This window comes from Lytechinus variegatus, chromosome 11 (assembly GCF_018143015.1).
Source record: "Lytechinus variegatus isolate NC3 chromosome 11, Lvar_3.0, whole genome shotgun sequence".
Classification (NCBI taxonomy): Eukaryota; Metazoa; Echinodermata; class Echinoidea; order Temnopleuroida; family Toxopneustidae; genus Lytechinus; species Lytechinus variegatus.
This window is the reverse complement of record NC_054750.1, coordinates 13,047,752-13,099,097: the sequence shown is the minus strand read 5'-3', so window position 1 is coordinate 13,099,097 and position 51,346 is coordinate 13,047,752. Positions and strand designations below refer to the sequence as shown.

Genomic DNA, 51,346 nt, shown 5'->3' with positions numbered 1-51,346 from the left:
TCGCAAGATAAGAGCGACTTTATGAACGACTGGTGATCTTTTTTTGGTAGATGGTATACACCATTGGCGATGGTTTAGCGCGGATAAGAAGGGTTCACCAGTCGTTAAACTTAAAGTCGCTCTTAACTTACAAACAGCTTTATGAAACGGCCCCCATCAGATTTTGAATTTTACGAAACATGATTTTTCTTTTGAAATTCAGATATCGGACATTAAAAAGTGGCATTTGGTAACCATTTTCATATTATACTCACTCACGCATGACTGGGGGTCGATCGTAGTAATACCGGGTGAAAGAGGAGATTTTAAGCTTTACAATGATTGGTCACTATCTATTGTTTTTATGAATAAGTTTTGATAAATCATCAATGATTTACGTTTACTATTTTTTATGGGAGGCGCTGCATTTATATCAGTAATCAGTGATTATCATGATGATGCTATTAGTATATAACAAACACAATAACAATGTACACTTCAGAAAATGCGAACGATAGACTACAGGCGTTAAAACTTGTAATATAGGCTCACTTAAAAACAATTCACATTATCGGTTAACCTATATATTTAAGAGCGGCGCCATGATGTTGAAATAAAGTGGGGGGGGGGGGGTAAAAACGACGATCAAGTCATATCTGTTTCGTCATTATCTTGATAAAAGAAATACTGCACGGTGCAGATCTTCCCCTTTTACATGTTTTATTCCTTTCCCTACTTTTCTCCTTCACTGTAAAAACTGTGGTGTTAAAACTTACACCAATTGGTGTTAATAGAGGACCACACCCTATGAGGTGTTAAAATTACACCCTAAAGATTGAACATAACACCAAAGAGTGTAAATGTAACAACCAAAGGTGTTGTAATAACACCTATAGGTGTAAAACTAACACCACCAATTTAACACCGGTGTAAAATAAATGGTGTGGTCCTCTATGTACACCGGTTAACACCACATTTTTCGCTGTGTTTTTTGTAGTTTTTTCTTCTCTTTTTTTGGGGGGAATGATATTGGCAGCCTGATCTCAATAGTCTAAAGATTCAAGCGCCATCAAAACTAGATCGAGAGGTTTGAAGCTGAATCAAAGGACAAATTAATTTGGATGAACATCTTTAATGATGATCGAATGATCCTTTGCATAGTGCGATACAGTAATCATGATAATACATCAGGTGCTGTTATAAGTGCTATACAAATAATGTTAATTATCATTATTACTCTATGATACATAACAAGAGGAAAGAGTGCGAACGTACTAATACAAATGCTATTTGTCTCTTGACCTTCTTGATGATGATTACCGTGCCTACAGAAGAGTTTCGAAGGAATTATAAGAACGCGAACATCACGTACGGTTTGAGGTTCTACGCACTTTGAGACCATTTATTTATTCATTTATTATTATTTCATCTTAAGAGGGGGGGGGGGGTGCCTCATCTCCTTACCACATACCTGTAAATCACTGCTTCCCATCTTAGACACCACAATAATTCCGTCAATAATTGTCCCCCATTTCACGAGTTTATTTTTGCTTCCACAGATTTTTACAGGTTCCTTCATATTCCACACTCATTTATTGAAATTCTTATACAAGTATTCTATTTGTATTTTTATACTGAATTACTTTGCCACACTATATGTTATGTCATAATCAAACGTATTGTTTTTATTGTCTTCATATTTCGTTATTTTTTTTTATTTATTTTAAGAGGGGGGGGGGGTGCCTCATCTCCTTACCACATACCTGTAAATCACTGCTTCCCATCTTAGACACCACAATAATTCCGTCAATAATTGTCCCCCATTTCACGAGTTTATTTTTGCTTCCACAGATTTTTACAGGTTCCTTCATATTCCACACTCATTTATTGAAATTCTTATACAAGTATTCTATTTGTATTTTTATACTGAATTACTTTGCCACACTATATGTTATGTCATAATCAAACGTATTGTTTTTATTGTCTTCATATTTCGTTATTTATTTTTTGAAATATAAGAATAATTTCAAATAAAAAAACAGGTAAACATGACGGTGAATGAAATCAATTTTCATTAAAAGTTGACTGTTTTAGATCGTATACAGTTAATTTCTGGAACACTGACTTATAATGAGTAAATGTTAAGAAACTATGCAGTTAATCCAATTCACAGTGGCGTAAAGACAATAAAAATAAAATAAACAAGGAAAGAAAAGGAAAGAGAGAAGGATGAAAATGATATGGTTTTCTGAATACTATGTCGAAATCTGTCTCATAAATATGGTTTCTGTAATAAAAATGTCAAAATTTTGGCTCTCTCGCAACTTTTATTTGTATTCTGCCCCCCCCCCTCCTCAAAATTTTGCCTCATTACACACTGCCTGTTCATGCCATGATTATGACCAGGAATTTTTTTACTCTTGCCCCCCCCCCCCCGATCCCTGTTACGCCCCTGATTTTGATTCGTTAGTTGGAAGAGTCCTTTCCTGTTGGTAATATGCGTACTGGGTACACGCTAGTTTGATATCGGTGGCGCCGTTTTAGAGTTGTGTATAGACATGACCGGGAGACATGATCACTTTCACCGATGGCACCTCGAGTCGACGTCTGCTGAGGATTCACTCGGTCACGGTAGCACTTGTATGTAATTTTCAATTTCACGAAGGTATTCTTTAATAAGCTCGTAGATGAGCAAATATTCTTCCTGCATTATAAGAATAGAAATAGTGATATATGAAAAACTGTTTGGTATGATTTGGATTAATGTAGGGGGAGTGGTAATTGGAAGCAGCCATTCTTTGCCTTCTTTCAGAGTAGACATGGTAAATAGCTAGTCTGAGTGACGAATCATAGATATTGAGCGCTTGGGCTATGTGGGAAAAGCGCGTTATAAAGGTTAATTATTATTACTATTATTATACAGAGATTTTAGATTCTGAATTTGTTTAACATGCATTCCCCGCATCCTCACGGTAATAATAAAAGGTACCTACCTCTCTGAAAAGGGGCTGCTGAATATCACTTTACAGTGATGAATATGGGGGGGGGGGGGGTGGGAGTTGAATATGAAAAACATATTACAAATTGTAATTTTTATGATTGTGTACTTCACCTTTACTGAAAAAGTAGTTTCCGTGACCCCTACTTATACTAACAGGCGACAAATTATGATAATGGTTTACAGGCGAATCGAGGTACGTTGATTTGATATGTGGGAACACATCAATAAGCTGGTCATATAGACACAAACACACACACACACACCCACACCACATTTATAGGTTCTACACACTCACATCCAACCCCGTTCACACGCGCACTTTTTCTTTACGATGAAAAAAAAAAACACACTCCCCTATACAGTGCGTATCAAAAAAAGTTTACACTTTGAATAAGCCCTGGGAATTAAAAAATATAAAACATGTGGGTAAATTTTTTCACATATATTCTTGTGTTGGGTTTCATCTATCCAATGAAAGTGAAAGTTTTGAAAGAATGTTACACTTGAGTGAGCACTGTCCATTTTTGTAAAGCTCGCAGAAATCTGTTTGCGCAGAAATGCTTGTTTTCACTCTGTGTCATGGGGAATGGGTGAAATCAAACTTACCCTGCGAAGCATTTCTCATTCGTTTCCCTTGCACTTTTAGTCATTTGAAATAAAACGGATACATTCAAGCATTTTGTAACAATTTTGCTACCCAAATTGAAATTTCGACAATTATATCGTCATTTGCTTGAATGGATCTATACCAATGTTAAAATGTGGAAAAATCTTCAAGATATTATATTACAGGATTTTTTCTTAGTGTAAACTTTTTTTGATACGCACTGTATAATGTATCACACATACACCCCGACACAAATATAATTGACAATATTGCTAAAGGTTACCTTGGTTTGTACAAAATGCATCCTTTCATTTCTAAGCATCTTCACCACTTTAAAGACATCCACAGCACCCTCTTCGTTTACTTGTGCAATGCACTCAAGCGTGCTACAGAAGACACCTGTTCGTCCAACCCCATTGCTATAAAATGGTGAAAATGTGTTAAAGTTATATTTTGATTGTTAATGAATAATACAGACCAGGCGCGTACGCAGGATTTTTGAAAGGGGGGGGGGGGTTTTCGAGCTGATTTTTTTTTAAATCTCCCGCCCAGTCTCTAAAAAGTGATGAGCGGGGGGAGGTGATGATTTTTTTTTCTTTTTTTTCAGCGCTGCAAATAAGACAATAACATTTAATTGGGGATGGGTATGTAACAGTGCGGTCATGACCCGCGAGCGAGCAGAAATGTTCTTGTTTTTGCGTTGAAAACATAACCTTTTTGTCAATAGTTTGTTGGTATCATAGTCGATGCTACATGTCCTTCGGATCGTAGCACTCATGATATGGCCAACCGCGTAGCCAGGATTTCATTTTGGAGGGGGCGGTAAATGCACGCGAAGCGTGTCAACATTTACAGAGCGCGTGAAGCGCGCTCCCTAGGGGGTGGGTGCAGGGAGGGGGAGTTTCCCCCTCCCGCGCGAAGCGCGAAGCTTTTAGTGTTTCATAAATTAAAATGAAAAGGAGCCGTTTCTCTTGTCTCTAGTACCTCCAATTCGGTTGACTATATTGCGATTTTGAACCTTGTTTTCAAAAGTGATTGTAAACGCACAAAAGAGGTATACAATGGAAAAAATTAAAATGATAATAACTCCGCGCGAAGCGCGGAAGCTAAAGTGATTTATCAATTTTTCTTGCCATAAAAAGGGTCCCGAGAAAAGGGTATTCTCAAAGATATATTGAAACTTTCTTTGGAAAGATCAGATTTGATTACAAACAATTTAGCATCAGTGCATATTTTTAACTCGCAAAACAGAGGAGAAGATTGGTAGAGGAAGATATTCCTCCCCGCGATGAGCAATGAAACTCTGAAATTTCAAAGGGCGGACGTTTCATCAAATGTAGATATCTCTAATACCCAATCGTCTCTAATTCAATTGATTTTCTAAGATTATTGAACTTCATTACAAGGAAAATAGTGCGCATAAAGTTGAAACTTCTGTGATTGATTGAAATTATCTATCTATATAATAAAGGATGATTAATTTTTTTGACTTATCCTGAAGCGCTTCATTTTGAATATAAAGAAACTTAAGTGTCATTCAAAATTTTAAACTGAGGGCGCAAAATAGGACAGGAGATGAATGTATACAGGGAAATGACATGAAGTTTAATACAATTTGATAAAAAAATATTGTACTTTTTTATTTAATACGACACGACTTCCATACCTTCCTCTTTTTAAATTAGGAACCTGTTTGCCCCCAAATTATGGTTGTTTATAGTAATGAGCTGAAAAGCGGGAGAAGCTGACTTTATGGAGGTGACGGCAGAAACTGATAAAAAGATTTTACCCGCTCGGAGCCGACCAGACCAGAAGTTGCGCGATCAATTGAAAAAAAAAAGATAACTTCATACATTTACTTCGGCCTAACCTTACTCAAATTCATGCCCTAATGTATACAATTTTAACTTTAACTGGCAAGAAGCGCATAGCTGAGGTTGAAAAACAGGGTTAGAGAAAAGGTGGGGGAACAATGGAGAACTTCAATATTGTCATTTAACCGCGCGCAGCGCGGAAGCAAAATTCATATATGAATTTAAAGCAAGAAGAGTGAAGGAGTTTCTCTTTTGAGAAAAAAATAAAGAATAAATAGAAAAAACACAAAGCTACCTTTCTTCCCTTTCCTTCCTTCCCTTTTCCTTTTCTCCTCTCCTTTTTTCCCTTCTTTTTTTTCTTTTTGGGGACGTTTTTTTTGGGGGGGCGACCGCCCCCCCTGGCTACGCGCGTGGATATGGCCTTGATCAGAACACTAGAAACTTGAGAAATGTCATGAATAATTACAAGCGAGCGGAGCAAGCGAGCCGAAATGTTTGCGTTTTTCCGTCAAAACATACAATTCTTCTCAATAGCTTGTTGGTAATGATTACATATTAGTTGATGATACATGTCCTTCTGCTCGTAAGTCTCATGATATGGCCTTGATCAAGAGACTAGAAACTTAAGAAATTTCATAAATGATTACGAGCGAGCGGAGTGAGCGAGCCGAAATTTTCGCGTTTTCCGTCAAAACATACATTTCTTGTCAATAGTTTGTTAGTAAATCAAGTATTAGTCGATGCTACATGTCCTTCTATTCGTAACACTCATAATACGGCCTTGAACAGGAGACTAGATACTTATGGAATTTCATAAATTATTACGAGCGAGAGGAGCGAGCTAACCGACATTTTAGCGTTTTCCGTCATTTTGGTTTTCATATTGGTAAAACATATTTTGTAAGAAAACGTATGTCTTTGTCTTGGTTCACTTGTATTCATAAGTATACATCATGACAATCATGTATGGCCTTGTAAATGGCGATACCGTGATCATGTCGGCGACATGCGGAAATAAAAGATATAATAAAATGGAGCGAGCGAAGCGAGCGGAAATTTTTTCTGTGTTTTTCGTCGGAAACATGAGATTCTGTTCATTATTGCTGTCATATACATTATTGGGTATGGGAACTGTCCGTAACCAGACCAAGGAGTTATCAGGCTCTTGCCCGATAACTCCTTGACCAAAAAAAAAAAAAAAAAAAAAAAAAAGGAAACGAAAAGGGGGGGGGTTTGAACCCCCGAAACCCCCCCCTTGCGTACGCGCCTGATACAGACTACAGAATTATAGCCTCGATCATAACGACAATTCAGACGTAGCTTCTCTCTCTCTAAAAAAACAACAAATGCCTAAATTTGCAAATTAACAAAGACAGGGAGACTTGACATAATATTGCCATCTACGTTTTCTATAAAATGTAGAAGTGCCCATAGAACAGGACAATGAAAAGGTGTTGGACTGTTGAGAGCATTAATGTCGATGAAATATAAACAAAAAGGGAAATGAAATAAGGAAACATCTCTCTTTGTTGAAAACACCGTTAATTAATTTGGCGCTTTTCATACCCGAATACGGTAAATTTTAGATTATAAAACCAATAAACCCTTTTGAGAGCAGAACTGAACGAGAAACGCAATCAAATTAGAACGCCTTATGCCTTCTTTAATTTTCATTATTTTTTTTACTCACATGCAATGAACAAGAACTGGAAACCCCTCTGGAGCTCTTTTAAAAGCGTCCTCCACTTTTGCCATCAGATTGATTAGTTGAAGGGCTCGGTTCTTTAGTTGCCCTGCCTCTGTTGGCCAGTCGAGGAACTGATACTGCTTCACCAGATGACAAGTCTTGAAGGGGTAAATACATTTGTAGATATACAGGGTGTATAAAAAAATGTTTACACTTAGAAAAACTCCTGTAAAATAATACATCTGTAATATCCTGAACATTTTTCACATTTTAACGTTGGTACAGATCCATTTAAGCAAATGACGATATAACTGTCGAAAAATATTTCCGCTTGAGTGAGCACAACTTACTTTTGTAAAGTTAGTGAAAAATGATTTGCGCAGAACTTTGAAATAGTTATGCGAATAAAAGTAGACCTTGATCATGAAAAACATGCGGAATTTAGCTATTAAAATTGATTTGAAGATATCTTTTACCTTTTTATCTTGCTTCCTTGTCCAAAACACTTCAAAGAGTGCTTGCACCCCACCCCACACACCGAGGCCATCGTGACGATATTTGCTTTGCACTGAGCGGTAATTTACATGAAAATGCTAAGGTTTTATTTTCATTTTGTTAATCATTGTCAAGCTTGGGAAAAGTGTGGAGAAGCAAGTATTGAATTAAAAATGATTTGTAAACCCACTTTAAATGATAAAAGCTTAGTGAAAAAAATGCTGGAGATGTCTGATATAAGCTTTTTTTCAGATTCAGTTATGTCCTCAGATCCAGCTGGCACAAAAAGGGTAAAGGTTGTGCTTACTAAGTGTTGAAATTTCAATTTGGGTGGCAAAATTGTTACAAAATGCTTGAATGTATCCGTTTCATTTCAATTGACTAAAAGTGCAAGGGAAATGTATGAGAAATGTGTCGCAGGGTAAGTTCGATTTCGCCCTTTCCCCTCGACACAGCGTGAACACGAGTATTTCTGCGCAAACAGATTTCTGCGAGCTTTACAAAAATGGACATTGCTCACTCAAGTGTAATATTCTGTCAAACCTTTTACTGTCATTGGATAGATGAGACCTAAACCCAAGATTATATGTGAAAAAATTACCCACATGTTGTATATTTTTTTATTCACAGGTCTTTTTCAAAGTGTAAACTTTTTTTGATACGCACTGTATACAAGTTACCAACTCTGAACTATTTGATTTAATCAGTCGGGGGGGGGGGGGGGGTGGTTACCAAATTTAGAATACGCTTAATATGACCAAGTAGATAAAGGAATAGATTTTCCTGGGCCATTGAATAAAATTTGTTATAAACATTTTAAAGCTTCTGAAATCTTTCAATTTGATCGACTAATAGTAAACTTGTCTTAGAAAATGCATTTTTTTTTATTATATCCATTATTTACGAAGCGGTGATCACTATGCACCATATCTGTGGAGGAACAGGAACTACAGTACAGGCGAACAAATGTTTAATTTTTTAAATGATATTTTAAAAACGTAGGACGTAAAAGAAAGCATATACCTTTGATTTATTGCTGGTCACTTCCATCTTCCTTTCTATCAGCCCTCCTTTCTCAGTGACAGACAATGTAGTGACAGAGAAAGATCCAAAAGTAGCAACACCATCGTCCAGCCAGTATTGTGCATAACACTAAAGATATCACAATAAATATTAGAACGATAGGAGTAGCTCAAATTAAGGTTTTCCAGAGATATCTACCCTTTGAAACATTGGTGAAACCGGAAAACGTCTTTGCCGGGAATGGAACCTGGGGGGGGGGGGGGTGTTTCACAAAGATTTAAGCCAACGAACGTAGAGGGCAGCAACACACAAGCGTGTTGCTCTAAGGAAGGTCAACTCGATACGCGCATGCAACTGAGCTGCGCGCATATTTTATTGTTCATGACAACGAAATCAAATGCCGATCCAATACAACAACAAATTAGTAGTGATCAAGAAACGAATATGAAAGAATATGACTACAACGATATCAAAAATAACATTAAAAATATGTTGAGGGATATACATAAATATGAAAACATACTTTGATATTTAAAACTTTACAAATGCAAGTTTCAGGAAACTAAAATAATTACCAAATCGGTGATTGTTGTTATCAGCGATTTCACCAGACGGCTGAATTAGGTGATTTGCGCCGAGACGATTTTGTGACCACTCGCAAAGCATTTCGGGATTGAATATGTCCCCCTTATTTTCTCTGGGCTCTTCGCTGAACCCATCATCATTCTATGCTTAAGCTACATTATGCTCCGTCGTCTGCTTAGATTTCAACCCCTAGTCTAGCACTGGTACGTACTTGTTCTGCTAGGCGTCGATCAGCATTTATCTGCAGTCCATATAGGCCGTGACTCATTTATTTATTTATTAGAGCAGGCAGCAATGCCAATGGGTATTAAAAAAAATAATTCACGTATCTATCAGTAGTATGTTATCATTTCTTTTCACCATTTTCCCCAAAACTTATAAATTTAGAAATACATTCCAATCAGTAATAAGTGAAGTCTACATCTAACCTAGATCTTGATCATGTTGATCGATAGACCAAAAGCTTCAGTCTCTGTATTTTGGTTGCTCTGCTGAACTGCGCTGGCTCACTCACCGATGGAGATTATAGTAAAATGTCAGAAATTGTTGAATAAATCCCCAGAAACGACGGTTATTCCTGTCTAGTTGATCGATAGACCCAAGTCTAAAGATCTAGAAAACTTTATTTGTCTAACTAGACTGTAGACAAATGCTTTGACCAGTCTCGATCTGTTTGTTGAAGATGTTGTTCCACACTGGATATCTAAGTAGATCTAGAATATATATAGATCTAGCACGTCTTGTTGGTATGAGTTGGTATGAGTCTATGCAACAATAAAAAAATACTAAAATAATAATCAACTCAAAACAGAATTCCACATTGTCTTTATAGTATAGGACGCCTAAATCTAGACCATTTGAGGGTTGGTCCATGCAAGCTAAGTTTGGTTCAATTAAGGCCAGCCTGCATGGGCTAGGAGGTTATGATTTTTTAGTCCGTTAAATGCCTACATACAGGGTAAAGTCTAGATCTAGAACTAGAAGATTATATGGTTGACAAGTTACCGTTAGGCCTTAGCGTTAGGCATGAAATCTTTAAAAATTCAGTCAGAAAATGCATAAAAATAAAATCACGACGAGCTCAGTCACTTTGCTCTTTCACTTTCGAAATTTCTCCAAAAAAAAACCGCGTTCTGCCAGCCAAGCCCAGGCCATGCAGGCCCAGGAAAATTTACCAATTGCAATATGGCAAACAAATTATGTAAAAGTCTTTAAACATTGATTGCACAGAATCAATGGTCAAATTAAGATATGGATGCTGTCTATCAAGTCTACTTTCTACCCAAAATCAGAAATTAAGATGGTCTAATCTATCTAGCCCCCATTTCTAGTCTAGGCCTAGATCTATAACTAAGGTTTCTAACGCAAAACGAATGTCGATGATGGCACTCTGCAAACGATGTAACATTGCAATCAATTTCCCTCAATTGGCTGATTTTCTTAGAAATTATTGAAGAAAACCAGGGAAAATGTGAATAGGTGGCCGTTTATTCAAGCTTTTATTTGGCTTTGGAAGTTTGGTTGCTCAATGATTATCGACCTTCGACGCGACGCAGCGCCTGCATGGCTGTGCAGCTCAGCTGCAGCGCGCAGCCAATGCAATGCATCCGATGCATGGGTTTTTTTTTCGCCGTCCAGTCTCGGACTCGAAGTTGAAATTAGACCCGGATTTCGGGGATGCAGCTTCTTCTATTAAGATTTATAGACTTAAAAGTCAAATGCAATTTAAAATTTGAAATCTGACCTTGAACAATCATCGTTGATAAACATCAGCCCTGAAGCAATTGCACTTCAAATCAGACCAGGCAAATTAGATGTCATTGTCTATGTTGCTAGAAGATCTATGACGAGTCGACTGCGCCCCAGCGCATCATCAACGTCACTAGTTAGCTACGCGACCGGCCCAGACTCGGCGCACCCAGGCCAGAAAAATGACCTCGATTATTACGGTGGTTGTCTATGCATTTATTAGTGGTGCAGCGAAATTCAGCAGAGGAAAATAAGAGATAAGAGGGATCCTCGTCATAGACTTAATATTCCAAAATGAGAAAAAATGTCAAAATCATGATTATTTAAGCTAAATAATTTCTTTAAAATTAAAATTAATATTTTTAATATTTCTACCCAGAATAACCGATCTAATAATTGTTCATTAAAAAATATTTGAAATTAACAAATGAAAAAAATCAACTCGACAAATTTCCGAAAAGTCCCCCTTATTTTTTAGAGTGGTCACAAAATTCGAGCGGAGTTGACCTTCCTTAGAGCAACACGCTTGTGTGTTGCTGCCCTCTACGTTCGTTGATTTAAGCATGACTTAAGTCGCACTTAAATGCCGACGCGTACATGATATGCAACGCGCGATCTTATTGATTGTTACGCATTAGTGCGCTTCCTCATTACACGATCTGACCAATGCGGTCAAGCCTTTCATACCGTACGCAACTCGGTATTTAAGTGCGACTCTAAGTCATACTTAAATCTTTGTGAAACACCCCCAAGGGCCCCTAGCTTAGAACACCACTGCCTGGGGTGGTATTCTGAGATCCATTTTATCTCAGATAAAATGAAATATTTTATCTCTGTTAAATCTCTCCGAATTGGTATTCTGAGAACCATTTTATCTTCATTTTATCTCTGTAAGACACCCCTATTTTTTAATCAATATCCAATTAGAAACGCGCTTTATAGCTCTCTCATATCACTCAACCAATTAAAATCCATTCCGCCAGGAGGTGTGGCAAAGGGGCCAGATTGCGTCAAGTTATTGACTTCAAATACGCTTGCACTATACGCTTGCGCGTCTTTACGGAGATTTCTTTTTAACAAAAAGGACAATACTCTCATTTTTTTTCGAAGTCTATATCTCATCTTTTCAAACATCATTTCAAAGACAGTATTAGTACAGAAAAGTCTTATGAAATACTCTCTGATTGTACAGGAACAACGTTAAGGTGTTATTCTCAATAAATATATAATTTTTCTTCATTTTCATGTCACCATTTGGGGTTAATACACCTAGAAATACTGGTGAAATCAACGTCGCAGAGATAAAATAGCCTCCACCCCCCCGGGGGGGGGGGGGGCACTTACATTGACAAGTGGATACCATGCGCGACCAAAAAAACACGTAAAAAGGATGTCTTTTTCACGATAGGGCACGTTACGTACGTAACGTGATAAGGGTGTCAAAAACACAAAAATAGTGAAAAAAGGGTATCTATTTCGCTAGGAAAATTACGTGTTTAGGGTCGACTTTGCGGGGATGATAAAACAAAATTAAATGTTTTATAAAGGATGTCCTTTCTGCCCCAACACTACGTGTTTAGAGTCCGATTTGCGCGAGGTGTAGAAGGTGGGGTCGTATAACCAAATAAGGTAAAGCCGACGACCGAAGGACCCGTAACAATAAAACATTCCTGTACTTGTTTAGGGGTTCGTTTCAGGGAATATTTGCCAAGAGTATCGTTTTGTTTCCAAGACTTGTTAAGGGTAGGGTTTCACACGCCAATACTTGTTAAGGGGTGCATTTTCAGAATATGAAAATTACGTGTTTAGGGTGCTTTTCGATCCCATGGTCGCGCATGGTATCCACTCGTGAATGGAAGTGGCCCCCCCGGGCTCCACCCTCTTTTAAGTTTATTTTATTTTTCCTTCAAAGTAACATGGGCGCAAGCACATCATCTGCGTTGCAATGGCCAGATACGCGATGGGTATGTGTACGCAGGCATTGTTCTGTTGCGTATCATTAGTAGATACGCAAGATAAAATCTAAAATTTTATCTGAGAGATAAAATAAAATATTTTAAAGATAAAATGACCTCAGAATACCACCCCAGAACAACTTGACCACAGACACATGTTATGTAACATATATAAAGCGTGTCAAGGGTTCCCCGGACAAACGACGTTGTTCGTTGTGTCATATTTCGATGAATAATTTATAATATATGGTAGCCTAGGTGAACGAAATGGAAGCTATTTAAGATTGGTCGCAGCTTCTCCTGATTTTGTTATAGGATAAAGCAAGCTTTCGACTTTCAGTCCTACTTTTCATCGAGAACAAGGTTCCTCCTTTTCATCACCGTGACAGATAGAAATATATATCTGATGTACAAAAGTTAAAACAGTTCCTTCAATCACTGTGCAGTTTCGGGTTTCATAAAATAATACTTTCAAAGTTATAATGACATTTCAATCAATTAACATTGGCTAGGTTTTCAATATTGACGAGCCGGCTTTGTCGAGAATGCGGGGCCCAGCTATGCAGGTGAGACCAAAAATGGGGTGTTGAAACTCAGTTGGTCATGGAGGACCAAACCTTGATGCCTAATTTCACTACAGAATTTGAACAGTTGGGTATATGTATAGATGATGAAAAAAACCCACTTGTGATTAATGATCTGAAATATAAGATTGCTTTGTAGAACTAGTAACATCATCATAGTAAGGACCATTCTAATCATTATTTTTAATGAAAGATGTGAAAAACGTGAAATACTATTACCCCCCCCCCAATAAAAATATTCCTTACCATGTCACGTCTGTCAACATCATTAAGCATGATGATTACGGAGGGTTGATTGTAAAAAACCACGTCCCAGAAATCAGCGACTGTGTTAGGCATGGGCATCTGTGTGGTTATGAACCTGCATCGATTACCCTGTATACAATAATGGCACAATCAAAATGATAAACCAATCATAGAGGTGCCGTAGCCGAGAGTTTTAAGGCTCCTGACTATATGATGGGGTGACCAATTTCACGGCCGGTTTATGTATTTGGCCCTCTATCGGCGACGCCATTGCTGCGGTGGGCAAGTGCGCTGACCGCGATTGGCTCTGTGTACAAATTCAATGAAAGATTACAGATAAGCTCTGATATTGTGTCATTAACTTCATCATATATCAATAAAATAAAGCATGGACACCTGGTTAGACGATGTAAGACAATGGCCATATCTGACCGAGGAAGGTATGATGAATTTTTGCACTTTGGCTACTTTTTCCCCTTAGTTTTGTCAGTAAAAGTGAGTTGATGATGACCAAGACTCGCTGTTGGTTTTCATCAGGTAGCTCACTTCCTGTTGCTAGTAAATTGTGTTAGAGTAGCGGGAGAGTGAACGAGACATAGAGTGAGAGAGAGAGAGGGGAGAGAGTATGTGTGAGAGGAGGGGAATAGTGAGAAAGGGGGGGGGGGGGTAGTGAGAGAGAGGGGGGCTAACGAGAGAGTGTGTGTGAGAGAGAGAGAGAGGGATAGTGTAATACAGAGAAGGGGATAATGAGAGGGAGAGAGAGAGGGATAGTGTGAGATAGAGAGAGAGAGAGGGGGACTGATATATCCATCTATAAGCATCAAATAAATCCCCCCTCCCTCCCCCCCACAAAAAAACCACCACCACCACATTTTATGCAGGCCTATAAGTATCCAAAAGGAGGGGGCAAGGCCCCTGTCTTAAACAAAGACTTTAAAGTCCTTTCTGTTGATGTTTTTTATCCACTGGCGACGCATTCCTTCATCACGGCCTGGAAACCTATGCAGGGAGGCTGCACACACAAACAGGCTTCATGAGTCCAAGGCGAGTGAATTTCACATTCACTTTGCTTCCAATCCTGAAGCTTTTTCCAATTGTTGTGGCAATTGAACACAGCACAGCTGCGACCTGAACTTCTCCGATCAATGCTCATTGTGCATCTTACAAGAAATCTGCTCAATTGGTCCAAAATAAAAAAAAATCGAACGAATGTACCAAATACCCTATTGACTTGTGTACTATAAAAGTTGATTCGCCCACCGCAGCATGGCGACCAGTCTGCTGCCCTCTCACGTAGTGAAATTGGACTATACATTGAAAGTCCGGGGTTCGATCCCTGGCCGCGGCACCTATGCCCGTGAGCAAGGCATTTAATCTCTTTTATCCTGCATTCAAATGGAAATGCTATACGCATTCTTGGCAACTAGGTGTGCACTTGTATGTTAAAAAAAATCTTAGAGATATATAAATCGATAGAACGTACTCATTCCTAGCAAAAGTGGTATGCCTACGGTTTCCGATTGATATGTGACTTTAGATTTGCAACAAAGTTTGTGATGCAAGGCAGTTAGTTGGACGCAGTTATGGGAAAATATATAAATTGTCTTGCTCGTTTACATAATATTAATTATGGCTGAATAAACGAGCCGCAGAACTTGCGACACGGAAGAAGTTGCCTAGGAAGTTTAGCTGAACAAATTACAGAAGTCAAGAACAGAGAGAACGTATCGTCAAATGCACGTCATGACAACCGAGGAAATCTCTGTCGAAAATTTGTAAATCAAACAGCGGGATGAGTCATTGATTCTGCACAAACGATTTTTCTTAAATCAATTTTTCTATCAGAGCTGAAACTTAGGACGAAACTGTTAATCCTGTTCCCAATCAGGACAAAGACTTCCAAGCTTTTCGAGCATTTTCAATACATTTGCTCTGTTCTTGAATAATTTGTCCTTTCGACATTTTTTAGAGGCTTACCGAGTTTGCAATTACCTCTTTCCTTGATTAAAAAAACTCCCAATTTGAACATTTAACATCTCACCTTAACATAGCTGGCATCGATGAAGTTTGACCCTGAAGAGCCTTGAGACTCCAGGATTACTCGGTTCCGGTCAACTGGATTTCAAGGTGATAGTTAAAAGATATGAAGGAATTATTTCATCTATTTCATCATGAACTTCTTCCACTATTATAACTTACATATCTTTAGTGACAAAACCCTTTTTATCACATCATGGGGGAAAATCATCTTTTTAATGGCAAGATAATATACATTAATTGATATCCTTCCGAAAATCGAAAAACCACAACACAATATCTAACAAGGGGAATTTCTCATTTTACATAATTTTTGGATGTAATATTTTTTCATTTATACTCCTTTCATGCCTTTCACGTAATTTGGGGATTCAAGGTTTTGCTGACGAAACGGCTCTGTGCGATGAAATCATGTGTTATTTAAACTAGGCTCCGATTAACATGATTAATAAAATACTGGAGACAGCGTTTTGACCTACTTAATAACAAACACCACAATTGCCACAGGTGCGTATTTTACAACTTATAATTTAAACACATTGGAGAATGTCTGCTTGGCAAAGAAAGGTGCCCGATATAAGTGTTTGCTGATGCTCTCAAACGTTCGTTTATTAATTTTTGTTGAAAATCAAATCGTCTGCTCCTTGAACATGACATATTAATATGACAGCTTCAATTACATGGATGGCTGTTGGCATTACGACTCTTTGACCGGTTGCATTTCTCCAAACCAGTTCTTACCAACAATGCTGAAGGGTCAGGACAAATCCTTGCTAGGGTCTACAAATGAAAGAAATATAGAGGGAAATAAACATTTTAGATTTATTAATTAATTCATTCAAATTTATTTATTTATTCATTCATTCACTTGATTATCTTTTTATCTATTCATTTGTTTTCTTTCTTTATTAAACACTCGTATGTAGATAAAACACCCTATCACCAAATAGTATTTTGCGTTGGGGGTCCTTGAAAAAGAATACCCTAATTTTAGATGGATTTTAAATGGATTTTAATGAATATAATTTCCATACTCTTACCTTCTGTAAACTGTTCAAGGAATGAAATTAATGTTTGTTGGGATACGATATTACTACTATTAGTATATTACTCACGAGGAACTCCTCAGAGAACATGTCAGTGAGCCTATTGCTCTCAACAAAGGTGATAAACTCTGAGACAGGTACTGGGAAACGGCGATCTTCTGGCTTGTCCTTTACAGATTCCTCTACTGCAGTTCTTATTACTTCGTAATCATGGTAATCCTCATCTAAACCTTCTCGAGGAGTTGGTAGGTCCACTAAAGGGGTTTGCTCTGAAGGTTTCATTGATTGACTAGGTCCTGGATCTCCATACTGCGGGAATTGATCTTTTGCCTCTCTGTTTTTATCTTTAGAATGCGGTTGAAATGAAAAATATAGTGCTTTATTTGGAAGGTTCACTCAAAGGTTGTTATCAGGAAAACCTTTCATCAATATTTTCGTTTGACAACTTTACTTGATCTGATTGGCTGAGCATCATTTCCTTGGTTACTGTCTTGTAAAACAGGATTTGTCGTCGGATAAAACATCTGACAAGTCCTTTCACGAAATGCTCCCCCAGGTCGACAACACTCATCACAATCAAATTGTATTGTGTTTAGTTGCCTCCTCAAAAGAAGTTACCAAGAGCAGGAGGACAGTCAACTACAAAAGCTTAAATTCAGAAAAGTACAAAACCTGAAGCCCGGTTCTGATATTACGTCTTCTAAACCATTTAAATGCGTTCTTTTTGGTGGCTACTCTTAGGCATGGCTGTGAGAAACAATGGAAGCCTGTTGATATTTCTGTTCAGGATAGGGACCCTATAAAATCACATCGGAAAGGAGAATTAGGAGTGATTCTGAGTAAGAAATTATATCTATTTCGTAACTTATTTCGATAAGAATGATCTGGCGTTACCATACCAGTGGAAATGCTCAGAATGAATCCATCGGTGTTGCAAGTCACAGGTTTGGAAACTGCGTCGGATCGATTTCTAAGTTAAAATTCACAAGAAAAGAAAAATGGATTGTGAAAATGATCAATAGCAGGTGTATTACGAGTAATGGTAATTATGGATGTAAATGGTGATTAAAGGTGACGTTCAACCTCAAAAGTTGACATGCGTTAAAGGAGAAAATTCAAACCAGATCAATACTAAAGCTTCATAAATATCCGATGCAACAAATTTTTTTTTTAGATTTTTGGGTAATTTCACAAAAGCTATTTTAAATGAAAGATATTGAAAGTCTGTCCTCATAACCATATAGCATAATTTAGCTCTTAAAGAGCGTGTATATTGTTCAAAATTGAACTAGAAAAATTAGCACTCCGAATCGCAGTCGATATCAGTGGCGTAGCTACGGGGGGGGGGGGGGCCTGGGGGGCACCACCACCCCCTGAGATTTGGTGTGCCCCCCGGAAAAAAATTAGCAGAGCAAAAAAAAAGAAAAAAAAAGGGAGAAAGAAGAAAGAAAAAGGAAAAGAAGAAGAAAGACAGAAGAAAAAAGAAGAGGACAATAAGAGGAGGAAGACGAGTGAATGAAATAATGTGATGGGAAGATTTGCAATTAAACAAAAATCTTTTCATGTTACTATATAAAATTTTTGCTGGCGCTCTCGCGCCATAATTGCCTGTTCGATGGGATTCATATCTTGCTCAAAAGGCTGATGTGGAGCAAGTTTTGAAGTCAATATGCAAAACCTTTTTTAGCTGGGACATCGAGCTTTCATTATTTTTTTTTTTATTTACAAATTTAAGTGCTCTGTAAAATGTCCGTTTTATGGTCTACATATCAGCATTTTAAGCTCACGCTGCGTGGTCACATTGTTTGATTTGCCAAGTTCATATTGTCTACGTGTATTCCATAATGTTCCATTAAACAAATGTGTTCAGATTGCCTAGATTTTAGGTCTTGATATAAAACATGCGCGATAGCTTGCATGTTCTTTACTTAAAATGTACTTAAATTATCCAGTTTTACATCAAAATATCAATAATTGTCTGCTCACGCTTCACGATCGCATTATTAATGATACCCAATCGACTATATCCTATTTATGACTTACAAAATATGAATAGAGTGTCCCGATTTTAGGTCTAAAATCTCAATTTTCTTCCTCTCGCGCTTTGCGCTCGCATCAATTGTTTAGTTACATACCTATCCCATTAATTAATACAAGAATTGCATAGAATGACCATTTTTTTTGGTCGGAATGTCAAAAAATTTGCTCGCGCTTCGCGCTCGCATTATTGAAATGTATACCGTCTTCGTGGGTAACTGTAAGCACTCCTTAACAGGTCCCTTTTCGATAATGCTAGAACAGTTGATAACTGAAATTTCTGTTTGCGCTTGGGGGTACATACGAATCTTGTTCAGGATCACACATAACATTGTCCAGAAAATTAAATTTCAGGAAAAAATACATTAAAGTAAAAAAAAATCGCTCGCGCTTCGCGCTCGCACTTTTTATAAGGCTTATGAGATTATTTTATGTTTGTTGTTTTATAAGAATAAAACAAACAAGTGACTGATATAGGTGAAGATAATTTCGGGCCCCGTCCCCTATTGGCGAAAGTCGGATCCGCCCTTGTGGACACATACACACACACCGGAAAAATGGCCCGTGCCCCCCTGAAAAAGCAAGGACCCCCAGTGCCCCGGGAAAAAAACCTAGCTACGCCACTGATCGATATACAAGCCCTTTAAGAGATAAATTAGCTATTCGTAGCTCTTCGATTTTTAGAGTGTATTTCATACAACATACAAGATAAGTGGTGCATGATGTCATTGAATGATTGATACACGTCTTACACAAGTTAACTTTACAGCCACCCACACACATTGACTCTCATTCGCATATTGTGCATTTAACCCTTTCATGAAAATAAGCAAAAATTGTAGTCTCGACTTTCTTAGTTATATCAGATTTTTTTCCTTGGGTTGCATTTTTATACAAAGTCATTCTTTCATGTGGGTAACTTCCCCCTTTCAAGATCACAATCAATCGCACATTAATATATTAATCCTTCCATTTGTCGTACCCCAACCACTAGTACAAATAACTACTGGACTTGTTTACGGCATAAACAACACACGGATGGACCAAATTTCTTCGAGAATTCCATCATGTATTCGAAGAGAGTGACCACTGTGATCCTAAACCAAACCGACCACTCCGATTAACATTTACTCAAATCGGGTAAATACATTTGGTCAAATTTGCAGAGCCCCCTTTCATATCTTGATTGAAATTTTTTCGGCAGTGATTGTTACGTTAGGGTGTAGGGACATCGTTAGTCTTGACATCTTATCTAATCTGTTTTATGGTGACGATGCCTGACAATCAATAATTGAGAGGAGTTAGAACCGACGAGAGGCACTAATTACCTTCTTCTTTTGAATATTATGATTACCAGGCCAACAATTAACAGAAAGATGATTATTCCACCTACAGCGCCACCAACGATTAGACCAAAGGGGGATTCTGTTGAAGAGAAGAGTGTGACATAAGGGAGGTATAATGTTATGTTTCATCCTGTTGTGTCTACTCATCAGGGGCCGCGAAACCGGTGGGGGGGGGGCTCACTTTTTTTTTTCCAAAATCTGTGTACAAAAACGTGAAAATGACCATAGGATTGTGATTTTTATCATGGTCAGCCCCCCGGGCCGGCCCCCCATTTTGAAAACCGTTCCGCGGCCCCTGCTCATGTCCCCATTGCATCACTCCGCATATAAAGCAGTATATGCATACCGCACTGGCAATACGTTGTGAATTGATTATTTGAAATATCATATATATATTAATTGAAAGGTTTGCGGCCTAGCTGACAAAACAATTACAAATATTATTGAAGATTTGAGAGAAATCTATTCGTCACAAGTAAGAAAATTAAACTTTTAATCATGTTAATAACTGTAAATCTTTGATGGATTTTCCACAAATCATCACTAATGTTTATTTGTCTTCTGCTATTGTCACAATAATTTTTTTGCAGGGTGAACTTTCCCTTAAAGGTGGTGAGTGAGCAGTCAAACTCTGGGTGAATTTAAATAGTACAGATCTAATTTCTAAAAAAACCCACATCAGTGTATATCTTAACGGTTTGAATCCATAAGTCCGGTGTACGACACCACTAACCACTTTTATATTGTGTAACTTATTGTAAGACATGTAGTGTGTATGTCGTTGTGCCTTGATGCGAGGCATGGTATAAAACAAAAAAGGACCACTGCATGAATATTGTCGAGGATATTTTGATTTGTTAAAGTCTGTGGATCGAGGCGCAAGTTTGGCCCAATGTGAAGTGACATCCCCAGGTGGGTATCTCATAAAGCTGTTCGTAAGGTTACGAACGACTTTTTCGAACGACTGGAACATGTTTTTATGTAATAACTCAACATAGAGATATCACATAGCTTAAGAAAGGATTACCAGTCGTGCGTAAAGTCATTTGTACCTTACGGACAGCCTTATGAAGCACCCACCTGGTGTGAAAAGGGACCTGTGCATTGTGATAAGCTTACATTATGAAGTTGTAGAGTTATTCGAGTACACTCTTTTAAGTAATTGAGTCAAAATGATAACTATTTTAAGGAGTGAAGCTAGGAAAGAGAGAATTAAGATTTAGTGTATGTCGGGTACTGACCTGAGGGAATCATACTTGAATTCGTTACTGATTAGAAGTAGAATTCATGAAAATTCGCATAGGGCCGAATGCTAAAAGACTCCAAATAACAATCTGAATCTACGCTTATGATAGAGTATTGTCTTACTTTCTTCACATCTTCCAGTGAAAGCATCGCATGGTTTCCCTCCATCACAGTGACAATCTTGAAGACAGTCAACGCCATACTTACCAGGACTACATTCTGAGGGGAAATTTATGACAATGAAATAACATTAGTTTGACTTTTCTGGGGCCTGTTGCAGAAAGAGTTGCGTTTAAACACAAATAAAAAAAAATCAATCGCGAGTCCAAAATGCGCGCTGTTGATTGGTTGAAAATGAAGTTGCGCATGATTTTTAGAGATGCGTTTGATTGCAACTGTTTCTGCAACGGGTCCCTGGTCTGACAATTTTCACAAGGCGTCGGGTAAACTGAGCCTGACCTTTTAGGAAATTTAGGGGACCATTTTCTCCAATGGTCGGATTATGCAACTGCATTCACAACCGGACGAGATAACACAAAGTGATGGCATTACCCAAATAGGTGTTGGTAATACTAAATTTCTGTCTCATCTGCATTCCCTCTTGGATATAAACATGAACACACACGCGCTCACCCTAACACACTCACACACACGTACATCCTCATCCCACACAAAACACCAACATGTACGCATATAAATGTCTGCAGTCGAATAAAAAAACAAAAACAAATTCAGGTAACCTTCTTAACTGACGAAACAAAGAACTGATGTTGATAGTGAATTGTAGAACTGCTGGAATAAATCAACGTATCAATCTACTTGACAACTACAAAAAAAGGAAGTGATCAATTTGAATTAAAACATATAGTTCATATAATAGGCTTACTGATATTATGTGATTATTCTTACGTTCATCGCAGTATATTCCTGTATAACCAGAGAGACAGTTGCATCCGTAGGGATCGGGTAGACAGATTTGACTTCCGCTGCAAGCATCCAGAACGTTCCCAGGACCACATTCGAGTTCACACTCCCATCCAAAACGATGCTTGCCGCATGCTGGTCAATAACAAGTATTCGTTAAAAAGGGCAATTATGTTTAAGAATACATTCTACACTTACCATTTCCGTTTTTCCGTTTTATTCCGCGTGCTGTGCATAGATCTTATCAATCCAAATAAATAATCTTGTTTTTAATAATCAAACTTACTGTTGAATACAAGAATCTTTCTTTGCGAGTAATATAGCGGTACACTTCTGCCCCAATCCAATCGACAAATATACAGAAGGGTAAATTTAAACCGTTTGGCAGATTAGAATGCTCGATACTCCAATATAAGAAATCAAAAGGAATCACTCACCGGTGAGGCAATTCTTGCCCCTGAATCCTGGAGGACAGATACACGCTCCTGATTGAGGATGACAGATTCCTCCATTGTAGCAGTTATCACACATACGATCACATAACGGTAGGTTCCATCGGCCACGGGGACAATCTTTATTAAGAGTATGTATAATGAAATTATTCACAACATGCCTCGCTAACGGCCTGCATGTATATTACTTATTGTTCCCTGAATTTTAAAAATGTTTTGTTTACTGAATAACCAGCATAACATCCCTCCGGAGGGTGATCCAATTCATTTACCAATTAAGTTTAATAAAGAAAATAAATTGAACAATGAAGAACTAAAGTTAATTTGAAGAGACGAACGAACATAATGAACCGACAAAATATTAAGATAAAAATTATGCACACTTCACGGTTTCATTATCAAAGAAAATCATAGACTGGGATTTCGATCTTGTTAAGGCATTGCATATTTTATACATATTTTAGCACAAACTGGGAAATACGAGACACTTCTCGATAAAATATCCAAAGCATGCCCGTCTTCTACATCAGATTACAGAAACATGTAATACATGTTTTTTTTTTAAGAATAGGTTCGCATTTAGTTGTTTTTATGAATTCTACCGTATACAAGAGAAAGAATATTATTAAAGTTCTCACCACTAACTATGACACGAATCAAGCTGTAGAGACGGTTGTTCACTGTATTATTTTGGAATGTTCCGTAGATATCTGCATTCTTCTTAGTTGCTGAATGAATAGTATAGGTCAGATTTCCATCTCCCTCTGGAGACAAAGATCCTTCAGCAAAGTTTGAGAAAGTGCTCCAACGGATTTCATCCGGCCCTGCTGAATACCTATCAGTGGTAGACACTGAGAGCGTGATGTCGTCACCTGGATAAATTGTTTTGGTAAGGCGACCGTCTCTTGGTTGAAAATGTCCTGGAACAGAATAAAATAATCATCAATGAAGCGGAAGCAATGACATTGATGAGGACAATGAATCCTACTTTATAAATGTACATAAAAATAAGTTAGATACCTGATGGGTGTTTCATAAAGTTGCTCGTAAGTCAAGAGCGACTTTAAGAACGACTGGTGAACCTTTAATACGCGCTAACCCATCGCCAATGAACATTTTGGTGTATAACATTTACCAGCAGAAAAGATCACCAGTCGTTCTTAAGTCTATCTTAACTTACGAACAGCTATATGAAACATTCACCTGCATGGGGAATTACCGAGGATAGGACGGGGGGGGGGGGCACTTACATTGACGAGTGGATACCATGCGCGACCAAAAAAAAACACGCGTAACGTAGTAAGGGTGTTAAGACACTAAAATAATGGAAAAAGGTGTATCTACATGTATTTCGCTATGAAAGCTACGTGTTTAGGGTCAAATCTGCGAGGGTAAACAAAATCAAGACTAAAAATGTTTATTTAAAGAATGTACTTTTTGCCCCAGGCATACCAGGAGTCAACATTACGTGTTTAGAGTAAGATTTGCGCGAGTTCATGAGTTCGGCTTTACTAAACCCAAATGATGTCGGTAAAGGTAAACCGACGATCGACGTCCGTGGCATAATATTGAAATATCGCTGTACTTGTTTAAGGGTTAAATTCAGGGAATACTTGCCAATCGTATCGTTTTGTTTCCAATACTTGTTAAGGGTAGGGTTTCAAACGCCAATACTTGTTAAGGGGTACATTTTCAGAATATGGAAAATACGTGTTTAGGATACTTTTCGAGATCTCATGTCGCGCATGGTATCCACTCGTGAATGGAAGTTGCCCCCGGGGGATAGGAACTTGTAATGGCTATTAAATTTTATTTTTCTGCATGGGATACGTTATCACACATTGAACACTTGAAAATTATACGTACTTTCATGTGAGAGTATTGTAACATCTGCTGATGTTGAAGTACCGGTGATTGGAGAGGTACTAGTACTAGTGCATCTATAAACGCCTACAGACGTCATGTCATCAGGTAGCTCTTGTATAAAGCCGCCAACTCGAGATGTGTTCGTCCCCGGTACCTCAAGTGAATATCCTTCAGTAGTAAGGCTTGGTTGTACTACTCTCTCAGTGTACGTTATTGTATCATTTGCGTTGTCAGGTGAAAGAATGCAAGAGAAACTTGGAGCCGTCCCGATGCTCCCAAAAGGTGATGCAGTCATGACAAGAAGATGTAGAGGCGGTACTGCCCATAGGTAAAGAATGAAAAGCTAGATATAACGTTTAGTCGTACAACGTATTTGTTTTTAATGTCATACATCTTTAATGGCAATCAATTAATACTAGCAGTCTTGTGACAAGTTATCTGACAAAACGATCCATGGCTTTGATTGGCTGAATTTAGATATGTTAACGTATACATACTAACTGTTGGTTTGCCAGTACTGACAACTTTCATGAAACGGTCCATCAGATTTTACAATGATCGAATATGCTGTGTTAACCATAAACTAGGCACCCAAATAAAATTGGTATGTGTAAACTCAAAATCAATTTTCAAAGATTTTTCAAATTCCATGAAATGAAAAATCAAAGAAATGATAGAAAAGCAAACTATGAAGATAAATTTAAAAAATTACAAAGAAAAAGAACTGGTAAAGTTTGCACAATTACATAAATCAACGGGCACATACAGTCATTCCTCCACCTACACGTTCAGAATGACCTATTAATAATAATAATTTATAACTTATGACCTTGACTGTAAAAACCTAATATCCATTTTCATTTTTCCTTTTTGTGATATACAGTGCGTCCCATAAAAAAACGATACCGAGATTTACCGATGATTCATCATAACTTAATCATAAATAAAATAGACAAATGACCTATCAATTTAAAGCTTAAAATCTCTTCTTTTACTGATATTACTTATATTCTTCCTCATTCACGCATGAGTGGGCAAAAACAATTTGAAGAAAGGATACCAAAAACTCATTTGGCGGGGGTATCCGCATTTCAAAAAGAAAATCACATGCCTAAGAGGTTCAATATCTACTCTTTTAATTGATACCTTAATCACAAAAAATGGTCAAGAAATAAAAAAATTATGTTCCCTCGAAATAATGCTTGTATTTCCATAATCTAATTAAATAGACATGTTTTCCCACAGAAGCTATCGCACGGTGAATAAAAGACTTAATGCATAGCTGATCGTCAACAAAACGGAATGTCGAGTGAGTTTAAACGCTAGCCTGTAAAACTTCTTTTTATGAAATTATTGAAATTCAAGCCTTATTTTAAATAGCCAGAACTTTGTTATTTCTTGACTAGTTAAGACAAAAAATTGAACTTTCCGAAAGGTTGATGTCATGAAGACGATCAGTGGGTGTATCAATGCATTCACTGACTTGTATTTGTAATCACATGGTGAAGAATGAATTCGTAATACTACCTTGGACGAAATGAAACGGGGAACAAAACAAAATGAAAGAGTCAAGTTGAGTACCTTTTTTTTTCTCGCAGATAAACTTTCGTAGACGCCCGCAGGGAAGGTCATTCCAACCTTCTCCTTGGTCATAATTATATTCAACACAATGTTCCCACCCGTGAAGGTTATCTGGGTTATCGCTATGCCATTTAGAGAATCTGCAGAAATGATAAAAAACCCACCTAAGTTATAATACCAATGGCGAGCCGTGGATCAGGGCATTTGGGGGCACCAGCAGCAATTTTACACTGACCTCATAGGAGACATTTTAAGGACTGTACGATTAAAAGGATAACTGTCCAAATGATAACGTGAGCACGAAGACCTAAATATGGGACGTTGTAAGCAACTTTTTGTAATTATGATAGGCCTACGCACCAGCTTCAATCAACAAACAATGCCAGCGCGAAGCGCGCGCTGAAATGTTTGTATGTAAGGATGCATCGTGATCTAGTGGCTCTGACTGTCGCCTTTCAACGGTCGTGGGTTCGAATCCTAGGCATGGCGTGCATTCCTAGCAAGGAATCTATCCACACTGTGCTGCACACGACCCAGGTAAAGGCAGCTCGAGCTTAAGCAAGGGTAATTTAGTTTCAAAATACACATCGGAATAGATTGTTTCTAGATAGATTGCGCTTTACAAATTATTATTATTATTACTATTTTTATTATTATCATCATTATTATTAGTAGTAGTACTATTATTATTGTTATTATTATATATATTGACCCCAAATAAGGATACTTTTATGGGTATTACTGGGAATTCGTGAAGATCATATACAGATACATATCTCACCATATAGTCATCTAATGTGAGCACAAAGCGAGTGCTGATTTTTTTTCTTTTTTTAGAATTACATCTAAAACATAAGAAGCACTTTTGTAGTCATTGTAATCAGGAACTTATGTGTATTTCATATATTGCGAGTGCGAAACGCTAGCTGATTTTTTTTTTACATTCAGACCCGAAGAGATGAATTATAAGGCTTGTTTGTTTGAATTCATTGAAACCATACGTCCTTCACTACACAAATGGTGCAAAACTTTTTGAGATTCAGACCAGAAAAAAGGGGACATTTGAAGATCTGTTTTCAGGAATTCACAAAGAACAGACTTGTCTCACCAATATAATGCGAATGTAAGCACGGACTTGAAATGTTTACATTCTGACTTTAGAAGGGGGCAATCACTTGAATAGGGTTATTTATCTCATCATACAGACGATTCCGCATACATTCGTAATTCTGAAGCTTCGTTATTCCGAAGGTTCGGATATTCCGAAGGTTCGTTATTCCGAAGGTTCGTATTTCCGAAGGTTCGTAATTCCGAAGGTTCATTATTCCGAAGGTTCGTATTTCCGAAGGTTCGTAATTCCGAAGGTTCGTTAATCCGAAAAAGAAATGAGGTTCGTAATTTCGAAGGTTCGCTAGTCCGAAAACGAAGTGAGGTTTGTAATTCCGAAGGTTCGTTAATCCGAAAAAGAAATGAGGTTCGTAATTTCGAAGGGTCGTTAGTACGAAAACTAAATGATTATCTAACCTTATTTCTTTTTCGGACTGTCGAACCTCCGGAACAACGAACCTTATTTCATTTTCGGATTAACGAACCTTCGGAATAAAGAACCTTCGGAATTACGTGTAACCAGACGATTCAAGCACCAAAACCGATGAACACATATGCCCCAAGAAAAGAAAGTTCCATATAGTTATGAACAAATCTTATGCAGTATAATATAGAATATAACATAAAACATTATATGATATGATATAAAATACAATATACTCATGGGTGTCGATCGGTATTCTTGGTGGGGGGGGGGGGGGGGGGTGATTGACACAAATGTTTTTGTGGATGGGGATCTTTCAACATTATTCCCACTAAAATCACAAGTTAGGACATTTGGGAGTGGTTGATATGCATGGTATTCTTGAAAATTCCTTCATTATTGCAGTGTACTGTACTTACATAATTTTTTTGGAAAATTCAATTTGTGTTTTTTTACAAGTAAGCCTATTCTAAACTCGTACGAAAGAAAAAATGACAAAAATTGTCTGGACCATGTACAAAGTGATCTGTTTATTGAGCATGATGTATACAACTTCTCTCTTAAATCTAAGCCGACTGGCAGTATCTTTTTTCTTCTTAATGCACGATGATAAAATGCAGATTCGGACAAATTAAGACTAGCACAAGTTACAAACTGTGTGGCTTCTCGTGCGCCATCGGGCTTACCGTCATTCCTTATACGATTTTAACCCTGGATTTTAACATGTTTTAAATGCACGATGATAAAATATCATTACGAGTCACGGCAACGTCCAGTCGGTTACATAAAAGCCACTGCAAAAATTTGCTCTAAATCTGGATTTTAGCCACACTCACATCTCCTTTTCTATGTGTTTACATCTATATGTTCACTGTGACTATTGTGATTACTATGTGTGACTTCTACAACGAACTCCATTTAGAGAAATTTAAATGGAACTCCAGCGTCAAGTCGTCTGCCAATACGAAGTAAAGGTAACGTGAACTATCCGTTACACCACCCGGCTAGTTACCCGTGTTTTGTTCTTGGTGAAACATATATGTACTACGGGGTTTCGAAGTATACTCTTCTGTTAATAGCTCTATGGTGAAACCATTGTTCTGTTCGTATTGTGCTACCTGTTACGTAACATGTCGTTGAACTTGTTCTACCATCTCGTGCATATCCTTGCCGTACTTGTATGTTCACGTGAAAACTATGCTTTACGTTTTGATGTCCCATCTCTTCCAAGCCACGTATGGACAAATTACAACGATGAACTTTCAGATATACTCGAGCCCTTACATTTTGAATTAGGTTCTGAAAGTGTTTCTCCAAAAGTAGCTGGAGAGCAATTTTCACATCTGCTAACAACCTTCCTGTCTAGCAAAAGTGAATTCACACGTGAAGAAAGGGAAAGTCGGTTCCAAAGTCATGTACCAAAAACACTCTCGGAGGCTAAGAAAAAGAAGAATGAATTGCGGAAAAAAGCATTTGGTAGACATGGTACGGAAGAAGATAGGAAAGCGTTTCAAGAAGCAGTCAAAACAGTGAGCTTCTTAAACAAAATAAAGCGAAGAAATGACGAGCGTAAGCTCACATCACATCAGGAAAAAATGTTCAGGAGTAATTTTTTTGACTTCGCGAAAAAATGTTCAGAAGAAAGCTACTTTCCTCCCAACAGAAACCTCAGTTCTCTAAGGAGGAAGCTGATAAGTACTTTCTATCCAAATACTCTGAGCAATCCCCATTAGACTTTTCACAATTGAACTGGTTCCCCTGGTTACCCGATAGATTTGATACCAGTTTTGACATGAATGCTATTAAACCTAAAGATATTAAAAACATCCTTCGAGCAAAGAAATCTAAATCAGCCCCTGGAGATGATGGTATTATGTATGGAATACTGAGAAATCTCCCGACTACGCACAGATTTATGGCCACTCTGTTCACCAAAATACTCACTGAGGGGGACCCACCCGAATGTTGGAAAAACAGCAGAATAACTCTCTTACACAAAGGTGGCGACACGAAAGACCCTTCAAATTTTCGTATGATAGCTCTTACCTCCTGCGTAGGAAAGTTATATCACCAGATCCTAGCCAGCAGAACGATAAGTTACCTCCAAGCTAATAACCTAATCGATACCACAACCCAAAAGGCATTTCTTCCTGACGTTAGTGGATGTATATAGAACACTCGAGATGCCTTACGGAGATCATCGCTGATGCCCGTCATAGGAAGAGAACAGTTCATGTAACATTTTTCGATCTCGCGGATGCGTTTGGATCTGTGAATCACGATTTGATAGCTCATACCCTTGAACGAAATGGGATCCCACCTTCGATTATTAGATATGTTAAAACTCTGTATAATGGACTTAATGGTTATGTTCAAGGACCGGGATGGAAATCATCTAGGTTTCCTTTCAAAAAGGGAACCTTTCAGGGAGACCCATTTTCTCCAGTACTATTTATCATGGTGTTTGACCCTATAATAAGTTTCCTTAAAACGTTTGAAGATTCTCATGGATATGAATTGAACGGGTATAAGATTATAACACTGCCATATGCTGACGATTTTATTCTTGTTACAAATCACAAAACAAAACACCAGAAGCTAATGAACGAAATCTCAAGAATTGCTAGATCAATGAATTTCTCTCTAAAACTACCTAAATGTAAATCGTTGTCAATAAGTAGTGGTTCAATGAAAGAGGTAATCTTTCGAATTGATGGCACCCCCCTTACTAAGGTTAAAGATTCTCCTGAGAAATTTCTTGGTACATGGGTCACAGGTTCGTCTCATGGCTGCATGAATATGATAAGAGATCAATAGAAACAACCTTAAACAACAAAGATTCTGCATGTATCCGTCCAGAGTATAAACTGAAAATATACACGAAATATTTTCTTTATGCAATTAAATTCCCGCTTTCTGTGCATGACCTCACTAAGACGCAAAGATCCAGTCTTGACAAGTGCAGCTCAAGGATCTTAAAGAAGTGGCTGAATATGCCACAAGGGGCAATACTTGCAATTGTTCACTGCCAACAAGGTATGGATATTCCTACCATCTCCCAAGTCTATAGCGAATGTCATGCACAGACAGTAGCACATTGCCTTATTCGTGCTGATGAAAGAGTCAATGCCGCTATGACGGCATGTATAGTAAGAGAAGAATCTTACTCTAGGAAGTCGTATGGTAATACTGATGCTAGAGATATGGTAAACATTGCAATGAACACCACGCCTGATAGAAAATGGTCGAAAGTGAAATCAAATATCACATGTGCTGTTAAAAACAAATATCAAGATATATGGACCGATAAGGTTGAGGGATTGCTGTTGCAAGGTAAATTCTTGGAGCTCATGAGGCTTGAGCAGGAAGATCTCACCTGGAAAAGTATTATATACGACCTACCATCCAAAGTTCTTAGTTTTGCAGTCAGGTCATCTATTGACTGTCTCCCTACTTTCAGGAACCTTCAGAGATGGGGTAAAAAACTCTCGACAAATTGTAAACTGTGTGGAAATAAACAGACCCTCCTGCATGTTCAAAATGGATGCAAAATCATGTTAGAACAAGGTCGATACACATGGAGACACAACAACATTTTGAATGCGATATACGAGTGTCTTCAGTCATCATTATCTGGAGATTACACTCTCCGAGTAGATCTTCCTGACCAAGCCAATCATCCCACAATTCCTATGAATATTCTACCGACTCCACTAAGACCTGATCTTGTTCTTTCATCTGTCCAAAATAAAGAAGTCATTGTTGTTGAGCTCACAGTTCCCTTCGAACAGAACATTGATTCACGTCATGTGAGCAAATGCAATAAGTATGCACCTCTAACTACTGACATTTTTGACCAGGGATATTCATGCAAACTTTTCTGTATAGAAGTAGGTTCAAGAGGTTATGTGTCTAAGCAAAATAAAGTTAGAATCAAATCATTACTCAAAACGATAAAACTAGGGAAGAAAAACAAAATGATGTTGAATAGAATAAGCAAGATGAGCATCATGACTAGCTATTCTTTGTTCCTTGCATAAGACCAACCAACTTGGACCGAGCCCCCATTGCTCAGTGTCCCGGAAAACAACCAAAGCTAGCCTTCTTTGTCTGCTTGATAATTTTGACCATTATACAGATGAGTAACTCCACTTTTTTTTCTCTCAAGATATAGGTATTGTGATCTCTTAATTATTATTTATATTCAGTGACGTTTATGAAACAATTACATGTATACTTACTGTCTAATAATAACATACATAGAATGTGAATCATTCAAACAATATATTTGATTAAATCAATGGATTATTAGTAATATCTATAACTTCCAAATGTCAATCAGGATAAACAACTTTAACTTTTTTTTTACATTTATTAGTCTATCTATTTTAAAACATCATAATTACAATAGTTCACATAATGGAAATATTTATCATAACAAGATTCTATGAACTTGAATAAGTACGTAACACTGTTTTCGTTGTGGCGATGCGTACCTATATGTATATATATCTTCATCACAAAGTGATGGTTCCAATTTTGTATTTTCTTATTACTGTCTGGTCCCTCTCTTCATCTCTCTTTCATTTCATTGAGACAGTCACCTTTCTTTTTCATTTAACATGCTTGTAACTTTCTGCATACTCTACGCCATTCCATTTAGTCAAGTATATATTCAGCTTTCTTATGTAATGTAAATTATGTGTTAAATCTTACTATATGTATTGTACCTTATGAATTGTTCAATTAATATTGTGTATTATCACCCTGCCTATTGCCAGTGAAGGGGAATTTGTCCCATAATCACTGGCAGAGGACCTGGGTTTATTGTAACTTCTCTATTTGACTATGAAATAAAGATGATTTATATATTTATAAGTGCATGAAACAAAAAACAAATATAAAAACAATCAAAACTCAACTGTCATGTTATGATACTTCTCCAACATTTTCTTGAACCATCAGTGTGTAATATCAGCTAATATATGTGTTAAAATGAAATTTACGTACCGCATGAGTGTGCTCATATAGAATGCAAACCTGTCATCCCTTTCCAAACTCAAAAGAGATTTCTTTTTGCCAAAATATGAAAAAATCAATCAAGTTAAGTTATTCAAGTCCATAACAATAACAAGAATAACATGAAAAAAAAATATTCGATGTTCATATCCGAAGATACGCTTTAGAGAGAAATGAATGATTATTCTTTCTGAAACCATTAATTGATTTCACTTATTAAAGGGCAAGTCCACCCCCAACAAAAATTTTATTTGAAAAATCGAGAAAAATCCAACAAGCAAAACACTGAAAATTTCATCAAAATCGGATGTAAAATAAGAAAGTTATAACATTTTAAAGTTTCGCTTAATTTCACAAAACAGTTATATACACATCCTGGTCGGTATGCAAATTGACAGATGACGTCACACACTCACTATTTCTTTTGTATTTTATTATATGAAATATTCTAATTTTCTCCTCCTCTTCAAGTGAAACAAAGTTTTATTTCTCCCTGAACATGTGGAATTATTATTTTAACATTTTATGGTTAAATTAAGTTGATCCTTATTGTCAAATCTGTAAAAATTGAAATATTGTATCATTCAAACAATAAAAAAACAAAAGAAATAGTGAGTGATGGACATCATCATTTGCAAATCGCTGAGTTGTGCATTGAACTGTTTTGTGAAAAATGAGCGAAACTTAAAAATGTCATTACTTTCTTATTTCACATCCGATTTCAATGAAATTTGCATCGTTATTTTTGTTTGATTTTTCTCTATCGATTCAAATCAACAATTTTGTGGGGTGGACTTGACCTTTAAAAACTGTAAAAATATGATCATATTATATTGAGCTCACTGAACCTCAATATTTTCATGAGAGGTATCTGATGGGGTCACATGATTAAATGTTTAATATTAATTACATCCAACCGCATACAACACAAGCACCATACATCTGAGCTACTGATCACCAAACGACCATTATGACTTTGTAAAAGTGAAATTTTTGCATTTGATATGGGCTCACTCTTTCATGACTAAAGGCATCTCATTTCTACATAGATAGGTAATGAGGACATCAATGCTCTCTCCTGCAAAGTATTATTGACCAAAACTTATCGTTCAAGTCAAGGTATTTGGATATACAAGTCGGGGTGACTTTCGTTTTGTGTACATCTTCCTTTTGGTATATTTTCTTGTTCAAAGGTTTACTGAATGCCGAACTTAATATACAATAATACTACCATGACATACATCGGTAAAGTGTGTATAACCAGGCAAATAAATGAAGTGATTAGCCTATACTCTATAGAAATGCAAAGATATTTTTCTTTTTCTTTGAATTTTCCGGGAATGAATAAGAAATTGATTAATTGATTTATTAAAATTGTTTTATTCACCACTGGTGGGAAGGAACACCCATCAACAAAAGTTGTTTGTTGTCGGGGTCCTTTTATGTCATGTGTCAAAAATATCATATACATAAACATTTCATTCTTTTTCATTTTGAACCTCCATCCATATGTTTAAAAGTCCTGGAAAAGAATGTTTTTATTTAATAACAATATACACAAATTGCGAGGGAAACAAACTGATTGATGTCATACTATACTCATCACTATAATAATCATGATCAAACTTTTCATTTTTCATCATTATTATTATAATTGTTCTACCCTAAATTATTTGGGGGGGATGATAATACAGGCCATCCCCCCACTTGAAATTGTTTGGGGATTTATCCCCCACCCACCCCCCGGTGATCGACACCCATGAATATACTTTACTTTTTCCTCGCCCTACATTTCTCTTTTATTCTCCCTCTCTTTTCTCCTTTTCTTCCGTTTTTTTTGACCAGCAGATGTTCTTGACATACATTGTAGACATTACTTCAAAATTGTAGTATTATTATAATGAATTTACCCCCCTATAGTATCCACAATATTCCGCTTCATGCAGTGCTAGTAAAGCGAAAAAAAACGTCTTTAATCCCATTATAGACTGGCAAAGTAGGCCTTAAATAGATATTTTGGGGATGGGAATGCGGAGACTAAGAACCTGCAGAGCGAGTAAGCGAAGTGACCGAACTTGTCACGAAGGCACTTTGCATCGTCAATGGTGAAAACAAAGAAATTGGTATACTAATATGTCGACTTCTTCCAGCCAATTCTGTTTTCTAGAAGGGGTTCGGCTTATGCATCAACTACGAGTAGGCCTTCAGCAATGGAGACCCTGTATTAAGTTAATATTGGGTATTATGACCCTCGCATGTTCGTCTGTCAGCGGCTAATAAGTTGACCTATTGTTTTGATAAGTATAACCTTCGTATCTTACCCTGTTTTTCGTAACAATGTCCCGTCACTCCATCGGAAATCGCCTTCCTTGCTCAGATCATCAAGGCCAAACCAAAAACTTTTGACTCCACGGTTTCCGAATTCATCTACCATTAGTAACTGTTTCATAATGAAATATTTAATCAGCAAGCACACGATGTAAATTCATGATTTTACAAATACTCTTCAGAAGTGCTATTTTGACAATAAAGTTGCTTTTAAAAATCATCATATTTGACCTCTGAATTTTAAAAATGAACCCCCCACACACACAAACTGGGAACGATTTTTTAAGATGGGGTACTGATTTGGAAAAAAAACCATGTTTACTCCCAAATTAAGGTGATATTGCTCAGTAAATTATGACCAGCAAAAAAAACTAGAAATTTGACGTGTCCAAAGGACACAGATGCCCCCGCTTAACGCGATCATATAAATCCATTTGATATGACTGAACCTAACATCGTGCACACACCAATAAATTAATAACATCATGCACACACCTACACACACCAATAAATTTGTTAATCTGTTAATTATTCCCTAAGTTACTATTCACAAACAACTTATAATGAGCTGTGACCTTTGACCTGTGGGGTCTGATTTTAAGTCTTTATTTTGGTGCCATCTACCCAGACACCAAACATTTTTAATATCTGTTGAATATTTTTTTAGTTATCATTCGGTAACCAACTCGCATATATAATGAACTGTGAGCTTTGACCCTTGACCTGTGGACTTCGATTTCAAACTTACCCTGTATTTTGGTGTCATCTACTCAGAAACCAAACACATTTAAAATCTGTTGAATATTAGCTGTTATGCGGAAACCAACTTGCATCTTTAATGAGCTGTGACCTTTGACCTGCGGACTCTTAATTCGAGCTTAGCCGGTATGGTGTCACCTACCTACACACCATTTTTTTTGTAAATCTGTAAAATATTTTTCGAGTTATTGCGCGGAAACCAAGTGGGGGACGGTCAGGGACAACGCTTAATGCCCCCTCCGTACTTCGTCCGCGGGGGGGGGGGGAGGGGGGATCAGAAAGGAACAGAAAGGTCCTCGCTCGCAAAATGAAGGATATTTTTTTTTTAGCATACCTGATTTCAAGAGGGTGCTGCCTATGATATACCTTGCTTTCCAGGGCCGTGGGAGAAGATGGGGAAGATAATATGGAGCTTTTGGTTAAGTAAAACCATGAACAAAGGTCTCTGGTGTAACTTGCGCTCTGTGCATGTGCGACAAATGCTTTCATCCTCGTTTAATAAGGGTCTCTTCGATTCTTGCATAATACTATTTTCTTCTTCTGCTTCTAAATATTATCACCATCAATTAATGTTTTCATTATCATAATTGTCATTATTACTATTTTTACTCTATCACTATTCATAAGTATCGTTATTATCACTGTACTGATCTACAAAAAAAGGAAAACATGGAATTGAATTTGATCTTACGTAAATATGTCGTGTTTTCAACTGCGCCAGCTGTCCACCTATTTGTTGACAATATTCGCTTGCGTTGAAATAGTTAGTTGAAAATGAAGAAAAGTAATACTGAACGCTTGGTAGTGATGGAAGAACTATCCATTCACCAATAATTGGGACTGTAAAAGAATAGTGAACATGGTGAAGATATAACACAAACAATGATGGAAATAATTACAATCAGGAGTGCAGCGTTGTGTGGCCTGACTGGCCCAGTATGTTAGTGTCCGGACTTTGAATCAGAGGGTCGTGGGTTCGAATCCCAGCCATGGCGTAATTTCCTTCGGCAAGAAGGCTATCCATATTGTGCTGCATTCGACCCAGGTGAGGTGAATGGGTACCCGGTAAGATTTATTCATTGAACGCTTTAGCGCCTATATTAATAGTACGGCGGCTCAGCTACAGCCGGTTTTTAATAATGACACAAAATATCAAACATGTCAAAGCACGGTTGAGTATATGCACATAGTATTTACGCTATATAAATGGACATATTATTAGATCTATTATCATGACCTTTTAGCGACAGTTATACAATTCAATGTAATATAATAATCGATTTTGGAACTCTTTTCTTTCCTTTGTCGTTAGTTGTTAAAATGTATCCTAGCTTTCTTCATCTCCCTTTTAGATATGAAAACCAGACTGTTATTCCTTCGATGAGAACCAAGTGAATTTCGCACCAAAATTAATGTCTAAACACTCCATAAGGCAGTGGCGTAACAAGCCCCCCCCCCCTCCTCCCCCCAAAAGAAAAAAATAGGGAGCCAGATATAGCGTATTGGGCAAGATGTCGACATTTTTATTATAACATTCAAATTTTGTGATAGATTTTGACATGAAATTCAGAAAATAATATAATTGAACCTTCTTTCTTTTCTTTCCGTTTCTGTTTTATTTTTATTCATCCTGATTTATTAATTTATTTATTTATTTTTTTGGGGGGAGAAGAGCCCCCTAAGCTCCCAATCTGTACGACGTACACCGCGCCAGAAGGCAATGAATATTACTAAACCTAAATTGGTATTTTCCAATGTTAATAGATAACGCATATTGATTTCTATTTCAGCTCGGAAGAATTTCTTAATCAAAATATTTTAGGAAAATATATTTTAGGAAAACATGTTATTCGTTTAACTCACACTAAGGAAACATGTTTATTGCTTATGCTTACATGATAGAATTTTCCTCATGTAAATTGGCTTGGAAGAGGCAAAAAAAAGTTACACCCAATTCATCGTCCGAGTCACACCAAATGTTTGGAATAATTCATTAATAACTTTTCAAACTACATATTAACATCTTGTACGAGTAACATATTTCAAAATCACCAGGATTCGACAGAGCTGCACCCCTGTTGACAACATGTTTTGAAAAACAATTCCATTAATACCTTGTGGCCTTTCGCAGATGTAAGGCAGCCTATGTGTACAATTCACGCTTGCCCATCGACCATGATTGTCACCATCGTTACCATCAGAGCTCAGACATCCACATGACCGTCCTGTAGAATTAGATGGCTCCCCGAAAACCCACATAGGGTTGCTGGAGCGTTTAATGTAGAAAATGACATAATTTATTTGGTCATTTACAATTAATCAAAATTGATAAATCGAAAAAGGCTGACAAATCTAATCACTTTTGGCGAGTCCCTCATACAGTAATAACCTTTGAAAGTATGAAATAAACTTAATGTCCTGTAAAATCCCTTTTTACCGGTGAATAATTTAAAGGAGAATGAAACAATTGGAACAAGATAGCTTGTGTGAAAACAGAAAAATCAAAGAAACAGATCAACAAAAGTTTGAGAAAAATCAGACAAATAATTAGAAAGTTATGAGCATTTGAATATTGGGATCACTAATGTTATGGAGATAGCAAATTGGCAATGCGACAAAGATGTGTGATGTCACTTGTGAACAACTCTCCCCATTACTTTAGTATATATTTCACTTGAATTGCCTCTTTTATCACATCTATCCATAGATCATGTGTTCTTTCTACATGAGGGCATTTAATACATATTTTTTTTTTTAGAATACATCATGGATAGAGAGTTTGTATCATCATAAGAAAAAGCAAAAAGAGACATTTTGAGGGTATTTTATAGTCCACCAAAGGGAAAGTTGTTCATCAGTGACATCACACATCCTTGTCGCATTGCCAATGGGAGGATCTCCATAGCATTAGTGATTGCAATATTCAAATGCTCATAACTTTCTCATTATTTGTCCGATTTTCTCAAACTTTCTTTATTCTTATTCTTTGATTTTTCTGTTTCTACACAAGCCTATTTGTTCCAAAGGTTTCATTCCCCTTTAAGGTCAAGTCCACCCCAGAAAAAAAATGTGGATTTGAATTAATAGGAAAATTAAACAAACCTAACGCTGAAAACTTCATCAAAATCTGACGTAGAATAAGAAAGTTATGCCATTTCAAAATTTCGGTTATTTTTCACAAAATAGTTATATGCACAAATGAGTGATATGCAAATGACAGAGTCGATGATGTCCTTCACTCACTATTTCTTTTTTTTTTATTATTATTTGAGTTAAACAATAGTTCATATTTTACAAATTTGACAATGATGACCAACTTGACTAACCATAAAATGTTAAAGTAATGGTAATTCCATAATCATGTTCAGGAAGGAATAAAACTTTTTTTATATATGACAATGAGGAGAGTTATAGAATACAAAGGAAAAGTGAGTGAGTAATGTTGGTCTTCTCATTTGCATACCGACCAGAATGTGCATCACTGTTTTGTGAAAATAAACGACACTCAAAAATCTAACAACTTTATTTTTCATTTGATTTTGATGAAATTCTCAGTTTATGCTTCTTAGATTTTTTTATTTTTACTAAAATATACTTTATGTTGGGGTAGTCTTGTCCTTTAAACTCGCATTTGATGTCCCCTTTCATTTTTTTCATGATGAAAGCGGGTATACAGAGTAAGGTCGATCCTGTCTGGGAGCAATTACAACATGAGTGCGTGAGGGCGCGTGTGTGGGTGTGTGTGCGTGTGCGTGGGGGTGTGTGCGGGATGTTGGTATAATGTGTGTGGGAGAGAGTACGTGGGTGCATCTGCATGCATCATTGTAAATTCTACCAGTAGAGGTACCCTGGTAAGGGGGGTGTTGCATCAGTATTGAACAAATGTAATCTTTTATCTATTCCTGCATTCACTGGTTTCCATTATAATGTTCATTGAGCATTCGAATATCTCTTTGACTTGCATCCAGAAGTTTGAGAGTCTTGTAAATCAATTAAGGTCCCATGAAATACAGCAAAGATGTTGATTTATTCGTTAGCATAGCAGTTACAAATTACGATTCCATCAAAATTTTACCTGAAAAACATCCCACATCAGGTTCAAAGGGATTTATATATTGAAAATTGAGCCAAAGTTTTGCTTCAAATTTTGAAGAATCAGACGCAGCTGATGACGACGCTGCCACCATGATCAAAACCTCATAAAAATCTAATATAGCGAACAGAAGGTGAAAGAAATGCTTACGTCATTTGAGTACCATCTTCCCAGTTAAACGGACCATTATCTGAACTTTGATTCAGACCAAACCAGTAACAATGAGGAGATGAAAGGGCAGGTGATAAAATAGATGTTAGAAATGCCTGTGATAAGATACATTAAAACATAATTAAACATAATGTATACATTTTACATGCCCTGATTTATCTGTTACATCTATCAGTGTATTTTTGAAGGACCTTTGTTTGTATTTGTGGATTTATGTTTAGGGGTAGGGTGCGTATCAAAAAAGTTTACACTTAGAAATAATGCTGTAAACTTGTGTTTCGAGATAATGACCGTCCGCGAAGTATGTACACACTGCCATACTAAACGTTAGAATCACAGCCAATTTCTAGTTTGAATTCAAAGCCTAACATTAGGTCTAGTCAGTTCAGCTAGGTACTCAGAGACTGGAGTTTCATTCAAAATGTAGACTCACAACATTCAACATGGCAAAATTGATTCAAGTTTTTTTTTCAAACAGGAACAAATAACAAAAAAACATTAAAAAAATTGTATTATGCTACTTTTTTCCAATGTCACACCTTCATTATCCCATTCAAACTAGAATTTGAAAGAAAAAAAATCACTCTGACTTGTGCTCTCGATATAGTAAGCTCTATTTGATCTTGATAATTGTTGATGTACAGATGCATGGTATGGCTATACCTCATACATTGTAGGCAGCATTTCATTGAGTCTAAGCATACCTTCATTAATCTCGATCTTTTCAAATAATAACTGTGAGTCACCTGCATTATAATGGTTATAGATTCCCATCCCCCGGATCGACAAACATGTGTAAGGTAATCTTAAATGAAACAAACTTTGTCCTTTATACAGATGAAATTAATAATATGTACCGGGTTGATTTGTATTTACGTTTAATTCTGTTGATTTGATAATCGCCAATCTTCCACCGCTTCTCATACAATCATTCTTGGCTGCAGCAAAGGATTTTCTAGCACCCAGAAAACGATAGAAGGATTGTCCATAATGGTTCCAAGAACATCGAGCGTCTGTAAAATAAAAAAGCTGTATATTTTAAACTGAAAAACCATTCTGCACATCGGCAGATAGGTCCAAGAATTACATTTTTTTTCCTACTTAACCCTAAACATTGATTGATGAGTAGGGATTTCATAAGAGCGATATACCAGCCTAAGATAGGAATGTATTAATTCCAGTCCAATGCTTGTAAATACTATCATAATTTACATAAAGTATAACTAATAATTCATACTGATGCGCAGCAAAATATGCAAAATTATGTCACCCACATTGTACAATATAAACACTTCCACCTTTGCATGAATATTCTGATCTAGCAGGTCTGTAGGCATATAGCGGTTACCTGATGACAGAAATACAGAAAGAACATTTTACCACATTTGCAATCTACATATGGTCGCATTCTTGAAATGTACTGGATATAAAAAAACGTTTGAATAACTCTTTGATATTCAACTGAGGATTAGCTTTGAATGCCTAGAAATATAAGTTCCTTATAATTATTTTCTCATCCATGTTAGCGGCCTCGGAACGAGTTTGAAAGGGTTGGGGGGCTCAACATTAATAAATAACAATTAGCATTATGTCATTCCTGCACTACAAACGTTTAAATTAAAACTTTAACAAAACTTTGTGAAAACAGGTAATATGCACGTTATTATAAATATTGATTATGTGGGCTGATAATGTCACATCCCCACTTCCCTGTTTCTTATGTTATTACATGAAATTCTAATTATTTCATATTTTCATACATGTATTTATGATATGTCTCTTAAAGTTGCAGTAATAAATATCCAACGAATTAAATAAGTTGTCAATCCATTTTTGATCTGTTTTGTTCTTGGAGGACAAAAGTTAAATAAACATACTTTCATGTACATGGTGTTATAAAATACGATAAAGAAGTGGGAATGTGACATCACCACTTTACCCATTGTATATTCATGAATACATGTATAGAACTGTTTTTACCAAAATAATGGAAATAATAAAAATGTAATTACTTTGTTATTCCTTTAGTCAGATTTTGACTAAATGTTTACTGTACGCGTAGCTTGTCTGATTTTTCTTTATCTGCTCAAATCTATTCGATACCCTGATAATGATAGTATGCATTTGGTATTGTTTTTAAGGTGATGTGATTTTTTTGCTCTCTCCTAAAGCCTGCAACTATTTTGTACTGGATTGTATTTTTTTCCAAATATAATTATGAATTTAAAAAAATACACAAATCGTTTCGATTTTATTATTAGTAATTTACACGTGCCTTCTTGCAACGTAACCTGTACTCATGCCCAAGAAGCGTCAAGGTTCTATGGTATAAATCTCTCCTCAGACCTGTCCTTGAATAAGGACGTGAAGTGTGGGACCCCTTCACCAAGGACAACACCCCGAAGCTAGAGATGGTGCAGCGACGATATGGTAGATTCACCGTGGGAGACCATCATCGCACTAGTAGTGTCACTGATATGCTACGACAGCTACAGTGGCCCACCCTTGAAGAGAGAATAGGCCAGTTCAAGGTGGTGATGGTTTATCGCTTGGTAAACACAATTGTTGATGTACCAATGGTATTTTAACCAGTCTGCTACTTCCACCTCGCTTCGTGGTCATCAGATGAGGTTCCACGTCCCACATGCTCGCTGATACTTATCAGAAAACTTTTATTCCTGATGCCATTATACTGTGAAATATTCTCCCTTCCATTACCATGATTACAGTTTACAGCACTTCAGTAGCCCGGGTCAGTAGCCAGCTTCAAGGCTGAGGTGCAGAAAATCCAATTGCGCTAGACTGCACTGATTCTTTTTAACCGCACGTAGAATAGATCTTCAAGCACTGTAGGCTACATACTCCTGCACAATATTCTACAAGTACGCCCGGGGGGCACTTCCAGAGACGAGTGGATACCACGCGCGACCATGGGCATGATGGGGTCTCGAAAAGCACCCTAAACCCGCTCCCCTTAAGAAGTATTGGCGTCTCAAGCCCTACCCTTAACAAGTATTGGAAACAAAACGATCGGGGAAGGCGGGGTAAGTTGTGACACTTTTTGCGTTTTGCATGTTAGAATTGATATGATTAGTAATATTGTAGAAATAAGTGATTCTTGGGAAATGTTTTTCACCTATATATATATATATATATATATATATATGTTACACTCACAGCCAAAAGGGAGTCTGGGTGACTCCCAAATGGGAGTCACCTCAACTCCCCTGGAGAGTCGTCGTGACTCCATGGGGAATACTTGCCAAGTATCGTTTTGTTTCCAATACCTGTTAAGGGTAGGGTTTCAGACGCCAATACTTGTTAAGGGGTGCATTTTCAGAATATGGAAAATACGTGTTTAGGGTGCTTTTCGAGACCCCATGGTATCTACTCGTCAATGGAAGTGGCCCCCGGGCCTTCCCCTACTCTTGGCAAGTATTCCCTGAATTGAACCCCAAACAAGTACAGCGATATTTTATTGTTATGTCACGGGTCCGTCGGTCGTCGGTTTTACCTTTACACACCATTCAGTTTTGTACGGCCTCACCTTCCACAACTCGTGCAAATTGGACTCTAAACACGTAGTTGGGGCAAAAATGTCATCCAGTATAAAACATTTTAATTTTGTTTTATCATCCCCGAAAATTTGACCCTAAACAAGTAGCTTTCCTAGCGAAAATAGATATCCTTTTTTCATTATTTGTGTGTTTTTGACACCCTTATCACGTTACGTACGTAACGTGCCCTATCTTGAAAAAGACATCCTTTTTACGTGTTTTTTGGTCGCGCATGGTACCCACTCGTCAATGTAAGTGCATCCCCCGGCAAGTACGATGATTCACTAACCTGCATGGTGGACTGTACTTTAACGGATGATGATGAATATACTCATACACCTGTATTTCGGTATTATTCAATGGCAGGACCAATTCGGAGATCAATATAAATTAAAGGAACACCGCAGTCTACCTAGAAGCCGACGATGCATACATCCCAACTGATACACTTTTTTTGTTTTGAATAATGTTTTTATTCTGATTTCATGAACAAAAAGTTTCAAAACATTTCAATTCAACATTTCAAATCATATAATACTTTACACTTCATATTTTCACTTTTTTTCACTAACTTAATAAAATCATGAGTCATATATCTTAAAATACATACACACATCCTCACCCTTACACACACACACACTTTCCCACACTCACAACCCCCTACACGAATCAAACATATCTGACACCGACACTAAATAAAATTTCTGTCGGGTATAGTAAAAGTTGAATTTCAAGAATGGATTAAATCTTTAATTTCTTATATTTCTCAACAAAAGTTAAAAATCGTTACCTTTAGGGCGTTGGCAGATATGTCGACGCTGCTCTGTACAGGTGGACTCCTCCCATTGTCCACCATGTCGAGCTCTTAGCCGAATACATTCCCCTGCAGGCCTTTGTGACTCTGGACGTAGTTTCGAATACCTTTATGAGAAAGACATGGTTGATTTACTTGATTAATACCTATTCACAGAACATTGATTCTCGTCAGGCAAAGGAAAGGAAAGATCGAGGGACAAAAGGAGAAAGAGAAACAAAACTATGATCATGATAAGTCCATTGGTGTATACTTCTTGACACACATAGGATTACAACAGACGTTGTTTGAAATTAATCTGGATATTATCTTTATCGTGTGTTGACCATACATGTTGATGTAACCATGAACTTGACCGTGTATTATTCGTGAAGACAGATTTAACGATTTCCTCCCCCTTTTTTACAATGAAGGCCTACTGATTATTTTTCAACTTGTGAAGAAGGTATATCTCTCCCTTTAAGTGATTTTGAAAGAGAATATTTCCAAAACAGAAAGGGCATCATGGCATAAATTCATGTGGCTGTGCAAAAAAATGCATACGAAACACAAAAAGAGGGAGTTCGTGTGAACGAAAATATTGGAATGAAAAGAAAGAAAATGCCATCAACTGTGTTATTTTATGATGCTGGTCTGTATGCAAACAAGGAGAACAACGGCCGTTATCGACCCACTCACTTTTTTCGCTTGTATTTCTTTAAACGGAAAGTGCAGTATTAATTTAGTGTCAAGCAAATTTGGATTCCAACTTAACTTGTGGAATGTAATTGCTGTAATCTATTGGGATTTGGGATTTCTTGGTCTGCAAAAATGGAAATATCATGAATATTGTTTCATTCATAATTAACATCTTTCAACGGGATAAAACATTGATCAGCTTTCAGGCTATTTCATATAATTGTCCTGCATAAAGACGGAAATACGCAAGTTAAAAAAGTGAAATTACACAAGAGTAATAAATACAACTAACCGGTCAATGAAAATGAATGCCAGAAAATGAGAAAATCAGAAAAAAATAAAATAAAAAACGCTAAGATTTAGCTTAATATAGAGTGAGATATAGATAAGATGTGAACAGAAAAATAATTATACATAGATGTGAAATCAATTTTACGAATTATAAATCAGCAATATATATAGATAGGCCTAGATAATAATAATTGATTGTGATAGAAAAGAACTATTTTTAAAGATATCTCTCATTTGTGTATTGCTTTGTTTTCAGATTCAAGCTTGTTTGTTATTTCTCCTTTCTTCGGAAGGACTCGACCTTAACCCTAAAAAGATTGGGGGGGGGGCTGATTCAGCCCCCCCTCGACATTTTTTCGCGATAAATCCGCCGCGCGAAATTTTTTGACCTCGCTCGCTGAGTTTTTACTTTCAAGTCTCGCGCAACTTTTGAGACCAAAATTGTAAAAATTAGCATTTCAGGGGCATTATTTTATTAATTAGAGCAAACTTATGATTTTACGCATAAATTAGCATAATTAATGAGACATGAGATATTTTGCAGAATTTGATGTTATAGTTTTGTAGATAATGCCATGGGTTACGCATGTGCCAATTTTCGTCACGATCTCGCGATCGACGGCCGAGATCATAAGAGGGGGGGGGGGGGGGGTGAATCAGTCCCCCCAGTTTCTTAGGCGTCGAAATAGCCCTATTTAGGGTTAAAGTCAAGCCCACCCCGGAAAAATGTTGATGTGAATAAATAGAGAAAAATCAAAGTAGCAAAATGATGAAAATTTTATCAAAATCGAATGTAAAATAAGGAACTTGGGACATTTTAAAGTTTCGCTTATTTGTCACATAACAGTGTAATGCGCATGTCATTGACATGCAAATGAGACAGTCGATGATGTCCCTCACTCACCATTTCTTTTCTTTTCTATTGATGGAATTATACAATATTTCATTTTTGTCTCACCTGCATCTATTGGCGCCGCTTTTCCGCACAGTGGGCCGGGGTCAAACAAAAGTGCACCAAAAGTCATTTTGGGCAATTTCATATTTATAATTTTTGTCATGCCCAGCTGAAAAACAACACTTTGAAGAGTGCGTCAGCAAAATATTTCATTCCGGAATTCGCATAGAGGTTGTTAATTTCCTACCTCAAATCCCGGGCTCAAATCGTAAAATGTGACAATTTGCGAAATGTCGCGTGTATGACAACCTAGTTGAAAAACATGCCATTTCACAGGAGGTTTTTCATGTAGGAATCTGAAATGCCTCCCACATAATCCTGATATATTCTTTTTTCGTGTGAAAGTGTTCAAAGTAGATAAAAGACACCTTTCAGGAGGTTTATAGGATGAGTATTCCTGGAAAAAGGCTGAAAATCTATGCTTTTTGCATTTACATTAGAAACGTTTAGATTTCCAAAAAATTTCCGTCTAAATTTTCCGATGTCTATGCTTTAAGTCGATACCAAATTTAGCTGACCGTTTTTGCCCGTTTTCATGTTCCGATTTTACTTGACACAACACCCCCAAAACCTGTTAAAAAACTGTCATTTTTATACCGTGCAATCATCGTAGCGCACCGTATATGGGTGTACATTGCCGTTCGCTTTTGAACGACGAGGACGATTCCCCTTCCATTCCATGAAAATGACATGAATTCCGGGCATAATGTAAACAAAATAAAGGTTGCTAACGCAAATAAGGCCTGTACACACAACTCTTCCAGAAATGAAAATGAAAGATTACAGATAAGCTCTGATATTGTGTCATTAACTTCATCATAAATCAATAAAATAAAGCATGGACACCTGGGTAGACGATGTAAGACAATGGCCATATCTGACCGATGAAGGTATGATGAATTTTTGCACTTTGGCTACTTTTTCCCCTTAGTTTTGTCAGTAAAAGTGAGTTGATGATGACCAAGAATCGCTGTTGGTTTTCATCAGGGAGCTCACTTCTTGTTGCTAGTAAATTGTGTTAGAGTAGCGGGAGAGTGAACGAGACATAGAATGAGAGAGGGAGAGTGGATGAGAGAGGGGAGAGGGGGGAGAGAGTATGTGTGAGAGGAGGGGGATAGTGAGAGGGGAGAGGGGAATAGTGAGAAAGGGGGGGGGGTAGTGAGAGAGAGAGAGGGGGGGGGGGGCTAGCGAGAGAGTGTGTGAGAGAGGGAGAGAGAGGGATAGTGTAATACAGAGAAGGGGATAGTGAGAGAGAGAGAGGGATAGTGTGAGATAGAGAGGGAGAGAGAGAGAGAGAGAGGGACTGATATTTCCATCTAAGCATGATCAAATAAATCCCCCCTCCCTTCCCCCCCCACAAAAAAACCACCACCACCACATTTTATGCAGGCCTATAAGTATCCAAAAGGAGGGGGCAAGGCAAGAGAATAAAACAGAGAGAAAGGAGGAAGGGGAAGAGAGGGCCAGGGCCCTGTTTCATAAAAAGTTGTTATGATAGCAACTCCTGCTGGAATGTTAACTACCATGGTAACAGTGAGAATGCCCATTTCATAAAAAAAGTTATGATAGCAACTCTTGCTGGAATGGCAACTTTTATTATAAAAGCCAATCAGGAAGCAGAATTCTCACTTTTGCCATGGTAGTAACCATTCGAGCAGGAGTTGCTATCATAGCAACTCTTTATGAAACAGGGCCTGCATCATGGCCTGGAAACCTATGCAGGGAGTACGGCTTCACACACAAACAGGCTTCATGAGTCTTTAGGAAATTGGCAAAGCCGATCTCCTAATCATGCTAATATTTATATAAAAGTTAGGTCCTACCTTAAATTCTTGCTCGCCAGAGGATCCAGCCGCTCAGGTAAATTTCACAAATCCAGTGACAAGAAATATATACACTTCACAATTTCAAATAGATTAGAAAAAAGGGACAGACGTCACAAAATATCTCGCGAAGAAATGAGCTCATTAAGTATGCAGAGAATATAAACTTCGAAGGAGTGGAGGTGACGGTATGAAGTAAGAATTGAAAAAGATAGAGAAATGAGTATAAAATGATCCTCCACAAGATTTGGTTCGATCCTCACTAGCAGCTGGATGAGATGGTCAGCATGAGTGGTTAGGACGAAGGCAGAGAGTAGAGTGATGATGTGGTAGAGAAAACAAGTTGTTTTTACCAACATCAGAAAAGGTGAAACAAAGAAATAAGCGCCAAAAAAAGGGGGGGCAAAACACAGTTGAGAAGAACAAAGAAGAGAGAAGCAGACTGTGAGAAAAGTAAACATGCAAGCATCTCTGTAGTGATGTTGTATACCTGCAAGTTCATTGCAATAAACAAGGAACAATGAAAGGATGTTTGCTCCAAGTCTAGGACAAAAGAAAGGTTGTTTCTTAATATAAGAATGTGTTTGCCAAGTAGATTTGGGCAGGAAATGAGGTGCCTTGTTCTGTGCAAGTAAAGTATAGTACATTGCACATGGCAGAAACAAGTTAGAATATAGATATGAAATTGGAAATAAAAGAAAGAATTTATATACAACATGAACAGAATATTGAAATATAAATGAAAATATATACAAGAAAAGAATATATAGATGTAGATATATGAAAAGATATAGTCAAGTCACTACAGTAGCTCCCCCCTAGATTTGTACCGAATAGAAATGTAGTAACAAATCGACAAGGGAATGTAAAAGGGAACTTGGCTATATAAAACAAGAAAATAAAAGGACCGGAAACATTAGTGAATTTTGAGACATGCTTCAACCATCTCCGAAAAATTGAACGTACTTGGCAGGAAACCTGACATGGCGACCAGAACGGGTCTTACGAATTTCGGGAGGCGTATGCTTGTCATCAGAATCCCCTGCCAAGTCCGTGGAGTTGGATTGTTGATGAACTTGGTCAGGTGGATTTTGATGAGAAGATGAAGGAGTGATAGCATCCTGCTCGATGAAAGCCGGTTTCAGTCTGTCGACACTGACATTTTCATGTTTACCATTATAATCAATGGTGAAAAACTTGTCAGTACGACGAATGACTCGGAAGGGTCCTCTGTAAGGAGGCTGCAATGGCTTTGTAACAGCATCATCTCGTAGAAAGATGTGAGATGAAGAATGGAGTTCAGGATGTACCTGTGTGCGAGTGTGCTGTTTTCGAGTAGGAGTGGGATGTAATTCCCGCATCATTCTCTTTAGTCTGTGGGCATAGTTAGATGGATCATCAGCAGCATCAATTTGTGAAGGAGCTACTAATTGTGCAGGTAGAGTGAGAGTAGTCCCAAACACAAGCTCTGCTGCAGAGCATCCAATGTCCGCCTTGATTGCGGTGCGTATACCCAGCAAGACTAAAGGGAGTGACTCAGTCCAACGGACCTTGTTATGAGCTTTGAGAGAAGCTTTTAGTTGGCGATGAAAACGCTCCACTAAACCATTTGCGGCAGGATGGTATGCTGTTGTGCGGATGCGTTTAGTGCCAAGGAGGTTGGTGAGTGCGAGAAAAAGTGCTGACTCAAATTGCCTACCTCTGTCTGTTGTGATGGTAGTAGGTGCGCCAAACACTGCTACCCACCTGGCCACAAATGCACGTGCTACCGTCTCCGCAGTGATGTCTGGGATAGGGATAGCTTCTGGCCATCTAGTGTAGCGATCAACACAAGTGAGAAGGTAATTGTTGCCCTCTGATGAAGGAAGCGGGCCAACGAGGTCAATGTGCACATGAGAGAAGCGTGCATCAGGTGAAGTGAAAGTACCAAGTGGTGCTTTGGTGTGTCGATGTACTTTACACTTTTGACACTCGAGACATGATTTGGCCCATTTTCTGACATCAGCGTTGATGCTAGGCCAAACAAAGCGTTCTGTAATGAGCTTTTGAGTAGCTTTGATTCCTGGATGAGAAAGTCCATGAAGGGAATCAAAGATAGCTCTTCTGTGTTTGACTGGAACTAGAGGCCTGGCAGTACCAGTTGATATATCGCACAGAACAGTAGTGGTAGAACCTGGGAGAGCAATTGACTTGAGTTGAAGTGAGGAATCTTTCACCTCAGTTTCATCTTCCTGATCTTTTGCGATGGCTGCAAAGTCAATGATTGAGGAAGAGTCAACTCTGTCAATATACAGACGAGAGAGGGCGTCTGCTGCTGTGTTCGCCTTGCCTGATATGTGCTGAATATCAGAGGTAAACTGCGAAATGAAATCAAGTTGTCGGATTTCTCGTGGCGAATGCCTATCCGGTTTCGACTTGAGTGCATGGGTAAGAGGTTTGTGGTCAGTGTAGATAGTAAATGACCTACCTTCAAGGAGATGACGGAAGTGCTTGATGCCGAGATATGCTGCAAGCAACTCCCTACCAAAAGTGCTGTATTTGGTTTCAGCTGGTTGTAACCTCTTAGAGAAGAAAGCCAGAGGTTGCCAAACTCCATCCACTTGTTGTTGGATAGCTCCCCCAACTCCTACATCAGATGCGTCGACTAGTAGGCATAAGGGAACATCAGTGCGAGGGTGCACAAGAACAGTAGAATTAGCCAACTGATCTTTAGCATGATTGAAAGCAAGAAGCTCTTTCTCTCCCAGATCAATTGGCATGTTCTTTTTTGTTCTGTTTTTCAACAGATCAGTCAGAGGTTGCAGCACTTCTGCACAATGAGGAATGAATCGCCTGTAGAAGTTGACCAATCCCAGGAATTCTCGCAGTTTGGTAAGTGAAGTAGGGGCGGGAAAATCACGGATAATTTTCACTTTGTCGCTAAGAGGTCGGATTCCGGTGTTGTCCACCATATGTCCGAGGAAAGATAGTGATGAAGCACCAAACTGACATTTTGAGGGATTGACAATGATGCCATACTCCTGCAGGCGATCGAATAGCAGACGGAGATGTGTCTCATGTTCATCCTT

The 51,346-nt window shown here is 37.6% G+C and overlaps 1 protein-coding gene across 1 annotated transcript; it reads right to left on the bottom strand.

Annotated features, from left to right (window-relative positions):
- Positions 1 to 957: 957 nt before the first annotated feature.
- Positions 958 to 47,063, bottom strand: LOC121424220. The gene is made up of 23 exons (XM_041619827.1): positions 47,053 to 47,063; positions 44,508 to 44,638; positions 41,037 to 41,173; positions 40,140 to 40,255; positions 38,011 to 38,162; positions 36,588 to 36,736; positions 35,131 to 35,249; positions 26,260 to 26,399; positions 24,679 to 24,996; positions 23,451 to 23,732; positions 22,798 to 22,932; positions 22,346 to 22,495; positions 21,560 to 21,655; positions 20,174 to 20,270; positions 17,597 to 17,778; positions 16,878 to 17,203; positions 16,443 to 16,542; positions 15,767 to 15,840; positions 13,726 to 13,854; positions 8,607 to 8,735; positions 7,092 to 7,246; positions 3,871 to 4,006; positions 958 to 2,683 (listed from the first exon to the last, which is right to left on the bottom strand). Exons 1-23 carry the CDS (start codon positions 47,061 to 47,063, stop codon positions 2,606 to 2,608), a joined length of 3,342 nt encoding a protein of 1,113 aa, XP_041475761.1. The 3' UTR covers positions 958 to 2,605.
- Between the last annotated feature and the right edge of the window lie 4,283 nt (positions 47,064 to 51,346).

Excerpts from the sequence above, each read along its gene's own strand:
- LOC121424220 (XM_041619827.1), bottom strand. Across the intron at positions 35,250-36,587 it reads TGAAAACACGACATATTTAC|TTACTAATGGTAGATGAATT; the intron begins GTAAGATCAAAT and ends ATTATGAAACAG. Across the intron at positions 26,400-35,130 it reads ACATTGTTACGAAAAACAGG|ATTCTCTAAATGGCATAGCG; the intron begins GTAAGATACGAA and ends TCATTTCTGCAG.